The 72,089-nt window shown below is 37.0% G+C and overlaps 1 protein-coding gene across 1 annotated transcript; it reads left to right on the forward strand.

The window, feature by feature from the left end:
- Positions 1-19,942: 19,942 nt before the first annotated feature.
- LOC131939716 (forkhead box protein O3) lies at positions 19,943-44,293 on the forward strand. Its single transcript, XM_059298186.1, has 2 exons — positions 19,943-22,171; positions 44,207-44,293. Exon 1 carries the CDS (start codon positions 19,960-19,962, stop codon positions 22,153-22,155), a length of 2,196 nt encoding a protein of 731 aa, XP_059154169.1. The 5' UTR covers positions 19,943-19,959; the 3' UTR covers positions 22,156-22,171; positions 44,207-44,293.
- Positions 44,294-72,089: the final 27,796 nt, after the last annotated feature.

Below are 72,089 nucleotides of genomic sequence, written 5' to 3' on the forward strand. Positions count from 1 at the left end.
TGGATAAAGGAAGACCTGGTCGGTCCGAGCTGGGGGCGGGGTGGAGGGGGGGGGGGCTTTACCTTGACATTACAGGTAGTCATGGGATGACAGGTGAGGAGCGTGGTGGTGAGTAGATGGGGCATATATAGTGGTGGGTGGGGGTGGGAGGGTAGATGGTGAGTGGTCAGGTCATATATGGTGTGTGTGTAGGGGGGGGGGGGGAATGAGGGTCGGTCAGGTGGGTAGATGGTGAGTGGTCAGGTCATATATGGTGTGTTTATGGGGTGGAGGTGGGGGTGGGGGTGTGAGGAAGGGTGAGATAGGTAGATTGTGCGTGGTCAGGTTATATATGCTGTGTGTGGGGGAATGAGGGTGGGTCAGGTGTGTAGATGGTGAGTGGTCAGATCATATATAGCGTTTGTATGTGTGTGTGTGTGGGGGGGGGGTAGGTGAGGGTGAGATCAGTACAGAGTAGTCAGATCACAAGAAAGTCACACATAGTATGGGGGTGGAGTATATAGAAGGCAATTTGGGTTGATGGTTAGTAGTCACATTAAATACAATGGGGAGGGGGGGGGGGAGGATGAATCTCACAATTCACTCTGTGTCAATACATGATGAAATGTCCAATACGTATAAGTACTAAATATTTCTGGTCAATTGTAACAATGGTCAAAGTTTAAAAAATTACTTTTGTTCTGCATATAGCATTTATGTTCGCAAATAAAAGATGACACTCCCCCGTCCCCCACATGCGCAATATATTTATTTACTTTGTGAAGAAACTTGAAACGACGATTATTTCATTATTTTTAATCAACAAAGCAACGTATGTTATATTTGATAAATTATACACAGACCGATTTATCAACGATTCACTAGAAATATTTACGACCATTGTCATAGCTTTCATAAAGAAACCGTCAAGAAATAAACCACCGCTGACAAGTCTCACAAGAGCCACTGATTAGCTTACTTCGGCTCCAGCACCTCGATATGGTCCTAACGCCCCTAAATCTGGCAGTACAGGTGCCGCGTACAGCGAGAAAAAGGGGGCCGTTTTGTCGGAGGCTCGGAAAACAAGGCATGTCCGACACGCGCCATTGGCGCCCGCCGCAGGTGCTTTAGCGCCTCCTGGGGGGTGGGAGGCTTGGACGATTAATGACCGGTAGATTCGTCACTTGTCATAATTTGACAAAGTGGGCGTCAAACCGCGCAATTAAAGACCTGGGGTATTTAGAGCGATTAGAGTTGTCGTCGGATTCCGGGATTTAGTTTGTACGTTTCTGAACATTAGAGGCGATGTTTGGTTGGCGATTAAGACAAAGCACTAAACTCTAGTAATGTTAGTAATAAAAATATATAATAATAATAATATTAATACATTTAAATCAATGGAAATTTAGCTAAAACATGCGATACATAACAATAGCCTTAGCTCTTAGTTATAAAACAAAAGCTTTGTCTTGTACTACAAATTCGAGTTAGTATCGACCCCCCCTCTAGTTTACCTTACTGATGTGTGGTCACGTTGTGTTTAAAATATATGTTAATGTGATCACTTTATCACACTGAACAAAGCTAATTCCTTTAAAAATAACGAGGTTCTGTGTTGGTGTCACCCCCCTCGAATGGTGTCACCCCCCTTATCGAATGGTGTCACCCCACCCCTATCGAATGGTGTCACCCCACCCCCCTATCCAATGGTGTCACCCCACCCCTATCCAATGGTGTCACCCCACCCATACCCAATGGTGTCACCCCACCCCTATCCAATGGTGTCACCCCACCCCTATCCAATGGTGTCACCCCAACCCTATCCAAATGGTGTCACTCCACCCCTATCCAAGGGTGTCACCCCACCCCTATCCAATGGTGTCACCCCACCCCTATCCAATGGTGTCACCCCACCCCTATCCAATGGTGTCACCCCACCCCTATCCAATGGTGTCACCCCAACCCTATCCAAATGGTGTCACCCCCACCCTATCCAAATGGTGTCACTCCACCCCTATCCAAGGGTGTCACCCCACCCCTATCCAAGGGTGTCACCCCACCCCTATACAATGGTGTCACCCCACCCCTATCCAATGGTGTCACCCCCACCCCTATCCAATGGTGTCACCCCCACCCCCATCGAACTATGTCAAGTGTCAAGCCACCCCATCGAATGGCGTCACCCCCCCCCCCCTCGAATGGTGTCACCTAACTCTAATAGTATAACCCCATCGAATGGTGTCATCAGATAATGCTACTGAGTATACAATATATATTTAAATTTATTTAACGTAATTAAATTGTATTTATAAAGCTGTTTTACCTTTTTCTAAAAATATCGCGTGCTGACCTAGTTAACGTGTGCACAAAAAAGTGTAAAAACTGCTGCATTAAAAGGTCATCAAGATGAAAAATGAAGCGGCAAACACGATTCATTATCAGCTTTGGCTAAAACACTAGAAAAAACTGGCCATGCAATGTTTTCTAAATATATCTTCTACGTCACGCTATTGGGTCGTTTCTGTTAAATCCCCTGGTACGAAGTTTATTTTAGGGCATGTTGTAACACATTGTTTAGGCTTGGTTAAAATAAAATATGCAACAAAATAAACATATTTTAAAATATGGATGTTATATTAAGAACGAAATATCGAAATAAGTTTTGTTTCTACAGAAACGATGGCAACTTCAGATCTTTAGAAGTCTCTGGGTCCACGAACGTGTCACAAGTTATACAAGCTGCCCATAACAAGACACACGAACCACCATTCATAAGACACACCATTCACAAGACACACGAACCATCATTGACAAGACACACCATTCACAAGACACATCATTCACAAGACACACGAACCACCCGTCACAAGACACACGAACCAACGACACAAGACACACGAACCACCCGTCACAAGACACACGAACCAACGACACAAGACACACGAACCACCCGTCACAAGACACACGAACCAACGACACAAGACACACGAACCACCCGTCACCAACGTCACAAGACACACGCATCACCCGTCACAAGACACACGAACCACCCTCACTGATATTAATTATCCCTAAATATAACATCACACATGCTTTAGCTTTACGTATGACTTATCCCAGCTTATGTGCTACTTACCTACACATGTTTTTTATCCCTGTATATTTCTACATCTGAAGTACCAAGTGAACTTTGTTTACACCTGCTTGCTATACGTGTGAGTTTTATGGTGAGATGGGACAAAATAGGGACATTTTCAGGTCATCTATGATGCTAAAATACATGCACATTAACTTTAATTTAAAGAAGACAGAGGCTAATGCTAAAAGATGAGAGCGAAAGTTATGGAAAAAGATATTTGGCGCCCAAACTATAGCTTAATGGTGGGCACCGATAAAATGTATCAAAACCATTTTGGCTGTGGTTATGACAAAATCATGCGCCTAGAAAAATTTTCAAACACAATTCTGCGGGACTGTAACTATAGAGTGTGTGGAGGAAAAGTTATCTAACACAAGACTATAACAAAAGAGTGTGTGGAGGAAAAGTTATCTAACACAAGACTATAACAAAAGAGTGTGTGGAGGAAAAGTTATCTAACACAAGACTATAACTAAAGAGTGAGTGGAGGAAAAGTTATCTAAAACAATGCGTGACCAACCGGATAAGGACCGGCTGCCGGACAGAACCGCTTCCATCGTTTATCAAACCCTTTACGGCAGCGCCAACCCAACCGGTGCGAGCTCTAAGCTCATTAAGGGTTTTACCGTTGCTTGGACTAAGCCGATAATTAATGATGTGCTTGTATTGTTTACAATCTAAAAACAAGGAAATCTACCCTAAATTGTGGAAAGAGGGTTAGCTTTGATTTTTATTTTTAGCACAGAAAAAAATTCGCCGTCACGCAATATCGTGACGGGCCGTTTGTGTGGGGTTTTATTTTTGTTGGGAGTTTACGCAATGACGGTCAGTTCCTTTCATGAAGGAATCAGTGTCGCCGTCCTGTCAACGGACGATAATAATGACGCTCAGTTGTCAAAACGGTCGTTTGTAAGCATGCGAGATGGGGGTTGATGGTGGGGTTTTAACATAAAAGAAAACAGCCAATTTATTTCGTTTTCAAGGAGAGGGGTGATATTTAGAAGAAAGCCAATCTATTCAGTTTGACAAATCGCTTGTGATACTAATAAGCTAGAAGCGCGAGAGTTTGTGTAAGATTACGTACTGACCAGGGGTGTCTCGACCGGACAATCGGAACCCTGACTGTGACGTCAAATCATTGACAGATCCAGACAACAGGACCTACGTGTTCAACAAGGTTTTGTTGTGGACTGGTGGCCTAAAGAACTGGTACTTGCTGCTGTAGGTTCTATAAGGTTTTGTTGGTGGCCTAAAGAACTGGTACTTGCTGCTGTAGGTTCAAGTAGGTTTTATTGGTGGCCTAAAGAACTGGTACTTGCTCAATCGTCATGAGGGCGAGGGGTGGGGTTGGAGGGGGGGGGGGTCAGGGGTCATTATACATTCTCAAGTAAAATATGTAGAAAAATAAATAATTATAAATTGCCAGTGTAACGGTAAGATATAACTTCATTAACAGGCCATAGAGAATGGGGGGGGGGGGGGGCGGATAATGGGTAATGTATATACTTTATACATGTTTATTTTCTATTTCGTCCGGTGGAAGGTGGTAGACATGTTTAGGGATACAGCGCCCATCCCTCCTCCCCCTTAAGACGACTCGAAAAAATACTATTTAAATATATATATATATATATATATATATATATATATATATATATATATATATATATATATATATATATATACATATATATATATATATATATATATATATATATATATATACGTTTGGTATGAGGTGGATGAGATGTAGTGGGTGGAATCATCAATCATCTATACCAAGGGTCTCCAAACTACGGCCCGCGGGCCGGATGCGGCCCTCGAGGTCCTCTCATCCGGCCCACGGAGATCTTTTTGTCCACGGAAAAAACGTTTGTTGGTGATGGTTGAGGAACTTTGCCCAGAAAAATCAAATACATGCCTGGAAGAAACTGGCCCCCTAACTGAAATTTGATAGTTAATGCGGCCCTCGGACCGAAAAGTTTGGAGACCCCTGAAATCTATACTATAGTACGAATACAAAACAAAAAAACATCAGTCAGGCGGTATTTGAAAACCAATTGCTGTAAAACACATGTATTATTCTTCCTCCTCTTTATTATTCTTAATCGAATTTCCATTTTTCGAACGGGTCCAATGCACCCATCCCTGGTATTCGAAGCTGAACTCGACATTTTCAATTACCGACTAACCCGTTCCCCGTATGTTTGGCGCTCTCAAATAAAACGATTATCGACATCAAATGATGCGCTAATTTTTCGCTTGATTAAAGAACGACAATCAACAATATACGTTTTTTTTAAAATTTAAACCTTTCAACGGTATAGATCTGCCGACCAATCACATTTGTTTTAAAAACTTCAAATCTTCCTCTTTATCGGATGATTGCTGGCGTACTACAATTTGCGCGCTATAAAAAATTGTTTTGTTTTTAACCCTTGAACGAACATTCCCTGCATGCGCTACTTCATTGAACATCAACAAAAGTATTGTAATTATAATGTTCCGATTTAACTTGAAAGAATAAATACGAAACTTCTACATTCCTTTAAAAAAATAGTTTTTGTACTTCACACACGGGAATTACCGAAACTCCTTCGGGAATTACCGAAAGTTTCATTGAGGGATACTGGCGAAGTTGTCAAGGGACGCAAGGGGAGGCGAGTGAGAGGGGCCGCGTTCACCGTGTTCAAGTGGATACCAATTTGTTCCGTAAACTTTAAGCCAACAATCCCACTTTTTGAATTGCTCATTGTCAGGGCCCAATACAGACGATAGACGTAGGCTTGGGTGTTTGTTTTAACTAATGAACATCAGATCGTGAAATGTTGGCATGGATTTGATGATTTTTTTTTATGTCTCTCTTTGGACTTCATAAAAACAATACTTGGAGAAAAGTTACTTTGGCGGCAGTTTGAATAGAATTGAGAAAACGTGATTTGATGAGTTTTGATGAACGTATTCCCCGATAGCGGGACCGTTAATTTCTCAATCCTGCAGGGACCCTCCGAGAAATACAATTCAAAGCACCGCCTCCATGTTGGATGGCTTAGCTCCTCTCGTAAGGTAAACACCCGAACGTCCTGGAAATCTGTGCTGCTTCTGTAGGTCAAAGCTTGGCAAAGATTTCGTAATAAAAAAGTTAGTAGGATTTCACCAACCAAAACAGATACTACATTTAGTACTTATTTTTTTAAAATACGTGTGGTCATGTAGTAGAGGGCTCGACTTCTGTGCCAACCGAAAAGTGTTCAGATCTCGGTCATAGCACACAACTGTAGGACGTTTCTGAACCCCATTGTTCGAACTCAAGACTTTTCGGTTTACCAACCATGAGCTTTACCGACTAGAAATTCGAATACATATTTATAACCACATATGCACGTTCGTGTTAGCTTGCATACATAGAATTTTAAAAGAAACTACGGGAGACAATCCATACATTTGTTAATACGCACGTTTGAAATTTACAGAAATTCAAAAATAACAAAAACAAAAGAAAACCCATAATCATTTTATTTAATGCTTATAAACTTTAACACGGGTTCTTCTGTATTATTTTGCATTGTTTCCACTTTATAAATTTTATTAGATCGTAATCAGTTCATACACAAATACCTTAGCTTTTATTAATTAATTTAAAAATATATAAAACAAATTTTCCTTATCTTCATTTACAGGATCAACATTGTCAGGAGTAAAATATATTTTTTACAAAAGACGAGACCTTCAATATCATAACTCTAAACAAAATCCCAAACAAAGAGACAGGACGGACCTAGAGCAAAAAGCAAGGACGGTGGCTGTATACAAACTATTTGGAACAGTAGAATAAAAGCAAAACACGACAAGGTACAGTTCACGGGACACGTACTAGACTTGATTTATCGTAGACGACTCGACAATGACAGCACTCAAACACATATACCATAATTAGCAACACCACAACGTAAAGAACATATTACACTGCATTTGCCACTTGGCCCGCCTAATCTAACATCCCCTTTCATCACACCCTCCCCGCCCCTCGCCCCTAAACCCCATGATCCCAATATCAAATTTCCCCTCATAACTGCATCCCCTTCTTCCCCACGACCCCACCCCTGTGTTGAAATACTTTGTTAAATACTGAGGATGATGTATTATCCAAATACATTTCTTACAACATTAATTTGACTCCCACCCCTCAACCCCCATGTCCCCACCTTGTTTCCCATCATTTACCATTTGTCGTTCAGTTTCCTATTGTTGCTTTTTGTGTATTGTTTTATTTATACAGCTTACAAACATTGTAAAGCCATCATTTGTTTCTATATTACTATTATCATATATGTAAAGTACTTTGGTCCACAACGTACAAATGACCCCGATAACCCCTACTCCTTTTGTATTCCTTTTATTATCACCAAATTAATACTTACAGTTGTTTGGTTAACTTTACTAACTTTTTATGAGAACACTGTTAACCAATTTTTGACCTTTAAAACTCCACTGTATCCCCACACCCCGTGATAGCTACACGCCTACTCACCCCTAACCTGTTGGTACTAAACATTCAAATAAACATAAACACCGACTTGAACATACCAACGTTTCACCCTCCCGCTAAATCGCTCACACAGCAATCTGTTCGTCAACCCCCCCCCCCCCACCCACACACACTATAAATAGTAACACTTCAGCAGTTTGATAACACAGCACATATTTTGACGCTTGGTGTGCCTTAAAAACACACAGACACCCTCTCCACGCCTCGTCAGACACATCTACCCCCTCCCTCCTCTCCCCCCCTATACATTTCACCCTCAGACATGAAAACACCACTTTCCCTTTAACCGTTCCAACGACCCCACCACCCACCACAACATTAATTTAGAATATCTATTCATTTACTTATTTAAAGTTCTAAATCTTGCTTCTTTCCCCTCATCTTTCACACAGCAACCTTTTGAAAACTCAATGCGACCAGTACATAAATAAATACTCTTTAAACTATTCAACTTAATTTGTTTCCCTACATAGAAAATGCTTCACTGTCCCATTGTCCCTCTCTGAAAAATTTCCTTTCCTCTCACCACCCAGACTTCTGACACTTTCATTTGACCTTCACCCCTTTTACTGTCATCCTTTGCAATTTTTTTATAATCATATACATGACATCATGTAAATATTCATTATGTACATTTGCAAAACCTTTCGTTTTCATTTGATGTTCGAAATTATGTAAAAAAAATGTGATGTTGATGTACTTGTTTTAATTGCAAATAAAAGTATTAAAAAAATTAAATTTGCTTCACACCTGCCCACCCCTACCCCGTACTCAACAATTCCACTACCTATAAACATCGTAAAGATACAAATCACTGAACTAGAGCCTTCATATCACTTGCATACGTTAAGAAAGGAACTTCAAGCAAATATTAAATAATGTAAATTCCTAAAATATATTAAACTGATCAATGTAAAATGATATTCTGGTTTTCTAATCAAAGTGGATACATTTCAATACCAGTAGAGCGAATAGAACTAATTAATTAAAACTATTAATGTTTATGCTAGGGGAGGTAATTTAAAAAGAAATTCAACTCACGCTAAATATTGATATTTAGGTAATTGTGATGACGCTAGTTCAGGGTAGATGGTAGAAGCAGGCTATAGCTTAGTTAAACAGACCAATGGAAATACAAGAGATGACTGGTCACGTGGGACGGTCGGATGACCAGTGAAGCGTGGGGCAGTTAGATCAGGGCATCAGAGATAGATAGCGACAGGGAACGGTCAGAGAACTGTAGAGAGTTAGGTAGAGTTAGAGGTAGATAGTATTAGGATTGGTCATGGGAGTGTGTAGTTAGATAGAAGTAGCAGAGTATATAGTATAGGCTAGTTAGATAGATAGATAGAAGTAGCAGAGTATATAGTATAGACTAGTTAGATAGTTAGATAGAAGTAGCAGAGTATATAGTATAGACTAGTTAGATAGTTAGATAGAAGTAGCAGAGTATATAGTATAGACTAGTTAGATAGTTAGATAGAAGTAGCAGAGTATATAGTATAGACTAGTTAGATAGTTAGATAGAAGTAGCAGAGTATATAGTATAGACTAGTTAGATAGTTAGATAGAAGTAGCAGAGTATATAGTATAGACTAGTTAGAAAGATAGAAGTAGCAGAGTATATAGTATAGACTAGTTAGAAAGATAGAAGTAGCAGAGTATATAGTATAAACTAGTTAGATAGTTAGATAGAAGTAGCAGAGTATATAGTATAGACTAGTTAGATAGATAGAAGTAGCAGAGTATATAGTATAGACTAGTTAGATAGATAGATAGAAGTAGCAGAGTATATAGTATAGACTAGTTAGATAGTTAGATAGAAGTAGCAGAGTATATAGTATAGACTAGTTAGATAGTTAGATAGAAGTAGCAGAGTATATAGTATAGACTAGTTAGATAGTTAGATAGAAGTAGCAGAGTATATAGTATAGACTAGTTAGAAAGATAGAAGTAGCAGAGTATATAGTATAAACTAGTTAGATAGTTAGATAGAAGTAGCAGAGTATATAGTATAGACTAGTTAGATAGATAGATAGATAGATAGAAGTAGCAGAGTATATAGTATAGACTAGTTAGATAGATAGATAGAAGTAGCAGAGTATATAGTATAGACTAGTTAGATAGATAGATAGAAGTAGCAGAGTATATAGTATAGACTAGTTAGATAGATAGATAGAAGTAGCAGAGTATATAGTATAGACTGGTTAGATAGAAAGATAGAAGTAGCAGAGTATATAGTATAGACTAGTTAGATAGATAGATAGATAGAAGTAGCAGAGTATATAGTATAGACTAGTTTGATTGATAGAAGTTGCAGAGTATATAGTATAGACTAGTTAGATAGTTAGATAGAAGTAGGAAGTTGATTGATGTAAATAAAGAATATTATATTTTGACTTTGACTGTGTGTTGGATCTTCTCTTCATCTTCATTCAGCCCCACCCTCACATTTGGTGGTGCTGCTATTCCCCACCCTCACATTTGGTGGTGCTGCTATTCCCCAACCTCACAGTTATATTAATAAAAATCTACTTGACATTTTTTTTATCCCTACCGCATTGTATATTATGTTAAGGCTCATAGTTAAAATAGATGTAGATTAAGATCATTTATATTTATTATTCCCTTAAAAGTTGGTACACAGTTTTATAGTTGTTGTTGTTTTTAAAAATGATCTCTTAAAATATTTTTTTTTTGTGTAATTTGAAAGGATGGTTAAATTATATTAAAGCGTATGAATAAAATAAATGAACTACACAATTCTTTATGCTGTATTTGTATTTTTATTTGTGTTTGCGTTTGTGTTTGCATTTGTGTTTGCGCCTGTGTTTGTGTTTGGATTTGTTTTGTTCCCAAGGTGATACATTTAAAAAAAGATTCACCGTGGCGATGCACGGGTAGGCAGCTAGTATATATATATATATATATATATATATATATATATATATATATATATATATATATATATATATATATTATACGTACAAGCACAAAGACTTTTCAAGAGAAACACACATCCACTCTAGACGTATTGCGATTGTTTTGATGCTGGTCCCCAAAAAGACAACCCAGTTCCCAAGACGCTGACAACTGAGTTGCCTCCCTGTTACCGTCGCCTCCCCCTACCTTTTGTGACCCCGTCACTCCCAGGGACCGTCGCCGCCAGAGCAGTTAGTGTCAGTACCTGGTGAAACAGCGTCACCCGTCAGGTAACTCTTCTGGAGTGCCAGAGCTGGCATCTCGTCATCTCAACAACGTCATCAAGGGCCACCCCCACCCCCCACATTTCGATGACCGCCAATCGCTCTCTTGTCAACAACGGCCCTTACTCCACCCCGCGAGCTGGGAGGCCCATGTCCCCTACACGCCACACAAGAATGGTGACATTCATACAAAGCATGCTCCCCTCTGTGATTCGATGACTACAAATACAAATATTTCCAGTTTAGTGTATAATTTCACTTGTATGTGAAATGGCAGTTAAAAGTATTTTATTGGATCGTTGGAAGACCGCCATGGTATTTTTTCATCACTAAGAGCTGTAATGGTCTTTTTGAACACTTATTTGAAGGGCCACAATGGTATTTTTTATCACTTATTTGAAAGGCCACAATGGTCTTTTATATCACTTATTTTAAGGGCTATAATGGTCTTTTTTTATACCTTACTTTAGGGCCGCAATATTTTTTCTTATACCTTACTTTAGTGCCGCAATATTTTTTTATACCTTACTTTAGTGCCGCAATATTTTTTCTTATACCATACTTTAGGGCCGCTAGGGTATTTTTTCATTGCTTACTTTTTGTTCTGATTCAGGTTTGCAACGTTTTAAAAGAATTTTACTACCCTGTGAAAAGACAGTCATAGTTAGGGTTATGCGTATATAACCGATGTATATAACTGCACTATCTTATTGTGTTTTTTCCCAGAAATGTTTTATTGAGTGTATATTTATGTATCAGTGTATGTTGAACCTTTGTACAAAGGTCTACAGTGTTTATTAGCACAAAATTCATTATATTTTTTAAGCTTTGACAACCGACCAAAAATGAAATAAAAGTTGTATTTTTTTAAACACTCGATGTTAATATTACACAAGCAAACAGAAAAAGAAACAAAAACGGTTTTAAACCTTTTTTTGTTTTGTCATGTCTAAAACCTTTTTAAAATTTGACCAGAGCTAAACAAAAAGTAAGGTTTGGAAAAAAATGTTTGTTGAAAAAAAAAGCAACACCGGGGTTTGACATTGAAACGAAACCCAAAACAAAAGTTTGACTGGGACAAAAAAAACGGACTTCCTAAGAACGCAATATGTCGGCGATTCTACTGTGGTGGCCGAGATCTGGCAAACACAAGACGAGACTTGGAACTGGAATAAAATCGATTCCAACACTAGTCCCACCGTGGCTTATTATGACGTCACATCCGAGGGATGAGCTTCAACTAGTTTTTTTTTTAAATAGATTTTATTACTTGCTTTTATTTTCCTTATTTGATTCGTTTTCGTAAAATGAAAAAAAAAAAAATAAAAAATAAAAAATATGAATTTGAACCGGTAGTTTCACGAATGTACAAATACTGAGGGTAGAAAGGTAGAGTGCATTAATTTTGTTTAGTGATAGGGTTGGGGGTGGGGTAGTAAAGAGGGGAGAGGGCGGTGGTTGAAGTTGAAGTTGAAACGACTGGTAGTTCAACGGAAAGTTTAGCTATCGTCTTTTGAAATTATGGACGTCGATTTGTACACGCTAGCGTTCCGACGCTGGGGACAGGGAACAAGGATCATGGGACATGGAACATTGGACATGGGACATGAAACAGGGAACATGGGATATGGGACAGGGAACATGGGGTATGGGACAGGGAAGATGGGATATGGAACATGGGATATGGAATATGGGGCATGGAACATGGGATATGGAACATGCGATATGGGAAATGGAACATGGGATATGGGACAGGGAGCATGGGATATGGGACAGGGAACATGAGACAGGGAACGTGGGACAGGGAACATGGGATATGGGACAGGGAACATGGGATATGGGACAGGGAACATGGGATATGGGACGGGGAACATGGGACAGGGAACATGGGTTATGGAACAGGGAACATGGGATATGGCACAGGGAACATGGGATATAGGACAGGGAACATGGGATATGGAACAGGGAACATTGGATATGAAAAATGGGACATGGAACATGGGACAGGGAACATGAAACATGGGATATGGAACAGGGAACAGGGAACAAATGAAGACCAGAGAACATGGGATAGGGAACATGCAGCGTGGAGCAGGGAACAAAGGGAGAGAACATGTCAAGTGTTCGACAAATTTAGCTTTGTTGACTTGCCGGGGGTCGGGTGTAAAATATGATATGGGGGTGGGGGTGGGGGGGTTGGTCGTGCATCTAAATTGGTGCTTTATTAGCCGCTACAGTCTCGTAGTATCACATTCAACATGGGTTCTAATGATGTTGATAAATGATGTTGAATGGTTGGTTTAAAGACAGGTTTAGATTTTAGGTTAGGTTAGGATAGAAGTTCAGTTTGAACACGCTAGGCAATGCTAGTTATTTGGTTAGTAGCCGACTCGGTGAGTCGACATGTAGAAAATGTCAGCAAGCCAAGAACATAAACATGCGCACTCAGGTAAAGCGAAATCACAGTTTCTGTTTGATTTTCAGGAACGGGGAATACGACTTTACAGTTAGTAGCCCGTGTGTCATGGTAGCCCTTATGTCATGGTAGCCCTTATGTCATGGTAGCCCTTGTGTCATGATAGCCCTTATGTCATGGTAGCCCTTGTGTCATGATAGCCCTTATGTCATGGTAGCCCGTGTGTATCTCTGTCGTGGTAGCCCGTGTGTCATGGTAGCCCTTATGTCATGGTAGCCCTTATGTCATGGTAGCCCTTGTGTCATGATAGCCCTTATGTCATGGTAGCCCTTGTGTCATGATAGTCCTTATGTCATGGTAGCCCGTGTGTATCTCTGTCGTGGTAGCCCGTATGTCATGGTAGCCCTTATGTCGGGGTAGCCCGTGTGTATCTATGTCATGGTAGCACTTATGTCATGGTAGCCTGTGTGTCATGGTAGCCCTTTTTCACTACCCCTGTGTTAGTAATGTATTGTTATAGTTTAATGTATTGTAATATTCTATGGATTTAATGCTAGAGTTACTGCATGTATTACTGTTGTTGGTTCATGTATTGTTGTAGTTGCATGTATTGCTGTAGTTGCTGAATGTAGTTGCTGTAGTTTTTGTATATTCTTTTAATTACTGCTTGTCTTGTTGTAGTAGCTCCATATATTGAGGTGTTTGTTGCATGTATTATTGTAGTTGGCGATTAAATTTTACTATGTACGTATCGACCATTACAATACTTGTTTTCCCGCCATTTTGACATCTGTATTTACCTACATCAACTTGACAATTTATAAACTCAAACCTCACACCCCCCCACCCCCAGATTTCGTCACCTCCTCCCTCTCCCCCCCCCCTCTCTACATCCGCCACAATTATCCCACAGAACAGTTTTTATACAATTTGTTTTTAAAAAATCGATTTCTCAAACTTCAAACGTTCTCTCAATAAAATTCTTATCAAAACAAACAAGCAACAACAACAGCAAAAAAAAAAAAAAAATAGATTACAGCACAAAGAAAAGAAAATTGGGGGAGGGGGTATGGGGGAGTCCCAAAGGTTTGTTAAGGAATTCATCCCGGAAACTGTTCCTGGGTCTCCGTTCTATCGATTCGTTCTAGAGTTGGGAGACACAGGAGTCGCTTTAGATGGAATTCATTAGGTTCTTTCAGATAGAATTTTTTTCTTTCAGATAGGGGTTGTTTCATTCAGATAGGAGTTGTTTCTTTCAGATAGGGGCTGTTTCTTTCAGATAGGGTTTTTTCATTCAGACAGGGGTTGTTTCTTTCATATAGGGGTTGTTTCTTTCAGACAGGGGTTGTTTCTTTTAGACAGGGGTTGTTTCTTTCAGATAGGGGTTGTTTCTTTCAGAAAAAAGTTGTTTCTTTCAGATAGGGGTTGTTTCTTTCAGATAGGGGTTGTTTGTTTCAGATAGGGGTTGTATGTTGCAAATAGGAATTTTTCCCTAGATATTGATGTTAGCTAGTTCTGAGTGCTTTCCTTTCTCAGAAAGTACTGTTTAAGATTGGGTTCGTTTATTTGTTTCAGATAAGGTTTGTTTATTTGTTTCAGATAAGGTTTATTTATTTGTTTCAGATAGGGTTTGTTTATTTGTTTCAGATAAGGTTTGTTTATTTGTTTCAGATAGGGTTTGTTTATTTGTTTCAGATAGGGTTTGTTCATTTGTTTCAGATAGGGTTTGTTTATTTGTTTCAGATAGGGTTTGTTTATTTGTTTCAGATAGGGTTTGTTTATTTGTTTCAGATAGGGTTTGTTCATTTGTTTCAGATAGGGTTTGTTTATTTGTTTCAGATAGGGTTTGTTTATTTGTTTCAGATAGGGTTTGTTCATTTGTTTCAGATAGGGTTTATTTATTTGTTTTATATAGGGTTTGTTTTTGTGTTATAGAGAGGGTTTGTTAATTGTTTCAGATATGGATTATTGCTTTCATTTAGGGTTTGTTTATTTCTTTTAGATAGGGTAACTTTAATTTATTTCAGATAAGGTTTGTTTATTTCTTTCAGCTAAGGTTTCTTTTCTTGTTGCAGTTAGGGTTTGTTTATTTCTTTCAAATAGGGTTTCCTTATTTCTTTCAGATATGTTTGTTTGTTAGCTCCAAAAATTATTTACCCGAAAATTGTTTCTGTTGTTTAAGTTCGGGTTGCTTAAGTTATTGTAGCTTCAGTTAGTATTGCTTCAGTTAGTGTTGCTTCAGTTAGTGTTGCTTCAGTTAGTATTGCTTCAGTTAGTGGTGCTTCATTTTAGTGTTGCTTCGGTTAGTGTTGCTTCAGTTATTGTAGCTTCAGTTAGTGTTGCTTCAGTTAGTGTTGCTTCAGTTAGTGGTGCTTTAGTTAGTGGTGCTTCAGTTAGTGTTGCTTTAGTTAGTGTTGCTTCAGATAGTGTTGCTTCAGTTAGTGTTGCTTCAGTTAGTGTTGCTTCAGTTAGTGTTGCTTCAGTTAGTGGTGCTTCAGTTAGTGTTGTTCGAGTTAGTTTTGTTTGAATTAGTGTTGTTTCATATATGATTGTGTCAGATGCGATTGTTTCAGAAATTATTTTTGCAGATAATATTGTTTCAGATATGATTGTTTCAGATATGATTGTTTCAGATAATATTGTTTCAGATATGATTGTTTCAGATATGATTGTTTCAGATAATATTGTTTCAGATAAAGCTCGCTAAACTTGACGTTAGTTGTATCCCATGTCCAAATGTACATCACGTACAATGTTAAAATATCTTGAATGATGAGAATCAAGCCACAATAGTTTGTATGCGTGTATGTGTATGTGTGTGTGTTTCGGCCATAAATAAAAAAAAACCACTTACACAGATTTAGAGAACAGTACTAATTTTCTGTATTTTAAAACGTAATTACCACAAAAACCACACACAGTAAAAGCAATCAGTATACGACCTAAGGTATACGCCACCTACGATGATTTTTTTTTTTGAAAACATCAGTAAATCCAATTTATGTATGCTTTGATTGAAATAGACTAGGCTTTTATAAAATTTGTTACGTCATTCATTTTTATAATTTTTAAGTTAATTATTTTCTAAAACAACAAACACGTTGGGTGGTGAAAAATATTTTAAAATCAAAGTTGATTTTTTTAATCAACATCCCTGACGTAATACTAACAGCACAACAGTTTTATCATTTACACCAAGATGTCTTTAGTTATATTCCAAAATTAATAATGCCGCAAGTTTCAATAAATTAAAATAATTTTTGACAAACATTCAGCTTTTCTAAACTGTTTAGAAATGAAAGTTAGTACATATTTTTAAATGACTATAGATACGTTTCTTCTCACATATCTGTTTAAATATTCAATTAAAATTAAACAATTTTAAAACGTTTCTATTGGTCTTGAATCATTTCGATATTATAAAATTACCGTTCATTTGATCAAGTAACGGGTAACTAGAATTTATATTTAAAAAAAGCATAAATAAACAAAAAACACCTAATTGTAGATTTTATAAGACTAATTGCCTTTTTGTTATTTGCCATTATTGTTTAATTTGAGCATTTTGAATACCTTATTTAATAATTATAAATTTAGTTTTAATTTCATAAATGATTAAACTGACCTAGCATAATTTGTAACTTTGTGACGAATTATTTCCTTTAAAGATTGTCAGCACACTTAATGAATAATAACGTTAGGATTTTGATGAAAAAAAAACTTTTTTCTATTAACAAAAACCATTGCTCAGTGGTATCAAAACAGAAACGAGAAAAAATGTTGGATACAACTCTTTAACATATTTATATGGGATTGTGGACAAAACAAACAAATTATTGGGTACATTTATTCAATATATCTAGGCCTATATGAGATAGTAAGCTAGACAAAAATGTGATTGACATCTTTAATTAAGTGAGCCAGTAGCGTACGCAGGGGGGGAGCAGGGGGAGCGGCCGCTCCCCCTCTGGCCATTTCCAGCAAAGTGGCGCCTTTTTGGAAACTTTTTAAGCGCAAAGTTTTAAACAATGATAATTGTTAAAAAAATATTTTTGGTCGGAACATCCATGTAAATCACAAGATTTCTTTTCATGCAGCAATTAAGCATTATTGTACTAGTCTAGTACTTGTAGTGTCTACGTTTACAACACGTATTAACAGCTGCATCAGTTTGCCATTCTAAAAATAACCATTACGATGCATTGCAATGTTAAAAAACCTCTACGGTAGTACCACTTGGCAAGAGGGGTGTTAAGTTTAAGGCAACTGTATAATGTATTTGCTTACGAATAATTGAATTAGAAAATGTTATACATAAAACTTCACACATAAGTACTTTATATATACAGTTTGAATCGTGTGATTAATTATAAAAAAATTACAATACAGAAACAAATACAACTGATGTGGCATCTCTATTTAAATTTACGTATGAGCAAACTGCGTAGTGGTGGGGGAAATTTTGACAAGTAGTAGTATTCTTACAGTTTGGGCGATAGTGATTACGATTACAAATTATATGAAACAGTTACAACCCCCCCCCCCCTCCCCCATGGACACCTCTGTAAAAAATATTGTCATAATACCACTGCTACTTATTTAAATCTATTTCTGTAAGATAGATTTTTGTGTAATATATATTTGTGTAATATATATTTGTGTAATATATATGTATGTTTAGAACAGTCATCTAAAAACTTACGCTATGTTCACTCTGAGTTGGTTATCTCCACCCCCATACACCTCACCACCATAATTGTGTAGAGCGACATTAATGTCACACCTAGGTATACATCGGGTTGGATAATTGACCTAAAGTGAACGGACAGTGGTGAATGAAGTTGAATCCACCCTCCCCCCAACCCACCCCGAACGGATGTTAAGTACATGTAATGATGTACCAAAGTACCATGCCGCCAGAAAATTAGCTTTTTAAACGTAAAACTCTATGAATATTGTTTTTGCAATTACCAGTAAAAAGGTGTGTGATCAATACATTGATATAACCCATACCTATCACTATGTTAAAAAATGATCTTTAAAGAACACAAAGATGCAGTAGTTAATTAAAATATATGATCTTAACTAAAAGACCGATAGTTAGTTAAATATAGGCTATAGGCTGTTATTCCGAATGTTTTTCTAATCAATCGAAAAGCGTGCTTTTATACCAACTCTGATTTTTAAAACTTTTATTATGCTGTAATACCTTAGCATTTATGATGACGATATATTAAATTCTGATTATAGACAAAAACATTTTGTTAACACGAATAGTGTTAAACAATTTCATTATATTCTAAAGTCATTATTTATTTGTTTTGAGATTTATAATTAAATATGTAGATATGTATATATTTATATTAGGAGGGAGATTATTTCCCCTATTTCACTTGTCTTTTAAATAATTTCACAGGAATTATTATGTAAGACATTTTTTTTACAAGAATTACAAAACGGATTGTGTTACGTTAATTGTTTTTGGCTGTAGTGTATTTATATATTTTTTGTATAGATTGATACCATTTTTGTTTTGTCGGCCTTGTTTTTCTTATTTCTTCAGAGTGCTACTTTCAATTTACTTTACATCATAGCGAAGTAATGACATACATCTAGTATATATATATATATATATATATATATATATATATATATATATATATATATATATATATATATATATATATATATATAATACACGTATATAGAACGTGTTAAAAATTCGGCGCCTTTTTTTGCTCTTTTCGCTCCCCCTACAACGAAAACCTGGATACGCCTCTGAAGTGAGCGTTATGATTTCATGTTTTTATTTTATTTTATTTTTTGAATTAATTAATTAAACTAAAAACGTATTGAAGTTCTCGTTATTAAAACTAAATCCAATTCTCGCGCGATCTGCACGTGAGATGCACGTGCAGTAAACAGCCATTTACGCACGTTGATTGGATAAAAACGATAAGCTATAAATAACTGTCGCGTGCGGCTTATCTAAGCAAGGAAATGATGCAAATATCCGAGAACGACCCACTTCTATCGCAACATTTTACGATATTAAAACATGGTACGGCTAACCCAACAGTCGCCCCCAGTTGAGCAAGTATGACAACAGCAATATCGTCTGCGATCCGATCCATCGATAACTGAGAAATCAGCCCGGCCCAAGTTTTGCGACCATCATAACAGAACCCATGCCTCGACGCCCGTTGGCCTGTCGTCTGCTCCAGCACATCCGCGCGGGGGTCGGGCACCCCCCTATGTTTCCCGCGCGTCCAATCACACCGCGAGGACGGCTGTCAATCACGCGGGAGGACCCGGCACCTCGTGACGTGCGACACGGAAAAAATGGGCGGCGCCAATAAGCCCTATCGAAGACTCGGCACCGAGTGTCAAAAGCATAAAAATATTTTCCTCACCGAGCGCCGAGGTTTGGATAAACTGTGCATTAAAACACGGGCGCTTGGCTTTGTTTGAATGATGTTGCCCTGTTCATAAGCAAGACATCACCTCGTACTGTTCATGATTAGAACCAGGTTGTGTCTAGTAGTATATCTGGATTGTTGTTACATCGAAAACAATTTTTCGAATTTTAAATTTTTTTTTCCAGAATTTTATTTCTAAAAAGGTGAAAATATTCATTCTAAGGTAGGCGAATTTTAAAAATTTATAAACAATGTGCGCGCCATCGCAAGGTGTTATGATTCCATACGGGCTGAAAATTCCATCGCCATATTTTCCGTTCGGACCTAGCGGAAGTCTGTCGCAAGTCCATCTGTCGGCGCTGGACTTCCAGAGAACCCAACTCAACGACTACAACGTTCGCGTCCAGTTGGGGTTGAGGAATTACCAGAACTCGATGGCACTGTCGCCGTTTCAAGCTTACATCACAGACCCCTATTCGCAGGCTTACTTTTATAAACACGACCCCCGGGCTAGGTTTGTACAGGAAGAACCCAAACCTAGCCATAGTTACATAGGTTTGATAGGAATGGCGATACTCAACTCGAAAGACAAGAAATTAGTGCTCAGTGATATTTACCAGTGGATTTTGGATAATTATCCATATTTTAGGACTCGTGGGCCCGGTTGGAGAAACAGTATCCGGCATAATTTATCTTTGAATGATTGTTTTATCAAAGCCGGCAGGAGCGCTAACGGAAAAGGGCATTACTGGGCCGTGCACCCGGCGAATGTGGAAGATTTTGAACGCGGTGATTTCAGGCGACGCCGCGCGCAAAGGAAGGTACGACGTCATATGGGTCTTTCTGTCCCTGATGATGACGATAGCCCGACCCCCTCACCGACCCAGCCCTGGCCTCACCATGATCTGACCCCTGAACATGACCGCAGCCATCTTGATTCTGTCGTGCAACTTGCCGGCGACCACACAATGCGGCCGATAACCGCAAACCCCGAATCAGAACATTTGATACTGTCCCATCATGTCAACAACTACGGCCCTATAGCCGTACACCCGCGTCGGCCGAGTAAAAAACGGCTTTTTGACATGGCGAGTCTTCTCGCTCCAGATGATGATGAAGATGAAATAGATAAAAACAAAGACAGCTTATCCTACCCCCATCGGCCGTCGGTCCACCAAATCCATGGGTTCATCCCCCACCCTATTGCATCAATGTCACCACAAAACATCAAAACCGAACGTAAATCCAGCGCTGACAACTCTGAAGACTGCAGTGGTCATTTGTCCAGTCTCGACCACAACGGCGACGCCAACAGCTGCAGCGGGAAGGACATGTCCTACGACAGCGACGACGACATGGACAACGACGGCGAGATTCACGTGACGTCAGTGGAGAACTCGCCCTCACACGATTTAGATGGCGACTGTGATATCGAACGAGATGACGACCACGGTGATTACACTAATCAAAAAGATGATTGTCTCAACAACCGGGGCGTCACGGAAAGTCGACATTTCGACACAAGAGCGACATCATCTAGTCCATATACGACAAAAACAGACAATGCTTTAGATTTAACATCATCTCTACAACAAGCATCTTGTAATGACCCTAAAGAACAAAATGACTCAAAAAATGACTCGATATTCAAAAATTCTAGTCATAATCTCGCCGGAAATGACTCTGATTCAAAGACACGGTCGGAGAACTTGCACGGTAACAAAGATGGCGTCGGCTTTGTTAAAGGTCAAGGCCATGCGTTAAATCACAAAGACGAGGGTGACCGTGAGGTGAGCAGTGATACGATGACCGCTCGTGACGTGTACAGGTACAGCGAGGCGGACCTGGTCCAGCATAGACAGCTCCGGGAGATGGAGACCCCGGGGTCATGTGACTCAGGGAAAGACTTCATCAGCTCGCTGTCCGCTGGCAGGCGTGACCGGACAGTCTCAGACAGTCTGCATTTTTTCCGGCCTGATTTACCGGACCCCAGAAGGTTGGGGCAGCGCGGGTTCGAACCCGGTTACAACTTACCTGAAGGCGGAAGTCTGCTGGAGCTGGACCAGCGGGGTCAGGTTGACGTCAGGACCGGACCCCAAGACGGTCCCAACCCCATGCCCGACCCTGCCCGAATGACCGGGGACGCCCTGAGGTGGACGGAGCTCGGCAAGTCCTCCACCCCCCGGGACAGATTGAGCGCGTTCAGCACGCTGGGGGTCAGGGGTCATATGTACTCACCTTACATGAGGAACTTCAGCCTAGCACAGCACCGGCTCCTGCCCTCGGTCGTCTCCATGAGGGGCGGGAACCCACCCCCATTGCTGTCCACAACCCCCCAGTCGACGCCCCTGCCCATGATGAAAGGGATGGATGGATTTATACCCACCCCCGCTAATAACAGTACCATGGTCGGCGCCACTAAAGGGAGGAGCGGACCCAGAGAATGAGACGACACATACAACTGTAAGTAATCAAAGTCTAGAGTCACTCACATCTTTGTTTACATTTCCCCCATCAATTTCAGTACTAGATTTAATCATTAGAAAATAAAAATAAACGTTTTAATTTATCCAAACATTTAAATTTAAACTAGAGAAAATACATTTTAAATTATCCAAATTATTAATGAAACATAAATTCTAATAATTAAATTTCTTTGATTTAAAAATTTAAAGAAATTTACAGAAAGTTTAATCCCCTTTTAAAACAATTAGCCGTTTGTACCTTTTATATTAATATTATTAATTAATTACTATTAAATAATAACAAAATGTAGTTAGATAAAGAATATAAAAATAGTGAGTTTATCCTGTTTAACGATTAAGAAATAATTATAATTAGTGTGGGAATTCTACAACTGACACAGACAATAAAACACCTGATTAATGTAGAAGAAAACATTAAAAACTAACACATACTTATTTGAAAATTAATATTTTATTTAATTTTTATTCCAAAACTGGAATTAAAAATAATATACAAATATTCACTATTTTCTTTGTCTTTGAAAAGCCATAAATAATTTATCAACCATTAAAATTTTGAATATTATGTCTTTCAAATTAATTTCCTATTAAATAAAAAATAATTAGATTTACATAAAAATGAAACAAAACAATAATCAAATACCTCAAATAAAAATATAACATACTGTATAGTCAAGTTACCAAAATAAAACAGTACAAAATAAATCTAACTTGAAACATTTCAGTCTGCTTGGTTGAGCGATTGCCGTATACAAACATTTATCTTTAATCTGTTTGTAAGTTTGTAGTTTTATTTTTAGTCCATTTTTGAAAGTACAATTTATTTTAAAGTCACCACCAACGTTATATTATTTGAATATTCACAGATTCAACCTAATTATCACACACATTGCGCGTTATAAACAAATTAAAAACAATATTATTTAGTGTAAACTTATCGAAAAATGTAGAAAAAAATTACAAACATTTACAAACAATTTTAGACGGTAACAGATAGTGGACATTTTCTAGCATGTAGTTAATACTAAAGTAAAGTCTTGCTACTGTATACCAACTACCAATACATACATTTACTATAATTAAATTTTTTGTTAAAACTATTGCTAGTAGGCCCTATAAAACAACTATCAATACATACATTTACATTTAATATAATTAAAACTAAAGTTAAAACTGTTGCTAATATATACTATCTATCAACACACAAACATACTTAATAAATGGTCAATTATTATAAAACCTCTCTTATAATTATTTGATATTCATATTATTCAACTACAATAAACACAAAGTTTATTATCAAGCTTAAAAAAACACCGACATGAAAGCGATGGCTCAAATAAAATATAAATGTAGTTTAAAACATAAAAAAAGAAATATCCGTATCCAATACTAATTAAATACTGATGACAATTAAAAACTCCGATGTCATTAACATAAAATTCATCAGCTGTTAACTACGTTTAACTCCGTCCGTCATTGGAGTGACATTAAATTTAGATGCTATTCACGAGCACTGCCTGCAGTAATGAAGCATCCTCACCAACAATTCCCAAGGCACATTGTGTTAGTTATTTATTCAAGTAATGTGCATCTTCTGCATCGGTTTTTTAAGGATAGAGAATAAATAATAAACATGTATGTTTAGAATGAAAATAGATTAAAATGGTATTTAGAAAACATTCTTGACTTAAATTATTATGTGCTGTTTGTTACTTGAATAATAAACAACTAAAATAGAAATTTAGAAAAATTAGAAAATAGTATTTAAAAACAATGTTAGTTTTGTTTTTAAATGAATGTTTGTTTATTGCTTGTGAAATAAATAATAAAAATAGATGTCCAGGACGAAAGTAGATTAAGATGGTATTTAATAAAAATGTTGTTCACTGAATTTAGATGTTTCAAATGAAATGAAAAATATAAAAGGTAGAAGTAAAATAGGCCCTATATAAAATATCTAGAAAAATGGAAAGTAAAAATATTAAAGTATTAAGACAAATATAGAGAAAATTGACAAGGAACATGTACAAAATAAAATTAAATAAAACTGAGATTATATTGACAAAAGTAGAAACGGGTAATAGGATAATCGTTAGAAAAAAAGAAAAAAAAAACACAACAGCATACTATTTAGAAAATAATGAGTAATATTTATGAGTAATTAATGAACGGATAGTACGTAAATAGATAATAAAAAATTATATATTTTCCTGTGAATATTTTATCACTGCTAAGTTATTTTAACAGTGTAACTAATTTGCTGTGGTCCCAATTGTCTTTTGTTTAAAAATTCTAATACAATTCAATAGTGTTAAATAACAAATGTATTAAAATATTTTAAAAATTTCTTTGATGCCAACTCTGTCAAAAAGAAACAGATTAAACCCACTAATAATTTAATTACAAGTCTACATTGTCATGTGACTTTATTATGTCGTGGTAAAAATGTCAGTAACTTTTGGAACATGAATCCCACGAACAAAAAAAGTCTTGCGAATCCTTGTAAAAACATCTTCATGTGCAGTCGCTAAAATATACCCGACAGAGTCTAAAGTATACTGAAGCATTACAAACATCTATTCACTAATATACACAAATAATTACCGCTAATTGTAGATGTATTCATTAACTAACAAGGGGGAAAATCAAAACCTGACAGCCCTGCTACGCACCTATACCAGCACCCCCATCCACCCCCTCCCCCATGTAATACGTTGTTGTCGGGTTGAAATATTTTTAAAAAATCAACCAGGATTTAGGTCGCGCAGGTTTCCGAAACAAACCTGTTTAGTGAATAATATTCAGAATGCGTTTGTATTTGTTGTATGGGGTAGGAGACCATCTTTCTAAATGACACGACGGTTGATAGCCCGACTCTCAATAGGGTTTACACTTTGTATTGAGCTCTACCCCCGGGGACTCTGTAGACTCGATTGGACCCTCGACACGATGGTTTACATACTAGGTCCCCCACACTGGCTGATCTTAGGGGGGCGATTAGTCACGCTTGAGAGACCTGGGACTGTAGGTACAAGTGACAGCTCTTATTTGAGAGAAGGGGCGAGGGGGAGGGAGGGAGGTTCGATTATGTTGGAGACTTGTAACAGCATAATACAGAGTTAGGATACCACAAGACGGAGGGTACTTGCCCCGCTCTCTCGTGTAGGTGGTAAGGAGGTGGGGCGGCTCGTTTTAATTCGGCGACAATAGAGGAAAAAAATGGTTGATTGGTAAGATGCTGTAGGTAAGTGTAGGGGCGGGGTGTAAGGACCAGGACACCCAGTAGGACAACCCAGTAGGGCTGGCACGAAACTAGAGTTAAGGATATTTTAGTATAGTTCAATCCTCGTATTTAGAGTGATTTTTTTTTGGTGCATATTAAAAGTTGATTTAAAATAGTTCTTTCCTCATATTTAGTTGTTTTTTTTTTGTTTTTTTTTGGTGCATATGAAAAGTCTATTTAAATAGTTCTGTCTTTATATATTTAGTTATTGTGTTGCGTTTTGAAAAATGTATATCAAAATATTTGTTTTCATATTTTGGAGCTATTATGTGTGCATATCACGACTACATATATACTGTCCGAAGATTAGCAAGCGTCTTGACCATCGAATGCGTTAATCTAACCTTTGAAGTAAAAATGTCAGAGGTCAGGCATATAATGACCGATCCACATAACACCATTTCCACAATTTTAAAACATCAACGGTAAATCATAAATAATCTTTAATTAAGCGACTCTCTCGAGAAAAAAAAGAGTCTTATAAACATACTTGATATCTTACAATTCTGGAATAAAGCAATAGTCTAACCATCTTTGAAATTACACAGTTCTCAAATCAAGCAGTATCATGTACTTCAAAGTAACAATCGTTCCGTAAAATACAAACTGTTTAAAATGCAGTAAATTAAAGGAAACATGGTATTTATCCTTTAGGATTACCTAACATAAAACTCGACATCTAATTCAGCTTTTCTTGCATACAACTGAAAAGTCAAAAAATAATCTAGATTTAAATATATACGCAACAACATCATTACATTAACTGTTGGTTGAAATAATGAGCTTATGTCAATTAAACAGCTATAGATAATTGTATTTGCGCCCAGTAGAAGGGACCATATCATCGCTGTCTCAAGTTCCTCAAACCTAGTCTCTACCGTGCTTGGAGAGATTGATATCACAGAAAATACGCGGCGCTAGCTGATAGATCCGCGCCCATATTTTTACCGGAGCGTCATAAAAATTGCTCATTAGCAATTTCTTTGTTGTACTCGTGACGTCATTTGCCTCGTGCAAGGAAAGAATAAAACAACAAAAATTAAAATTGTCATGGCGACCAATGTTTGGATAACCGTTGGAAAATAAAACGGAGAAATTAAATTGTAAATTAAATAAAATTTAAATAATAAAAGAAAATTTTTAACACAAAACAACTTCAGATTTACAGACTAAATTTTTTTTTTATTTGAAAAAAGTAGGTTATATTTTTTTTTTAAATAAGACAACAAAGTGCTAAAAATTAATTTAAAATACTAATTAAATTAAAATCAATTAGTTTTGATATGTTCCATTGTATTGAACTTGACGCGAAGCTGTATGTAGGCCGATAATATTTGGTTAAATAATTTTTCTGAAGGTGTCCCACATAATCTTTTAAACTAATCCCATTTGTTTAATTTACACAACCCGAATAGCAATAACAAACGTACTAATTGTAGTTAGTTAAAAAAGTAATATTAATTTAAGGTGTACGTTTTTATTTTAAAATTTATAAAATTAATGAATGTTTTCATTGATGATTCTGGAAATTTTAATGTTATAATAATTTAAACGGTTTTATTTTTGTAACCGTTTAGTATTTTATTTATAAACAAACACCCATTTTACATGTTTAGATAACTCACTTTTCTAATGTAAAGACCAGCACTTTGAAAAAAACATGGTTTGACATCTTGGCCTTACTCACGAAGTTCATACGTCGTAGGAAACTTGTTCGTTCGCTTAGAAAATTGGTTTGTTCTTAGAACCACCTTCGCCATATTTCTATATGTTTAAATGTGATTAACAGTATAGATCTATAATTTTATCAGCAAAAATTAATGTAACAATTTTAAAACATTACAGGAAATATTTGTTAACAATTCAAAATACAAAGTATAGCATTTTTAACATAGCAAGTAAAAATGTATTAACATTTAAATAACAGATTTTTTTTTTACAAAATTCTGCGACGGTAAATATTGCGTATTGAGTGCATCAATTAGACAAATAATATATCAGACACATTTATTTTAAAAGATATTTAATGGTATGACAACATCACTTAAAGACTCTTATTGTTATTTGTCGGCGCATTTACTATGTATATGATTTAAGCATTAAACAAATTAAATTAATATAATTCAATATGACAATTGAAACAATATTTTACACAACTGACAATTGAAACAATATTTTTCACAACTGACAATTGAAACAATATTTTACACAACTAACAATTGAAACAATATTTTACACAACTAACAATTGAAACAATGTTTTACACAACTGACAATTGAAACAATATTTTACACAACTGACAATTAAAACAATATTTTTCACAACTGAAAATTAAAATAATATTTTAAAACAACATCTAATGACAGGATTTGTCTCACGTTTGTTCTTAAAATAATAAAGTAATTTAAGGTAGTCTTTAAGTAGTTGAAGATTTAAAATTCTCCTTTCATTTTCACTAATTTTATGTGGTTATTAAACAGCGCGTTAAAAAAATCAATTAAAGCTAGAAATCACAACACAATAATGTTACTTAATGACAGGAATTTTATTCTAACAGTTTTTCCAAAATTGTTATATCATAAATATAGTAATTAATTATATAAATTATATTCTAAACAGCTTAATTAGTTTAAGTTAATTATTCTCAGAGTAAAAAATAAAAATAAAAAACAAAAACAAAAAACAACGAAAAAACAATAACATATCAATAAACTTTTCACGAATAAATACAATGTTACATTGTTTAAAAGCTTCCCAAATGTCTTGGATGACGACTGCTAAGGAAAGTTTTAATGAATGACGTCAGTTTTCTATTTTTATACACATGTTCACTTAATATTATCATTACACACGAATAAAACATCCTCACAGAAAACAATCAACTATTAGAAGTTTACATGCTTAATTTACACGCGGTTCACCTATACATACTCGGATTCGATAACTACCCCACCCCTTTATATAGCGGAACAGTCACTGTGCATCAGCAATACCCAAAAAACGTACCAAAACTTACATTCCATGTGTACTTAACTTACATCACACTATCACAGAGCATCCACAAATCCCCAACTAACACATCAATTATCACTGTGAACCCACAATGCCCCACTCAACATAGTCCAATTACAATCCCACACTAAACGCAATTCAACTACAATCCCCCACTCATTACATGGTCCAACTACAATCCCACACTTAGCACATCGTACAACTACAATCCCACACTAAACACCAAGTCCAACTACAACCCCCACTTAACTTCCTACAATCATATTCCACACACAATCCCCTACTAAACAAACACCTACAATCACTACATCAACAATCCCCCCCACCCCCTACCAGTGTACAGCCCCTAATGCACTAAGAAAAAAACCCAGGACTCCCCACCCCCACCCCCATACCTCCCCCTAGATATCACACGCAGGCGCTAATCCCTGTGCCCCAGCCTCTTCCAGCCGTCCATTATGTCCCTCTTTCATCTCTACGATACCATCAGCCCGGCCAAGACGTGGCTAAAAAACTAAATTATAAACTTTATTTAAGATGGATACTTCGTTTTAGATGTGCTTTTCACAAAAATGCTTGGAAAGAAATACAACACTAGTAGCAGTTTATTTTAGTATGAATATGTTTCGTTAACTAAATGGGGAAAAAAATTCAAATTAATAAAGAAAAACCTTTCGACTTTTTAATTTTTGTACGCACGAAATTATGATAACAGCGAGATTCTGATAGAGGCATTACTAGAAGAAGCGTTTGAGAAACCAGTACTCCCCCCCCCCTGCAAATTTTCGAATCCCCGAAAGCTCAGCGATAGTTTCTTTAAAGGCATTTCATTTTAATAAATTGAAACAAAAAGAACTTAAAAATGACCGTCAAACGCAAACGTAAATCAACTAGTCATTGAGATCCGTAAATTTTTACAGGCCGTTAGAGAGCGTATGGTATTCTCATTCGAATATTTTAAAACTTTCAGTGCAAGATTGAAATACGATTCATTAAGTCTAAGTAAAAGTAAAGTAATCTTTTAAGCATGACGGTCCGTGGGGCAAGTGAAGTAGAGTTCACCTGCTTCTGTGACCTCAGGGGCAGTGTGGTCAGCACTATGCCCAGTCGCCACTATGTCCGAAACAGGTGTTAAACTTGCAATCACGATACAAATGATGTACCAATAGATCCCAAACAACACGGAAGAATTTTTAAAATGTTCACACATTTGTTCCTTATTTATTTCCCTTAATTTTCTGACAAAGTTCTGTATTTTCTAAATATTCGGACGAATTTCTGTTTTATCTTAATTTTCGGATACATTTCTGTATTTTCTTAGGTTTTTAAATTCTTTTCTTAATTTTCTGAAATGCGCAGACTATTTATCAAAGTGTACAATATAAAGACCTTTTATCCATTAATAAGCCAATACATTTTCTGCAGTACAAAATTGGTACACACCAATATTTTGTTTGAACCTTTAGAGTACCGGTTGGATGTAGAGTTTCTTTCAGGCGTCTCTTCGGAGGGGGGGGGGACAACCCCCCCCCCCCCCCCCCCCCCCGAAAATTTTTTACCGCCCCCCCCCCCCCCCGAACGAAATGAAATTTATATAATTTATATAGAAAATATATACTTTTAACAGTGTCCGCCCCCCCCCCCCCGAAGAAAGTCTACCGCCCCCCCTCCCCCCGAAAATTTCAAGTGCCCCCCGGAGAAAAAAGTCTGGAAGAAACACTGGTTGGATGGTATCGAGTACCGAATGGTTCGATGGTATCGAGTACCGAATGGCTGGATGGTGTCACGTGATCGCTGCTTTTAAAAATTGTTCCTTCCTCTGCCCAGATACATAAAGAGTTTTAGTTGTGTCAACTAAACATTTGGGCAAAAGTAGTCTATATGTTGATTAAATGAGACTCGTTGGGGAGCGGCAACATTTTTAGTTTGTTTTTTTAAAGGGAGGCGCATTGACAAAAATTTGGATGTAAAATTAAAGCACCTTTGGAAAACGCTAATATAAAATAAAAGTACTTTGAAAATCGTTGATATAAAATATAAGTGCATTTGGAAATCGCTGATATAAAATAAAAGTACCTTTGGAAATCACTAATGTAAAATATAAATGCCTTTGAAAATAGGTGATAAAAAAAATAAATCTACCTTTGGAAATCGCTAATATAAAAATCGCTGATGAAAAAATAAAAGTACCCACCGAAACAAATTATCTCTCATTAGACCTGTTTACGCCACAGTATCAAAGTAAAATGTTGCACATGCTAAAATGACTTCAATAAATTTAATTTGGCTTGCATCGTGAAAAAAAAACTACCGTGACAAAATTTAATCTCAGCGCAAATGATTTTTAAAATAAGTAGGTGAAATAAAGTTAATATTGACATAAAAACAAGCGAAATGTATCAGGGCTATTTCAAAATGCATTTTTCTGGTTGTGTGTGGGCTGGGTTGTATTGAAAATAAACAAACAACCATTTTCCTATACCGCGCAGTGAAAATAATCGATAACTTTATAAATGCCACAGTGCCTGTTGAGAAATGTCATTTTTATCGTTTATTACTGCCTGACACGTGATTCAATTAAAGCTGTATTGAACTGGTTGATGTAGAAAATATGGAGTTGAAATTTTTCTCCCTTTCTTTTAAATCTTGAAAGTTTAGCTTTGTAAACAATGCCGTGAATACGATGACGTCATTTTTGTGTGTGGATAAATACACGCCCTGTTATTCCGGTGTATTGTGTGTATTTATGCAAGGTATTGTTAAAATATTTTTCGAAATACATGGGTTTAAATGAATTTATATCAAAAATATTTTTTTTTAGGTTTTTAAAAGAAATACCACTTAATGTGTTTACGAATGTGCATGATTATTTTATTAAGGGTGTTGATTCGTGTCAGTTAAGCTCTTGTTTAGTCGTGTGTCATGCCGCACATCGCATGATGGTCTGAAGTGATGTCACACATCTTCTGATGGCCATACATCCGGGAATAGGGGTGAGGTAAAAGATGTGTTAGTGTGTGGAGGGGGGGGGGAGAGAGAGGTGTCGCTAACTTCAAATCTGGTCGCTGTCATTAATTGGAGTCCGTTTAAATTTAAAAAAAACCCCACAAAAGAGCCATTAATTAAAAATACTTCCGCTTTAACCATTGCAAGAGCCGGCATTAAAGTTCCGTCGGATACAATACGTTAATCAGCGATATAACTGATACTAGAGGAAAAAAATACATAGGCCTACAACTTCTTTTTGAGTTACAGTTAAAAACAAGAGCCATATTTAACATTGAAAGGAATATTTTTATCTTGTCGAGCATGTAAGCAATGATTATATATATATATATATATATATTATATATATATATATATATATATATATATATATATATATATATATATATATATATATATATATATATATATATATATATATATATATATATATATCGTTGATAACCTCATAAATATTAGCACGTAGAACGCAGTCTCGTTATTGTTTGGATCTAATCTATCTTCCTGCTTACATTTGTTTTCTAACAAACACTTTACTGTTATTTGAATCTACGGACAATCTCGAAAAATGTTGTAGCTACTAAAGTTTCATTTCTTACTTCAATACGTATAGCTTACTATATTTGAAAATTACCAATATTTAAAGCGTACTACATTTTTTATTGCTCCCATACGTATAGCTTACTATGCAACCACTTGTGTGTATTACCAATACATGTAGCTTACTACTTTTGTTAATTACTTAACCTTAATGCCACAACACCTGTTTCACGCTAAAGTAGTCTCTACCAAAAAAAAAAACGGTTGCTTACTACCGTACTTCATAAAGCTAATGTCAATGTTAATGGTGACAACAGCTTCAAACGGGCGTCACGTGATCAAAGTTTACACACGACCCAACCGATCTCCATCACCACACTGTGGTGACACATGGAATCTATCGACATAACACCCCCCCCCCCCCACATGGAACCTATCGACATAACACCCCCCCCCCCACATGGAACATATCGACATAACACCCCCCCCCCCCTCTCCCTCCTGCCATTTTCCGCTACCCTCCCTCCCCCACCCCAGGTGTATAGACAGGTATGATCATCAGTGTATGACATCACACAAACATTGCGCGGCATGACGCTGCTCACGGTCCAGCTCACACCTCGTGCACTCGTGTGTGCGCGCACGTCCGTGTGAGTACACATACATGAACATGTTGATACGATCACGTGGGGAGGGGGGTGTACTGGGGGTTGGGGGCTGGGGGCTGGTCTGCGCACCCGATGTTTTTAATTTTAATATTTTAATTAATTAATTAATTTTAAAGTCGTTAAAATTTTCCATTACGATGTTCATCAAGTTGGATTTTGAGGTATACAGTGGGGTTGAGTGTTATTTAGCAGGGGGGGGGAGATATATGGGTTGTTGTAGTTTCATTACATGCTAGTGGGGCCACCAATTTAAACCAAAGTTTCGATTCTTGTTAGTTCATGTTCATCCACCAACCTCACATAATTCAAACTCCTGTGTGAGGCTAGGTCACAAATATACTCACAATCATACAAAAATACATACATACATACATACTCACATTGTCAAACACACATGCATACATACACACACACACATATATATATATATATATATATATATATATATATATATATATATATATATATATATATATATATATATATATATATATATATATATATGTTTGTATATTTATATAACATCCAAGCTGTCAAAATAGCTATTTGCACAACTGTTTTGTTATGAATACATTCTAATTAAATGTAACAGTAAACTTAAAGCTGTGTAATGTGTGCTGGCTTTACAATGACGCTCCAGCACAAAAGGCATTAATCCCAAGCTTCGAGTCCCAACTTTGTTGAATGTATGTAGTAATCTTGCGGCCTAGTCACATTCATAACGAAGGTTATCAATCAGCTATAACTAATTAAACAGCCATGCGATCTTGTACTAGTATATAGTACATAAGAAATATAGACTTACAGCCTATCGCTATACGGTAATAAATTCTCACAGTGATTCTACTGTCATATAATCCTACATTTATAAAGAAATAAAGCCATATAGCCAACACTTTATATACCTACATTTTTATGTTTTAGAATGGTTTAATTTTAGAACCGTAACAATAACAATTGATGAATTTATTTTGCAGCCAAGAAATTGATAATAGTTGAGTTTTACAACAATGATGATGATAATGATGTTAAATATAGTATAGTTTTGCACTTATGAAGTTGATACATGTTGATTTTTCAACCATGAAATTGATATTTGTTACATTTTACAACAAGCTCCAACTGATATTCCTAATAGCTCTTCACTAACCTAAACCCTCTAGTTTTTAATTAATGAAATAAATATGTTAATTACCCAAAGATGTGCGGGTGTTAGACGCCGGATGAATATTAATTCGATAAAAATATGTAAAACTATCTTCTCATCTATGGTGGGAGCGATGATGAAGAAGTAATGCATGGATGGTAATCGACTCGTTGCATTATTTATTACATCATGGCGGCGTGGTATAGTTAAATATTTGAATATAGCGATTATACACACAGATAAACACTCATGTTTTTGCTAGCGTGTATTTTGTTCATTCAACTTGAATTGGTAAATAAAGAATGTCCTCTCTCAAACTACCTTACGCTTACACTTGCGACATGTAGGCCGTATACTATACATGTCTAGAGAAGAAAAACTTCGCTCTAAGTGAATAGCCCCCCCCCCCCCCTCTTTTACATGTTCAGATAAAATTAACTTACAGCTAAGTCATTTTTGGACTAAAATCACACTAAAACCAATGGTCGTCTAATTATTTACTGCCCGAAGCAACCATTTCAAACATTAGTTACAGAGGTTCATCTTTTCGGCATGAATCGTTCGGACTAAAAATAAAACTATTATGTCTTGTAAGCTTAAATAAATGATTGGCTTAATTAACCTTTCATAACATTTTTGTGACAGAATCTCGCTAGTAAAATAGATGTACTAAAAAAAAGCACCCTATATAAATTGCATGAAAATGTTAAGTTTTATCTCATTATTTTTTGACATCTATACTACACGTAGCTGACTATTGTTTGACCGGTCTAAAATGTTGGCTTCTCCCAACGCTAAACAAACACCCTACTACGGTGTAGTTGTTTTTGGACGTGAAGATTAACAGTGGTTTAATTCATAATGCGGTAATTACTAGACCGTTTTTAAAAATGTTAAAATTGAAGAGGATTAATTTCATTTCTTAAAGTTAAAACTTTTTACAGTATAATCAACAAAATGTTTTAGTAATTCATTGTATATTTTTAAATATGTAGACTACATATTGTTTTGCCTATAAGTCCTGTACGTAATGTTACAGATATTATTCGTCCACCCATCCTGAACTCTCTTCCTCTCACACCAAAGTTACATTCTGTCACCTGTCATGTTCTAGCTGGTTACGTTACAGTAACAATAGTTGACGAACTGACAAAAACCCCTTTTCAGGAAATAATAAACTAACCCGCTTTACTTGTCTACCCCGACACAATGGACTCGCCCTTGGAGTGCAGTCGTACTATAATTCCTGACAAATCGTTTATTTTTGTAGGGGATTAATAGAATCATAGGCTCCCCGGGCTGCCCACCCCCCAGCCCGACCCCCCAGCCCGACACCCCAGTCCGACCAGTATGTTGACATTGTTAGGTCACCCACGTGTCAAGAGTGTCGCAAATCGCAGAGAGCCCACCCAGACTCGTGTTGTAGATGGGGGAGGGGTGGGGGTCGGGGGTCCTCGCGCCACGATACGGCAGTGATTTGACGACACTAATTAATTAATGTCGTAATCAGCCTTGGGCTAAGTTCTAGCGCCAGCGTCTCTCCTACATTTCTATTGCACCCATTGCCCTGGCTGTTTCTCAAACATCTTCAGAGCCTTGCTAAAAATCAAACAGCAATATCCTAGAACAAACTGCTTTATGTATTTATTCTAAGTTTTAGAAAACATTTTAGTATAAATTTAGAAACAGCATTAAACCACAGATAGTATACGAGCGTTTTGTAACAGTTGAGCTAAAATATTTCTCAACAAAATGTAATGCCAGCGCTACAAGCCTTGCTAGACCAAACTAGTCCTATGTCTCAGGGAGTGTTAGATTTCCTTTAGTAGTTCCGTCACAGGAAAATACACATGACGGCTTAATAGATCCGTGCATAGTTGTCCATCATAACTTATCAACACTGCACTTTAATCAACGCCTGAATGTTTTATCAACGTATTTTAATCTCATCTTTTCTCAACATTATTAATTGCAATTAAAACCTGCGTTTTTTTTTAAAATCAACACATACATCATTTTTATCAACCCCAAACATGACATCTAGACATCCTTTTATTAATACTACATATTAATATCAACATCTATATTTTTATCAGCATAAAACATCACCTAATTTTTATCAACAGAAAATATCATCACCTTATTTTTATCAATACAAAACAGCATCACATTATTTTATCAACAGGAAACATCATCACCTTATTTTATCAACACAAAACATCGTCACCTTATTTTATCAACACAAAACATCATCACCTTATTTTTATCAACACAAAACATCATCACTTAATTTTATCAACACTACATGTCCATTCAAACCCCACTGGTATCAACGCAAAATACAACATCAACTTCTGCGTTCTATCAGCACTACATATGACACCAACACCCCTTTTTTTTATCAACGCTAAAGGTGACATCAACACATCCAGCGCTTATCACCATTTGGGTGGTGTAAATGAAAAAAAAAGAACAAAAGCACACTGCTGTTATTCACCTGATATTGCCTATTGTACAACAAGCCGCCTACAGGTCTCTCGTCCATCAGGTTAGCTAAACACGACAAAGCAGCACTTTACATGCCGAGCTTATGAAAAATACAACAGCAAAAAAAAAAAACGTTTTCACAACAGCACTGAGCTCAACATAAAAGGACAAAGTGTTGGTTAAATGCGGTATCTTTGCTGGAAAGACAATCAGTATTGAAGTATAAAGCATCGCCCAAAATACACGGGATTACCGGCTTATCAGGGAAAATCATCATCACAAAAGCAAACAAGAAAATGTGCTAAGCTTCATCACACTGCAGCATCGACGCTCGGCGTTTTAATTAAGTGCTGAGCGTCCCGGGACGTTCATTAATACATACGACCAGACGCAATGTGTAAAAACAAGAATTAAAAATCACTAATAGGCTTTTATCGATCTCCAGGTACCTGGTGCCATGTTTTTCTGACGCGTGAGACAAAAACAACCGTTTTTAAACTCATGGCTATTTTTAGTTTTCTTCTATTTAGATCTACCCCGTTTTGAATTCGATAATGAAAATGATGAAGTGATCGCTGTTCGGTGCTCAAACTTAAGCAACAGATGTCGCGATATTGTTCAGGCTAAATTTTAATCATCAGACATGACACACCTTTACAATTTTTAATAATGTAAACGAACACAAAAATGTAAACTCCTCTCTAATGTGTGTCTTTGTTTGGAATGACAATGAGGACACGAATAGTTCCCCTTGTTATAGTTTTGTTCCTTGTTAGAGGTTGTTAAAAATTTAAACCGGATTTTGAAGGGAAGCAATGGATGTATAGACTGGTAGGAGACTGGTAAGAATGCTGGTGAGTGCTTTAAGTGTGTGGGGGTGTCGTAGGAGCGAGAAAAACACCCCAGGCAAGGTGTATTAATCTTGTAGTAGATGGCTAATCCGGGTTCAAATCTTTGTTTTCAATCTACGGATACACAACGGCGTCATTGTGTATCTCATGTTCGATTTTCTTTTTTATTGTAGAGCAGGAGGTGTTGTGTGTGTGATTGGTGTGTTGTTGAGTGATTGGTGTGTTGGTCTAATGATTGGTGTGTTGGTCTAATGATTGGTGATGTTGGTCTAATGATTGGTGATGTTGGTCTAATGATTGGTGATGTTGGTCTAATGATTGGTGATGTTGGTCTAATGATTGGTGATGTTGGTCTAATGATTGGTGTTTTGGTCTAATGATTGGTGTGTTGGTCTAATGATTGGTGTGTTGGTCTAATGATTGGTGTGTTCATCTAAAATTTTCGTGTGTCGCCCGCGTAATTGTTAATTGGTTGATTGACTATTGAACAGATGATATGTGTTTTGGTTAAATGAATGCCTTAAGTCACTTGACCACTCAAGTAATACACAGCAAATATCACACAACAATCTTTCCACACTCAAAATCCAACCAACATATAACACACTGGCCCAATCAACGCACCCCCCCCCCCCTCACAATCGCCCATTCGCCTTTCATCACCACGATCTTCAACTTACATTCCTATCATTCCCCCCCCCCCCCCCCTTACAATCATTCACGTGACCCCAACTCTAACAACAACCAACAACACACAAACCTTGTCACTAACAGCTAGGAGTACTGGCGTCTAAAAATAACCTTGTGGCCGTTAGAAGCGGCTCTCTGACGTATAATTACACAACAGTATACAGCTGATCAACCGATGGCGACTGACGATACCTTTGTGGCGAAACTCTGCCTGGGAGAGATAACCCATATGGATTGTCTTGGGCTCCTATTGTCTCCCATGTTTTCCCCAATGGTATGTGTATACATGGGGGAAATCAAGCGAAAACATACAAACCGGAAGGGAGAGGGGGGGGGGAGAGTACCAAGAGTGTTGGGGTGGGGCGGGGAAGTGAGACAGCATAGAAGAACTCAAGCAAATATCAGTCTAAATAATTTAAGTACTGGTTAGTATACAGGCCTCATGCGGTTTTAAATGGGTGGGGTATATGTTCTGTTCGTCCGTCCGTCTATCCGTCCGTCCGTCTATCCGTCCATCCGTTCATCCATCCGTCCGTCCGTCCATCCATCCGTTCATCCATCCATCCATCCATCCATCCATCCATCCATCCATCCATCCATCCATCCATCCATCCATCCATCCATCCATCCATCCATCCATCCATCCATCCATCCATCCATCCATCCATCCATCCATCCATCCATCCATCCATCCATCCATCCATCCATCCATCCATCCATCCATCCATCCATCCATCCATCCATCCATCCATCCATCCATCCATCCATCCATCCATCCATCCATCCATCCATCCATCCATCCATCCATCCATCCATCCATCCATCCATCCATCCACCCACCCACCCACCCACCCAAATCCCACCCACCCACCCACCCACCCACCCACCCACCCATCCACCCATCCACCCATCCATCCATCCATCCATCCATCCATCCATCCATCCATCCATCCATCCATCCATCCATCCATCCATCCATCCATCCATCCATCCATCCATCCATCCATCCATCCATCCATCCATCCATCCATCCATCCATTCATCCATCCATTCATCCATCCATCATCTATTATGCTCTGCTATTTCTGCTACACGTTAGCATTGCTTTTGCTTTTAACCAATTAACCCATGAAAACTTTAATAAAGATATATCTTTATCTGCTCCAGTTGTATGACGACTGACTGGATTGGTATTATTTTAACAAATAAGTCCCTCACGACTAAAGGACGATCAAGTTCTGGTGAATGTCCTAATGAATAACGTCTGTATTAAGTCACTGACTCTTTATAAAACTTTGGCTGAAATTAAAATTGTGAGACTCGCTTCTTTGACTGCGCAAACGTATATTTTTAGTAAGCTTTTGTTATACTTCACTTGATTTCATTCTGTCGTTCTTTTTACTTCACTTACCATCAATCAAAACAAACTTTCGAGCGAGTTTTCGACCACTTCTGCGTGACCAATTTATTTCAAACTTTACATGTAGGCCAAGACCCGATGAGAATGAAATGTGACCTAAAATTTCAATTAATTAGATGTTTAATTACATTTATAAATGTGTCCTATCTAAAGTTTCGCGAGTATGTGCACATTGTTTGAGCTCATTTTGTGCTAATTGGTTCTATTCTGTTAATATTTAAAAGTATAAGAAAAGTGAATAAGAAAACATTATGTAAAAAATCCGTGTTTGAAGAAAATCTTTTCTTTTTTTAGTGATTATATGAAGTTTGTTATTTAAAAGTCATTTCTTTTTTTTTCTTTTGCTAGCCTGCCTCAAAAATTGTTCAGCTTCATATTATTGTTTTGTTTTTCTTAGTAAAACACGGTTTATCATAGGCTTACACTTTTTATTGTTGGATTATTTGGTTCGTGTTGTTCTTGGACATAATAAAAATGTATCAATATTTCAAAAAAGAGAATTTGTTTTTGGCCAATTTCCAACATAATTATGCAGCACTCTAATTGTATTACATATTACTTGTAACATATACGATTCTCTTAATAAAACGTTCATTTTAAAAATGTCTTTGTCGTAAGTTCGAACCCAGACTAGTACTAGGTAACACTGTGTACTTGTTGTTAGGTAGCGGGTTGGAAATATTACAAATTAAAGAGAAACCAGCGACCTGTGAAGTTCGATCTTTCGCACGACCAAACGATTAACCTGATTAACATATATCCCGCATACTGGCTTCTAAAATAAAACTAATACCGCCATTTTTTTTTTCAAAATTCATTTTTTTTACTTGCAAGTATCGCGAAAGGCATCTAACAGCTGAGGGGGGGGGGCTTATCTCTCTGTTTAATGTTTCAAATTTTTTAAGTCGTCTGCGGGTGCCCTAACCAACAGTTTGTAATAATTTGATACATCACTAATCACAAGTAGTTAATGTAGATAGAGCTGCGACCCGCGTAAATAAAATTACATATGCGCACCACTACAATGAAGAGAACAGCGTTCAAATATTATTACAAAGGGAGGCTAGGCTTAACAACTAGGGGAGATAAGTTGAAATTTTAACATAAGTTTTTAATTACGAGTTTCGAGAGCGAGTTGTATGCATGAGGTATAGGCGTATGAAAAGTCAAGTCGAATTAATTAAAGTTGTTGTATTTGCAATGACGTCGAATATGAATCTAATTAGATGAGTTGATTAGAGCGGAGTGGGGTATAATGTTTTATCTTCTTTGTTGTGGGATGGTGTGTTGGGGTGTCTCGGGTTGTCAAAGGTGGCACAGGATCACCTGACAACCAGATGTTGACGTATGGTGTATTATATTAACTGATGACATATGTTGTTTTACGTCCATTGTTGATAGAGTGTGTTCTGTATCAACTGGTGACGTATGTTCTACATCAATTGTTGACGTATGTTGTATTATATCAACTGATGACATATGTTGTTCTACGTCCATTGTTGATAGAGTGTGTTCTGTATCAACTGGTGACGTATGTTGTTCTACATCAATTGTTGACGTATGTTGTATTATATCAACTGATGACATATGTTGTAATATATCAACTGATGACATAGGTTGTAATATATCAACTGATGACATATGTTGTTATATATCAACTGATGACATATGTTGTATCATATCAACTGATGACATATGTTGTATTATATCAACTGATGACATATGTTTTATTATATCAACTGATGACATATGTTGTATTATATGAACTGATGACATATGTTGTAATATATCAACTGATGACATATGTTGTATTATATCAACTGATGACATAAGTTGTTCTACGTCCTTTGTTGACATATGGTGTTCAACATCAATTGCTGACTTATTTTGTTCTACATCAATTGTTGACATATGTTGTTCTACTTCAATAGTTGACATATGTTGTTCTAAATCAATTGTTGACATAAGGTTTACTATATCAACTGATGAAGTGTGTTGTTCTTCATCAGTTGTTAATTATATAGGCAAAAACTTAAGTTGATGTTGTTGTTTTGGAAATGTGTTCCATAAGATTTTAATGTTGTGACGTAAACCGCAGAGGTTGTGACGTCAGATTTTAATGTTGTGATGTAAGCCACTATCTCTGTGAACACGTGTGAAACTTAGATAAATTATAAATTATTTAATCATTAAAATGACTCTCCTATCAGCGGGTTCAGCATGGCAGTTTTAAACCTATGCAGCTCCAATAAAAAAAAAAAACAACTCATTGTGTACTCTCTCTGCCAGACATGTTTTTAGATCGTATGGGTTCAATTTATTTTCTGTGTGAGTCGCGAATAGTTCACACGATTTTAACCAACTCCATACGTGAGTACAGTGAATTTAAAAAAAAAAATTAAATAAATTGGTACAAATATTTTAGATAATTTTAATGAAAGTGTAGCCGTGATTTGCTTAAAGGTATCGGGGTGTAAAGATAAAATTAAAACTGTAGTTAAAAATGTGGTTCAGGCTTAAAGATACAATTCAATTAAAAACTGCAGTTAAATATACGGATCAAAATTTGAAGATAACCTTATACCTAGATAAAAATTCAAACAGAACAAAACATTGAATACTACACGCTACATCCCATCCCTAACTCCCCCTCCCCCTCCCATTGTCTTTACAATCCTTTAACTTCTATTTAAAACACCATACACTCACTCAGCCGTAATTAATACCCAGCAATTTGTTACAGCCAACAAGTAGGTATGGCACCCTGTATATCCCTTGCTGTGAGATCATGTTTAAACAACAGTCAAAGCTGTTGCCAAACTACCAATGATAAGACGCAATCAACCAAGGGGTCTTCACATGTGGTTGCATGTTCCGATTGTGAACCACTCTTTAAAAATTCTGCATTTTGATCAATGATGTAGTCGGCTGTATATAAACGAGTTTTCTTCATGAATAATCTCGTATTAAAAGGCTGGATTTGTAGGAGGTAATGAACCGATGGTGTTGCTAACAATGCTCGTATCTTGACAGAGTGGAGGTATGTCACGAAGACATGGTGCTTTAATTAAAGTAAAAATATCAATACATGAAACATATGAATACAAAAAGTTCTCGGACCCATAAACTTTTTAAAAACATATTTTAAGCCGGTCTGTGTATTGGGTAGGCAAGACTAGTATTTTGTATTAGGTTAAAATGTACAATTTTGGTTCCGTTTTGCTCCACATATTTTTATGTGTGAACATCTTCATCAAGAGATGTCATCGAATCTCTCCATTACATATTTGGACTGTTATTCGGAACTGTACAACGAGCGATATATATATATATATATATATATATATATATATATTTATATATATATATATATATATATATATATATATATATATATATATATATATATATATATATATATATCACTGACTTGTCAACACACATCCAGTGGTTAGTGCCTGAAGATCGATATCCTCTCCCCTCATGTCCTCATAACCCCCCCCCTCTCTTGTCCCCTCTCTCGCACGGGTTGAAAACGTAAACGCTATCATTGAAAATCCCGCTCCATGTAAATCCCCGCTATGTCGTCGCGGTGATTTGCCGCCCCCCACATAGTGTGGGTGATTTGCCGTCCTCCCCCCCCCCCCCACTTTGTGTGGGTGATGAGCCGATCAATTCTTCACTGACCACCAACGTAGTAATGTTGTACATCACGCCAGCTAACTCCACCTCACCCCTCCCCTACTACCAGTACACAGTTTAACAAAATCGCCCGAGATTATAGAATGAAAAAAAAAAAACTCCACACGCGAGCGCGATTTGTTCATTTAGATTTTATTTTATTAAAAAATTCAAAGATATCACCTAACCAGCATTATCATGTTTGTTTGTATTCAGTTACAAGTTTATTTCAATTGTTTGTTCTTTCAATTGTTTTTTGTTCTTGAAATTTCTTTTGAAATTAAAAAAATAATAATTTTAAAACATATTTTAAATATTTTCAAACTGATTTGAGATTTACGTTTACCTGATACAAGAACAACTGTAACATTTTTATCACCTATTTATTTTTTACCCTCCTTGACCACAAGTGTCATTGTAAACTCAGTCTACTGCTATAGCATGGCCAACTGTCTAGTTAAACGAATTCGTTAAATGTTGTAACTGCTACATTTTATTTACGTGATACTTTACCACAAGACACTATGACTCTAACATTTTTAAACAAGTTCTTCACTGCGATAATTTTTCTTAAATTTTTGTCGTCTTTCAAAACATTTCCATGTATAGGCTATCTGACACTTCTCTTCTGATAGTTACAAGGTATTTGAGATTTTCTTTCCAAATTTCAAAACATGTCAACATTTTTATTTAAAAATACATCAAAAAACGTAATTAGTTTTAAATAGGTTATAAATATTATCATTCATAGTAACACCATCTTTATGTTATAAACATTTTTAAAACCGGTTCATACCTTCATAAGTCACAAATAACATCAACATAAGTTTTTTATCTAAACTAAGCATTTTTATATATTATAAATATTGTAAAACCTGTTAATTTCTTTAAACATCGTAAATATAATTTTAAAAAATACAACGTTTAAAAAAACTTAATAAATATATTTCATAAATATTAACAAAGCCGTTAACAAGATTATTTCATGAATATTATAAAACCTGTTATCTCATTAAGAAACAACGTCTGTTGCAATCAAAACACTTATTTTTTAAAGATTCGCTTTTAATTTTTTTCAGATGTTACAATCATAGTTCATACAGACTCAAATCCTGACCACATAAACTAAAATTCTGTCTTAAATTTTTCAGATGTTGCAATCATAGTTCATACAGACTCAAATCCTGACCCCATAAACTAAAATTCTGTCTTAAATTTTTTCAGATGTTGCAGACAAACTTGGGTGCCAAGCTGAGACTTCACGTGTCTCCACAACCACTGAGGCAAATGGAACGACAGGAGAATAAGGACTAGCATCAAGGCTAAAAACCCTTTCACAGACCAAGCTAAATTACATACTTTTACATTGTCGGCGGTCGGGCTCCTTGTACGTCAGCATTTGAGTCTCGCTCATGGGAGCCGCGGGACCTAAAATGTGATGAGCCAACAAGAGTTGGAGTCCACTGCGGTGGATTCAAGTGTGGTGGATTGATTGTAGACGAATCCACCAAACTGGTGTACAAAGCGCTGACCCCCTAGTAAACTGTGAACCCTGACATCATTAACTTTACTCGATACCCCACAAACTCAATGGTAGAAACATTTACCATTAACGATACCATCAGCGATACCATCAGCGATACCACCAGCGATTACCAGCAACTAACTCTACCACTAACCACTACAACTTAAACACTCAGGACAGCCGGCAAAGACCGGCACAGGTGACTTCCGCTACATTAAGGCCGGCAACCGGCTAAAATGGAGAAGACTTTGTCGTAGAGTAAAACCCAAGCTACGCTAAATTGAAAACTTTAAACTATTAAAAATGTGTGAACACTCTATACATAGCCCACACTTTAACTAGCCTGCAGTATTTCAGTTTAATTTTGTTTTTAAAAGGTAGTATAGATTAACTCATGCACCAGCGGAAGTGCCCGAAGCTAGTTCTCTAATTCACCGCGGTGTTAGCGTATTTGGACATTGGCAAACCAGTCTTTGAGGTGTAATTAATTAATTTGATGGCATCACATTTGTACATCATCTTTTTATTCGTCATCGAACTTTATTAGAAACAGTTTACTAATTCGTGTATCATGCGTGTACATTACTTTAAAATAATCAAAACCAGGTTTTATTTTTTCATGTTTTAAAAACATTAACTTTTAGTCTAATATTTTTACATCTATTTGCTTGATTTAGAAGAAAAACCATTATACTGAAATACTAATGGGTAGTTAAAATCATTTTTAAAAAAATTAAAATTCAAGAATTTTAATTCTTCAAATTTTGACTAAAGTTGTTTAGATTATAAACTTAAACTATTACATGTATGTGGTCAGGCCATACGTCGTTGTGTATAGTTTAATTGAGTCTCATCACATCGTGTAAACACTGTGTTATGGATTTTTAAACATTGACCTATCAGTTAGAGGGCTTGAGGAAAACATCGTTTACTAACAGATAGTTTGTAAACAAACTATTTGTAAACAAAGCCAAAGAACCCAATGTCAAGTTATTCAATTCACTTTGCTCATATCCAAATAAACCCCGAATGAACTAAAGACTTTAAGAAAGGGAGTAAAACTTAGTTTAATTTTTTTTAATTATCAAGAATTTAAATTTGTTTGTTTATGAATATTTGATACAAAGCAATACATATTTTCTATCAATTCTACTCATCAACTGTCAATTCCCAATGTAACAACCACACCAAAAAGACTGTTCATTAAAAAAAATATTTCTGAACTAAACCATAAGTCTCAAACTAATGTCGAGCTGAAAACGTAACCTAATGTACATGCATGTTACCCACCCTCCCCTCCCTATACATATATTTCCCATCTTTCCCCCACGTAATCACCAAGATTGATTGATTGACATCTCAGCGAACCCTTAGCTCGAGCGCCAGAAGAAATCAGATTGTCGGGCTCTCGGCGCCTCGTTTCTCCACTTGACACAAGTCTCGTCCCGAGCATTGATTACCGCCGCCATTTTGACAGTTGCCACAGCTCCGAAATGTACACAAGCCCATTACGTCGAGATTCAAATAATCTCCAACAAAAACGCCTTTTCAATGTATTTTTCCAGTCTATTCACAACCGTCTGTTGTTCATCTTTAGGTAATAATAATAACTTTTAAAATAACTTTTATTCGTTTCAAACAATTTCCGAATTTCAAACCACGTCCATTTAAAAAAAATATTTTACAAAAAATAATTTTCTAACGAATACGCGATTAAGTATAAAAAGATGAAAAAATAATTGGTTGTCTAATCAAGATTTTTTTTCGCCCCTGTTAGCTGTTTTTTTTCTCCTGGTTACGAAAAGCGGCAAGGGACAAAGCTTTAGCATCAGATGAATAAAAAATTTGAGATAAATTAGCCCCTTTTTTGTGTTGAAGACGACAAAAGTGTGCAATTAAATATCATTAAAAAATAGACCGCTGGAATTGAAAGGAGGGGCTGGTGTGTGGGATTATACTTCACCTTTCGGTAATTAGACGATTGTCAGCTTAAACCAGAGGCACCTCTGTTAATACAAACAGGTCAGCCGTCTTTTTTATCGAAGGTAAAAATCGTCGTATTCGTGTCATGCAAGACTCCGGATGGAGGGCTGGGCTGGGATAGGTGGGCGCCTCAGAATGGGGTTTCATCCCTCCCCACCCCACTTATATGCTCCATTGTTCATTTAAACAATCTTTGAGAGCATCTCCAAATTCTCCCTGCATTCCCAGGCTTCCCTTGGACTTTGCCTCCATCATCACCGTTTATATATATATATATATATATATATATATATATATATATATATATATATATATATATATATATATATATATATATATATATATATATATATATATATATATATATATATATCGACCTCACCGTGTAGTAACTATAATCCCTCCCCTCCCACATTCCCACCCTCAGTCTGCCATTACTATCTGATCGGATGTGTAAAACGAACACAACATGCATCTCCGTACCTTAACATAGATGGTATTTTCAGTGTTTATACACCGTGTTTGAAACAAAACGGTGTTTAAAATAAGACTTCCGCTAAAAAATATTCAAAATCAACGAATTTAATAAAGATGACTGTAAAAATGACATGCATTCTACTATATTACTGGTCTCATCAAATCGTTCACAACTCTTTATAATGAATTGTGTTAAAGTTATTTTTACAGATGTTTGAGAAAGCTAGGTTAATGTATGTTGCCTATGTGTGTGTGTGTATGTGCTGTTGAGTGTTTGATAAGTTTAAACTGTGTTTATTAAATTGATCTTAAATAATTGCGAAAAGAATGTTTTGAATGTTTTTAACGTTGTATTTTGTGAGGAATCTTTTCGCGTTAGTTTGATATAGTTTCAAATGAAAGTTTAAAGAAGATATTAAAAGATTTATGCTATACATACTAACATACATAATTTGTACTAGTCGTTTGCCCGTAAAAAAAAGGGCACATTGAAAAGTGTAGTTTTTTTTGTACTAATAATTTTATCAATAATAATTTTAATTAATTAATAATTATTATTAAATTAGCTATTATATATATCATGCCTGTACATTGTTGTATATAATGGTATTAATTGTGTGTTCATTTGAATTTATTTTAGAACTAATTCTTATTTGAAGATAATTGCTATAAATATTAACTCTAACCATATTTTTTTTTGTAAAAGCATTTTTAATAGTTGCAATATTTGAGATCTATGTATAAATACTCAAATGTGTTTTCTATGTATAGTGTATAATGTTTTTATGTAAGAGGTATCTAGATATTAATAGATGCTGGTATGAGAATTGAAAAAAACAACTCTTTCGTTAAAGATTGCCTTGCAGACTAGTCTAGACACCTAACCTTAATCTTAACAATAATAATCGTTTTATATAATTAACTTGTGATTATTTGTGTCTGTCAATGACCGTTTGGAATGATACAACAGATTATCTTTAGATTCTACCAGCTACAACTGTTGTATCGATACCGTTGTTGTATCAATACCGTTGCTTTATCGATGCCCCTGTGGTATCGATATCGCTGGTGTTTCGATACGGTTTATGTATATTTATCATTGGTGTTTCGATGCCGTTTGTGTATCGATACCATCGGTGTATCTTCTGAAACTTCGGTTACAATTTTTCCCCAGGAGTTTTAGAAAAAATGTATGCAGTTATTTTTTAAAATGTTGGTTGAAGTTTGACATGTTTTTGAAAGACAAAAAGAGAACTTGGCTGTGCTATGTGTACATTGATTTAATGGAGTAACTATGACGTCAATACAAGCAAAAATACACCTGTTGGAATATACTGTTTCTATTTATAGCTATGAGTAAATAAAACGGATCGGGTTTTGTTTTTGAAACAAATAATTTTCAGATGGAGTCATGTGTCTTGTGTGTGTAAGTTGTTTAAAAATCAATAAAAAATATACAGGACACAGACTAAAGACTTGGTTTTTTCACGTTTGTGTACAGTGTTATTTTTAGACATTTTTCTCCCGGGGTGGGAGTGGGGGGCGCCTCAAACTTTCAGGGGGATGGGGTTGGACACTGTTCAGATGGAGGGATAGGGGGTGGACGTGCTTTATGGGGGGGGGGGGGGGGAGTAAAAGTATATATTTTCTATGTAAACTATATATTTTTCATTATTTTCGTGGGGGAGGGAGGCGGTGGACTTTATCGGGAAAGGGGTACTAACTCCCCAATTCTAATTTAAGGTAAAACACCGCAGTTAGTTTAATGAGCGCAACAACCCATCCAGCATTAATTGACATAAGTTAAATTTAATAATTAATGCAAAATATAATTTTTATATTTTTAATACCCCATCCCTCCAGAAAAAAATAATCCTATATTATAATATTAATATAAAATTATTATGTGTCATCTTTTCGATGATTAATTTTGAACACAACAATATTTAAACGATGCATTAATTAAAGGAGTATCTGAGATCTGATTTCTCCGTGTGGGTGGAGAACGAAGGAAAGCAGCCAAACCTTTCGTTTTTATATCAACCCCTGGAGATGGGCCAGCTAAATCAAGGCTCGCCCCCTCCCCCCCTTAACCAATTCTACACTCCCCCGCGCGGTGTAACAAAAATGTTGAACCCCACGCCCAAAACAGGGAATTCTACTCTGCTATCATTTAGCCTGGCTATTCTATAGGGGGTTCGCATTTCAATGTTTGAATCCGTTACACTCATATTCAAAGCACCCACTGTGGGAATCTTTATTTTAAATAAATATTTAACGGTCATTTGTTATTGTTTAAAAACTCAAATTATTTAAATGAAGTTTTCTTTAAAATTCGAGTTTAATAGCAATTTAAATTAATTATTAAAATTATTTCTGCAAAATAATTGTGGATTAGGCCTGTTTTTAAACAGATTGCTAATAGAAATAAAAATGTCCCTATGCATCTTTATATCGAGAACGGTGTCGGCGAAAAAAAATAGTATCGCAAAACTTGAGGCAAAATCTGCATGAATAAATATTTTAAAATCTGAAATTAAATTCGTTCTTAATACCAACAGTTGTAGTTACCCGCCTTACGTATAGAGAGGATGATATATATATATATATATATATATATATATATATATATATATATATATATATATATATATATATATATATATATATATATATATGTGTGTGTGTGTGGGGGGGGGGGGGGTGACGTGAGGTAGAGCGCTAGACTGCTAACCCGAGCAGAATGTCCCTGAGTCCACTCAGTTCTGATGGGTACCTAACTCACGTTTGGAAAACAGCAACGGTAGCTGTGCATTGTGCTGACCACACTATCCCTTTATATGCCGAGATCATAGAAACAGATGAACTCTACTTCAATTACCCCATGGACCGCGAGGTACTCTTTACTTTATATATATATATATATATATATATATATATATATATATATATATATATATATATATATATGAGTGTGTGCGCGCGCGCGTGTGTGTGTATGGGGACATTTTCTGACCTGTCCCTTCCCCCCCCCACCCTTCTAATTTCTGCCTACACCAGCCATGTACCTGTTTTTCTGGCACAAAACGGAATGTTCTATCAAAACGTCGTACTCACTTTCCAAAACAGCGTTGTTTTTTGTGTGTTTTTTTTTTTTGCTGTTTTTTTTTAAATTACTCATTGTTTATTAGAGTTGCCTCCCATGAAGGCCCTTGATCGAAAGCTAAAAATTTTGGATAAAGGGGACGTAACTTTAAAATTTTTTTAAATAAAACCATAAAAACATGTTGTTTTTTTATATACAAAAGAAAATAATTGATAGTGGACTTGATACTCATAAGTATGGGGAGGGGAGTTGAGTGATATGTAACAATCATATGATGAGGCGGTTGATTTAAAAATTGATAAAATGGCTTAAATCGGTCAATATCTAAAAGGCTTAAAGTAAAAATGAACATAAAGTGGATATAACATTTTAAAACAACTTGCAAGCTGATGGAATTTAAAAGATATCATTTTCCCTTCAGGGACAATTAATACTTTAAATAAACCGGTAGTGATCTCCCCTAAACTTTCTCGAATATTTTTATATAAAATAACAGGGGATGGGAACTCGGGCTATAGACATGATTTTTAATCCATTTTAAATACTTAAAGTTTTAAAAATAGAATAAAATCTCGTAGACAAATTAATTGCACACCAAGTGAACGCGAAATAAAAAAGCGCATAATAGTGCGCAATATTATTAGTACTTTTAAAATTTACATTAGTTTTTTGAGAAATCGGAAGTAGCGTAAATTACTACTTCCTGTCAACGGAAATTACTCAAAATTTAACAGAAGGTAGAGAATTAGATCTTTTACTTACATGTGCAATTTCATTTATCTATCTGAAATAGTACTCAAGTTATAGGCTTTTAAAAAATTCAAAGTAGGAAAAGTACCACTTCCGATTATCGGAAATCGCTCAAAAGTTGATACGGATCTACGATTTTGATAAAATACTTATATATGAAATTTCATCAACCTAGCTGTAACGGTACTCAAGTTATCGTGTTTACACACGGACAGACACACACACGGACAGACACACACACACACAGACATACGGACAAGATTGCAAAATTATGTTTTTCCGTATCAGTGAGGTGTAAAACGTCGAGATTTGTAAAAATGTCGATTTTTTTTTTTGCACGATTACAATACTTTCTCTATACTACGTATATACGAGAAAGTAAAAAAACATCTAACCAGTATCATCATTATAGTTAGTATCGATGATGTAGGCCAGGGGTAGGCGGCTACAGGACATTACCCCCCTGGATATTTCCCCCCCCCCCGGACATTTCCCCCCCGTATTTACCCCCCGGAGCAATTACCCCCCTGTCAATTACCCCCCTGTCAATTACCCCCCTGGGGAATTACCCCCCCCCCCCCCCCTCCCAAGTTAAAAACCTAACTCTAACTAGAATTTTATACCTATATACTACTTTAATCCAAACCTTAAGAAAAAGACAAAAACCTAAGCATCCACCTAAGCCTTAAACTTCACATAAAACCAAAACCAAAGCTAGACACAACCCTAACCCTAAAACTAGCTCTAACCCTAACCCTAACCCTAACCCTAACCCTAGCCCTAACCCTAACCCTAACCCTAACCCTAACCCTAACCCTAACCCTAACCCTAACCCTAACCCTAACCCTAACCCTAACCCTAACCCTAACCCTAACCCTAACCCTAACCCTAGCCCTAACATTAACCCTAACCCTAACCCTAACCCTAACCCTAACCCTAACCCTAACCCTAACCCTAGCCCTAGCCCTAGCCCTAGCCTTAGCCTTAGCTCTAAACCAAACCCTAAACCTAACCCTGTCCGGGGGGGGGGTAATGTCCTACTGGGCGGGGGGTAATTGACAGGGGGGAAATTGACAGGGGGGTAATTTCTCTGGGGGGTAATGTCGGGGGGGGGGGGGAAATATCCGGGGGGTAATTGACAGGGGGGAAATGTCCTGTTCCCGGGGTAGGCAACCCTTTGAGACGGAAGAGCCAAAAGTTACAATTTACCAAATTTCCAAATTTTAAAGAGGCACTAACATTTTTATTTCAATATTATCATTTTGATAAGGAATATATATACATATATATATATATATATATATATATATATATATATATATATATATATATATATATATATAATTTAAAATAAATAGCTTTCAATATGAAATAAATTTATTCATATAAAAACACACATGTTTCGCAGAAAGAAAATTTAACGTATTTTATCTAGCTCTGCTAGAAAAATAAAATCAGTAATCATATTATATAACTTTAATTAAATTAATTGAATACTATTTACAATAGTTTGGCCTTGCATGACGTTTAAAAATTTGTTTAAACCTGGCTCAAAACTTTGTTCAGTTTCAAGCACGCCTCTATTACCTAGTTAGTTGGCTTCTATACTCTGTATTACATTCATGCAAGAAAACGCTTGCTCGCATAAATGTTGACCCGAAGATCGTCAGCACTACAAATGCCAACTTCTTCACCTCACTGTGGCATCCTTGAAGACTACTCCATCCGTCAAATAAAATCGCCTCAACTCGCGGCATTTCTTTTAGAGCAGTCCACCTGTGCAGCGAAACGTGCATGTTTTTCTGGACCTCAAAATCTTTTAACTTGCTCTTAATATATGTAAACTTACCACTCCACAAATGTTTGGTTTTCAAATCTATCAATTTCATTTGAAGCGAACCAGCATCAATTCCAAATAGCTCAAAGTTAATCTCATTTGTTTTTGTGTTGAGAGGATCTACTATAAATGCTTATTGTTTATGTTTATTATATCGTTCATTACCGAGTGTTGTAGAACAATATTTTTATGAGTTTTGAAAATAAATTAAAATAAGTATTAATATTTGTGAAGAGTTGAAGAGCCGCATCTCGACACCTAAAGAACCGCATGCGGCTCGCGAGCCGCAGGTTGCCGACCCCTGATGTAGGCTGGTTGTACGTAATGAAAACAAATGATGTAATCGTCCAATGACATTAATCATAACATGAAAATTAAATGACGACAGAAACTGGGGTTGAACCACATGGAATATAATTATCTTCACTCTAGGGTCGAACCATTAGAGGTCGAAATATCCTGTCTCAAGAATTCAACCGTTATGGGTCTGAATGCCATGCTTCAACATTCGAGATGTTGGGGATCGAAATCAGTGTTTCTTCCAGACTCCTTTCTCCGGGGGGGGGGGGGGGCACTTGAAATTTTCGGGGGGGGGGGGTAGACTTTCTTCGTTGGGGGGGGGGGGCGGTAAAAAAATTTCGGGGGGGGGGGGGAGGGGGCGAAGATGCCTGGAAGAAACTCTGATCGAAATGTTCTAATCCTAGTCAAGCCGTTAGGGGTAACGGGGGTCCTGTCAACAGTTATTAGCTACCTATGATATAAATGGTCTAGACCAGGGGTCTCCAAACTACGGCCCGCGGACCAAGGAAAAATCGTTTCTTGGTGATGGTTGAGGAACTTTGCCCAGAAAATTCAAAGACTTGACTGGAAGAAACTGGCCCCCGAACTGAAATTCGATTGGTAATGCGGCCCTCGGGCTGAAAAGTTTGCAGACCCCTGGCTAGACGGACGGGACTATTCTTATTCTAAATTTCTTCACTCTTGAACTCAGCTGTGTTATATTATATAATTATTATTATTTTCAACAAAATTAATAAAAAACCAGAATAGTTTTATTTGAAAAACTTTAACATGAGTGGCCAAAAATTGTTTGGAATGTCATTAGATAACTAATTGACGCAGCTCTACTAATTAAGTCATTTATTGTATTTTTTCAATCCTTGCATTCAAACTTTAGCCTATTGCGAACTTTGTTGATATTATTTTGTTAAGTTGTCATAAAATACCACTAATTGAAAGCTTAAATTTGTACTTCTGTCAGTAGATTCGCTTTGGGTTAAGCTCCATAAATGTATAATTGGAGCTTAACCCAAAGCGAATCTACTGACAGAAGTACAAATTTAGTCGTTACCGACAATGGACACATGATAAACTATGACGATAAAATTCCTGTTTCAACCGTGCTCCAAAAACCAGTGGCGTAGCGAGGGGGGATGGGCGCGGGGGACATATTAGGGGGGGGGCGACCTTAGGGGGGGGGGGGCGCCAAAATGGGTTGGAACAACAAATTGATAGTTTGAGGGGGGGGGGGTGCAAATGAAAAGTTCAAGGGGTGTGCATAGTTTGTCCCCGGGCGCCGGGAAGGGTTGCTACGCCTCTGCCAAAAACATGGTCAACTATGATGAGTCTGTTAAGCTCTAGGTCTGCTACAGTGGTGTTAAAGTGACAAAAGAATATCTGATTGATGCTTGACCAATGGTCAGGATACTTTGAGGTTCTGAGCGTGGGATGGTCACTTTTCTAACAGCCAACCAAAAACATACTTCAAAGGCGTAGCGAGAAGGGGGCGAGGGGACATATGTCCCCGGGCACCGACCTTGGGGGAGGGGGCGCCAAATTGAAAGTTTGAGGTGGGGGGTGTAAATGAAAAGTTCGAAGGGGGGGTGCAAATCGAAAGTTTGTCCCCGGGCGCCGGGTAGGGTCGCTACGCCTCTGACATACTTGCCCTGCTAATATTACACGATAATATCCGCTGAATACAATACTTATTCTCATCGATAACCGATTGCCCTAATGTTCTCTGTTATTTTAAGTAACCCATCTATTTTTGCTAAATTTGTTTTTGTTACATTTGAATTCGCTTGTTAAAATACAAAATTTTGTATTAAAACTGCCGAGGTCACCGAAGTAGATGAACTCTACTCTCTCTGCCCCGTTTGTCTTGGGCACGAACCCGAAAAGATTATGATAATGATTCCTATTATCGAAGCTTACTCTTTAATCCTTTACCTTCTTTATCTAGCCAGTAGGGCCAAAATGCAGATATTTTAAAATTTGGAAAAAACTTTTTATTTTCTCGTATATACGAAGCATAGAGAAAGTCTTGTAATCGTGCAAAAAAAAAAAAAAATCGAGATTTTTACAAATCTTGACGTTTTACACCTCACTGATACTGAAAAACATAATTTTGCAATCTTGTCCGTACGTCTGTGTGTGTCTGTGTGTGTGTGTGTAAACACGATAACTTGAGTACCGTTACAGCTAGGTTGATGAAATTTCATATATAAGTATTTTATCAAAATCGTAGATCCGTATCAACTTTTGAGCGATTTCCAATAACCGGAAGTGGTACTTTTTTACTTTGAATTTTTCAAAAGCCTATAACTTGAGTACTATTTCAGATAGATAAATAAAATTTCACATGTAAGTAAATGATCTAATTCTCTACCTTCTATCAAATTTCCGTTGACTGGAAGTAGTAATTTGCACTATTTCCCATTTCTCAAAAAACGCATGTAAATGTATAAAGTACTAATAATATTGCGCACTATTATGCCTATCTTTATTTGGCGTTCACTTGATGTGCAATTCTTTTTCCACGAGATTTTATTCTATTTTAAAAAGTTTAAGTATTTAAAATGGATTAAAAATCATGCCTATATCCCGAGTTCCCATCCCCTATTGTTTTATATAAGAATATTCAAGAAAGTTTAGGGGAGATCACTCCCGGTTTATTTCGATTTGCCTTGATTTAGTAAGTTAATATGTGTTAACGAAAGACATTGCAATCTATCCTTCAAATGTATTACTGTTATTTCCCTTGTTTTGTCACTTTCTTAGAATTTTATTTTTGTGGGGTCGTGTTGCTGATTAATACCGCATTGGGTGAGGCGTATGTTGTCAATGTTTCAAATGGGGCTGGCCGGCACCCAGCAGGGGCCTGGTCACACCGCGGGGGTGTATGTGTGAATGAAGAGTTGTCTATGGCCTGCTGTAAAGCCTGCCCCAGAGTGCCGGAATGTCAGCTGATCACGAGAACTCTGTTGATTTGTTTTTTTGCCCGGGGTCCCACATAAATAATAGTACAGGTACGACCGCTTCAAACTGCGTCACTGCACAGCTAACGCACGTCCTGGGGTTGTAGGGAAGGGGGGAGGGGGGCATACAACCGCGGCGGAAATCGGGCCGTGAGTGGTAACAGAAATTCTCAAAAGGATGTATTGTACCCTGTTTGTACTCGCATTAAGGTTAATATGTAATCGAATACAATTTCACGAATATAAAAACAAGACTAAAAATAATGTTCATTCGTACTACAGATTGAAATTGTAATTTCAAATACAATTACAAAAATGCGGGGTCCTATAAGAAAACAATGTGAGAAGCACTGGGCTATAATTTTAAGCAGCTAATTATTGTAAATTACTAATCAGGAGTGCCATAATAGAAGGTGCTGGTGTTAGGGGAGGGTAGTTACAGAATGTTCGATGACACCCTGACAGGGTGGGGCTGAGGGGTGGGGGTACACGGTGGTGGCAATAGTGCACACGAAATGATGACGTCATCGTCTTATATTAAAACGGCATCAAAATTAAGCTAACAATGAGGTGTTCGGGTGTTGGGGGGGTGAGACACAGGGGTGGGGGTAGGGACAAAAACTTGTTAAGTGAAAGCCCATTGTTGTATAAGGGTGGTAGAGGAAGGGGGGGGGTAGAGGGGTCGGACGGGAGGGATGGTGAGGTAGTAGTTTTATACCAGCGCACGTGCAAGGCCCGACGAAATTCAAGGTGCCCGGTGTACCTAGTGACTGTATTATTGCATGAAACTATAAATAATTCAAGGCATTAAAGACTAATTCTATAACCCCGCCCATTTATTATTCTCCTTTGCCAGATTTTCGCAATTACGAATTCAAAAGACACGAAGATGAGACTGTCTTGGCGTCTTGACTCGAGCCCCGCCCACCGGGTCTCCCTGTGTCTCAAGCACTTTAAAATTTTATTGCATTCCTTTTTATGTCTTTCAACTCAACACTTGAATTCATGCGACTTTTTAAAAAGTTAGTTTGAATTTGACACAACTATATACAATATATATATATATATATATATATATATATATATATATATATATATATATATATATATATATATATATATATATATATATATATATATATATATATATATATATATATATATATATACATATGTTTACTCACATAGAAAACCAAAACTCGTCTTTAAAAAAAAATTCTTTGTTTTTTTATTTAAAACAACTGTGCGTCATATTTCTAGATTAGTTCAGTTAAAAAAAATAAAAGGATTGAATGTTCCAGAAAATTGAACTATTTGGTTAAACATTCTTGTTATCCTAACTTACTTGTTTAACGGCTCAATTAATATACCAAACAGATTTCTGATCCACATTTTAGATTAAAACATGGTATTTGTTTATTCTTGTCTCCATTTATTGCCGTCAATGTATGGATAAATTGAGTGTAAAAACAATTGGGATCATTCACAAAACAGGGACATAACTCGAATAAAACAAAAGTAATTAAAATCACTTACAAAACATACGCAACTCTTATATAAATAGAAGCGAACACACGAAAATAGGGACGTAGTTTGAATGAAAGCTTGAAATACAAACGTCATGAGCTTGATATAAAATGTCTACTGATCACGTACAGAAATAAAACCAGTAGACATCTTTGTCTTGTTTGTTCAATTTTAGGTCGGCTTTAAGGGGATCTTGTTTTGGATAATTCTATTTCAGAAACCTACGTGAGTAAAGGAATCTCAAATTAATGAGAATACAGCGACCCCTGGTGGTTAAATATCAGTGGGTGGGCAAGGGCATTAACCGGTGGAATGGGTTTTCGGAGAATATTTGATGGACGCTATGAGCTCTACAGATAGGGGAGTAAACAGATAGTTACAAATGTTAGACAAGAGAAGAAGCAGAGGCGTAGCGACCCACTCCGGCGCCCGGGGCGAACTATCACATTGCCGCCCCGTTTCTGGTATAAAAATATAGTTATTCTCGTTAACGAAAAAGCACACCCGCCTTTGGAAATGGTTGTTTTTTTTTTGTTTTTTTTTTGGGGGGGTGGGGTGCTTTAATTATGACGTCATAATATTGATGTAGAATACAGTTAAATCAACCTGGAGAGCAAAGTAATAGTCTATTTCTTGAAATTTGACAGTGCATAATGCAGTAATGCAGCTCAAAATGAGATTTTTATTTTTTATCCTACCCAGTTTGTCGCCCCCCTATAGAGGCTTTAGTATAAAAATTGAGCCCTACAGACAGAAAACTACAGAGATCTACATAACATTTTTAAATGAAAGGCAAGAGAAGAGACTATAGTACTAAACTTTGAGCCCTAGAGACAGAAAACTACAGATATCTACATAACATTTTTAAATGAAAGGCAAGAGAAGAGACTATAGTACTAAACTTTGAGCCCTAGAGACAGAAAACTACAGAGATCTACATAACATTTTTAAATGAAAGGCAAGAGAAGAGACTATAGTACTAAACTTTGAGCCCTAGAGACAGAAAACTACAGAGATCTACATAACATTTTTAAATGAAAGGCAAGAGAAGAGACTACAGTATAAAAATTGAGACAGAAAACTACAGAGATCTACATAACATTTTCAAATGCAAGGCAAGAGAAGAGACTATAGTACTAAATATTGAGCTCAACAGATAGACAAGTACAGAGATCTACATAACATTTTTAAATGTGTGGTGAAGGAAGTTAGTGCAACAAATTGAGACCCACTATTGTTTTCAGAGATAACATCGAATAATGCATTCGTGGTTTTGATAGTTGAGGATATATTTTAGTGTGAGTTATTTTTAACTACACCGTCTAGAAAATAAGCGAAGTCTATGGGAATGAGTACTCGTAGTCTGGAAAAACAGACAATTTATATAGATGGCTAGATGACTTACATTTATTATGTGTTATGTTATTTGGGTTACAACCTACATTAATGTATACATCAGCTAGTCTGAGTTACAAACGTACTCTGGTATTGAAGATGTAAGTAAAATTTACCCACGCGGACCTGAATGGCCATTGAGCAGCTGAAGTAGAGCTCATCTGTTTTTATATGAAGGGATAGTGCGGTCATAGATGTGCCCAGCCGCCCTTATTTTCCCTGACGTCTCTGATAAACTTAGTCTTAATGACCGACGGTCTAATGAACCTAGTCTAAATGACAAAGTTGGATCTATAATATGGTCTAAAAGACAGTCTGATAAAGCACGTTTAAGGTTCCAGAAATATAATGAGCAAAGAACAAAGACATCTCATGTCTAGCTAAGAACGAAGACATCTAGCAAAGAATGAAGACATCTAGCTAACAACTAAGACATCTAGCTAAGAACGCAGACATCTAGCTAAGAACGAAGACATTTATCAAAGAACGGAGACATCTAGCTAAGAACGGAGACATCTAGCAAAGAACGAAGCCTCTGAAGCACTACGTCTTGCGTGTTAAGAAAATGCTTCGAACCTTTGTCTTCAACAGATACTGAGTACTTTTGGCATAAGAAATTAAAAAAACCCATAAACCCCTCCTCTGCAATATGGCGCCTACATCAAAGAAGGTGTAAATTAAATTTTCATTATTTTTTAAACAATTTTTTTTCGTTACTGATTAAGAATTTTTTTTTCTAGTTTTATCGTATACCCTCACTCCATAGTGCAGAGAAATTGGGTTGGGTGGGGTTGGTTGAGGGGTAAAAATTGTATGGCATATTTTCATGAAAAAATTACTTTTAAAAGAATCATGTCAAATTTCTTGATTCTTGGCGCGAGGTTAGTGCGAGCCTAGGTTTACCCGCGGACTTGTGTAGCCCGCGCGCTCATCTCATTAGCCCGGGCAGTTGATAAGCTGACTCCGCCCACCGACTTTTCTTCATTAATTAGCAGCGCCCTGCCTGGAACCACGTGCAGGACTAATGACTGATGGTTTAATTATCAGCAAGCGAGCTACCCCGTGAGGAGGAACTGTGTACAAGTATTACTATCACTGTCCTTAAGATGAGCAACTCTTGGTGCTGCGGGTTGTTCTGTCTCTCACTGTTATACCAGCACCCACATAGCAGCTATGGTATATCAATCTGATCTTGATATATAGGACACGCGTGTTATAAAACTATAACAGGGTAGTTAAATATTACGTTCGTTGTGATTTTTAAATTTCTCAATTTATGCATAAAGCTGTGTGGTTCGGTAGTCGAGCGGTACAATACGTTAGGACTTCTCCGAAAGTCACGAGTACGATTCCTTACTCGACACGTACCTCTACGTGTATTAAGTCCGTCTTATGATCAACGGATTATGAATTCATTATAATAGTCAGATAAAAAGTAACTGAAAATGTATTAATTGCCTTTGTTTTTAATATGATACTCGCAAATAATTAAGCTGGTTTGTTCTAAATTTAACTAGCTAAATTGCAAATGTTCTTAATTTCTATGTTTAACAACGTTTAAAAAAACTGTTAACATTTTTAAAGAATGTTTGGTGTATTCTTAACATGCCAGTATTTATAACTCCGAAGCGCCTGGCGAAACTCTCCAGTGCATAAAATATTGACGTCATCGCCGGTTTAATTTCAGACTTTCTGCTACTGCCGACATTATCTCCGACATTAATTCGGTGAAAATAATTCTCCATCAACATACTGTCCCTGGGTTTAAATCCTAAAATACACAAACGTACGGAAATGGTAAAAATAATTTCAGCGGATTCGCCTGCGTCAGTTAAAATAATTCAACCTGGTTAAAAAAATTGTAGTCATCTTATTTTAGTGACTTCTTTGTCAGACAATTTATTTTTAAACTCTGAAGGATCTTTATAATTGAAGAATTGTTTCAACTGTCTAAAGTATAAAGATAATCATTGTGCTTTGTTTAGTTTAAGAATTCTGTTTTACCAGCCTATGAAGAATAATTTATCAGTAATAGATCATACACATAATAAAAATCACAGTGATATTAAGCTTATGTACTACATAATATATTCACATACTTTAACATATCAATGTGGTATTTAGTTTCATATTTATTCTAATGTATTTCCTTAATTAATTAGCACGTAAAGTATGTCTTTCGACGCCTCAAGAAATGTGAAAAGTAAAATCTTGTCTACATTAGGTCCAAACAAACAAAATGATTCAATGGTATTCCACGTCAAGATGTGTCGTCTACTTGTCACCGGCCTGATGAACAATACATAGGGCGAGATGGTCTTACTCCTCACAAAGCTGTTTCAGTTTCCTAGACTGATATACTGTCCTGTTATACACATACACATAAACACACAAACATACACACATACAAACACACACGTACGTACATTAGAACACATACAACATACATACCTACAGACACAAACACGCTCGCACACATACAAACACGCTCGTACTTACACTAGAACACATACAACATACACACATACACACACATACACTAGTACACATACACACATACATACAGACAAATACACACAAATGCACACGCACACAAACACATACATAGACGCAAGCACATGCACACATGCACACATGCACTCATACACACAAATTATATACCAAATGCCAGTATTACATCTAGTGCCCAGCTCTGATTGTCCCACCCCCCACCACCCCCCTCCCCCCACACCACGCAAACCTCCACTTCCACACCTACCCCTGTATATCTCAGTGCCTCGGCCTACATTAAAAATGAAAGACCCCTACTCACACACTGGGCTAAGCCCGGGGTAATCCACCTTCTTTGATCTCCCCTCGAGTGCCAGAAGATCGAGCCAGAAACTTCCAGAATCTGGAGGCCACTGTGTCCGAAACACAGCGGGTGGACGGTGGCCACACCCCCCGTTCCCAGGGGCTTGAAATATTCAGACGACAAAAATAACACCCCGGTTATTTTTTACCGGAAGTGAGGATGACAGCATCCATTTTGGATAAGTTTCCAAACTTTTCCAGGCTGTCGGTCTTTGATGTCACGTCTGGACGTGTTTTATTAGCCAATAAAAAAAGTTAATTCCAAGGTTCACAAAATTTGGTCTGAGAGTCACCCTATTTGTTGCGAAATAAGCCCCGCATTTTAAAAAATTCTAATACAAATATTTGTAAATTATAAAAGTATGTTAATTATCTAAACATTTCTTGTATTGTAGGGTTGTAAAATTGAGAAAAATAAGACAAATGGGGTCATGTGTTACATGATTAGAACCACTGGATGAAAGTGAGACAAAGTCCCGTGAATCTCTAGCTTGCAAATGTTTGTCATCAAGTTCCACAGCTCTCTTTGTTGAGGGGGTGGGGCTAGAGGTGTGGCGCACGTGACTAAGACTACCGTACCAATTTAATATTAATTACAAGCTTCATTTAGTACATTTTTTTATAAAAATTATTTCCCTTCCATCTTTTTAAGTCATGTACTTTACGCTTCTTTTTAAGTCATGTACTTTACCCGTCTTTTTACGTCGTGGACCTTACTGTAATGACGCTAGTTTTGGCCGGATAGGTCAAGTAGAAGAAGTTAATAGAACAGACTATAGCTAGTTGATTAGAGAGACCAATGAAAGTACAGGAGCTGACCGGTCACGTGGGACGGTCAGCTGACCACTGAAGCGTGGGTCAGTAGTTAGATCAGCGACAGATATAGCTAGCGAAGAGAACGGTCTGAGTTAGGTAGAGAATTAGAGGTAGATAGTGTGGTAGAGAGGGTAGGAGATATGTAGAGCTAGGGAACAGTTAGATAGAAGTAGTAAATAGTATAGAATATGCTATTTACGTAGGAAGCTGATTGTGTAAATTTTAATAAAATACAATATATTTTGACTTGGACATTGTGTTTGTTGGATTTCATGAAACTATACCAGGCTGGTTTCATCTTAATCACCCCCACCCTCACACTTACCCAGCTTTTTAAGTCGTGCACTTTACGCACCTTTTTAAGTCGTGTACTTTACGCACCTAGATCACGACACCAAGTCGACGTTTCTGATGCCCATCTAGCAAACCTGGAGTACCTGCAGATCTGGGATCTTACATAATCGGTGCCTTGCTTAAAGATGTTTCAGTGGATTATGGATATTAGCGACCAGTATTTTAACGATACCTACCACAATTTCTAGTGGATGGTCCAGGGGTCTTCGACAAATTCCCGAAAGACACTTGCCCGAATGCCGTTTGCCCGAAGGCCGATTTCCCGAATGGACACTTGCCAGAATGGGACAAATGCCCGAATGGACACTTGCCCGAATGCAACTAAATTTACGCAATTTGTTTTCAGCCTTCTGATATTTCTTCATTGTGGTATGGGGTCATCCATTTATGACGTCCACACGGAGGGGGGGGGGGGGGTTCCAGAAAAATAGACTTGAGTGAACGCATGTGGACGGGGGACGGAGGGGGGGGGGACGGAGGGGGGGAGGGTCCGTGTTGACGTCCACATGTTACGTTTGACATCTTAGTGCCTACAATCTAAAACAAACATTAAACTCGTATCCTGCGTGTAAAAACTAAAACTACCCCCCCCCCCCCACACACACACACAAACACACAAATAATTTGCATGAGTTTTGGTTGGTAATGTGGAAAATCCTTTAAAAAAATAATGATTTTTTTTATTTTTAAAATATACTACTTTTTTCTCTACACTCTAGATTCTACTTTTAATATTTAGGCCTAATAAAAACATTTCCGAATGTATTAAAACCGTATAATTGAAATAGTAAAGTGGTAGAAAAGTTTAAAAAGTGTACTTTATGTGGACGTCCACATCGGGTGGGGGGGGGGGGGGGGAGAGGTCATCGAAAGTGAACGCGTGGACATTCTGAATTCCGAAATTTTTAGGACGTCGTACATGGCTGACCCGTATGGGCTGGTATACTACAAAATATTATACAATACATATAGGGGAGTCAATATTAAAACTATAAGCAGTAAGAGTTTGGTCCATTACTTGCCTGTCGTGTCACATAAGGTGTGCTGACAATCAGCCCGGATATGTAGATCTAAAAAATTAATTTCGTCCATCGAAAATTGTCAATACTAGATAACGCGACGTCATTTCGCCCTACTATAAAAACAAAAAGTCCCCTATACATTTTTTTTCAAAAGTTTTCGATAGGATAAAAACTGTGCTGATTCTATTGATGAAGTTTTTGCGACTCCTCGTGAGGCATACATTAACCCCAACCATGTCACGCTTCAGTGATTGGGTCACTGTCCAAATTACCACAATTTGAATTGCTGATAAAACCGGGAACACCTCGATACGGCCAGGGAACCGGTCATGCGTAAAAGGAACGGAGCGGAACACCCCTTCAACAGTTAACCAGAATTTGCATATATTTATCAACTTAATGTATTACAAACACCAGTATTTCAAGGAACATCTGTGGACTAAAAGCTTACTTTTAAGTGCATGAATATTTTTTTTTAGTTTCAAAACTCGAATAAATTGTTCATTAGACGAACAAAGCCAAGCTGGATGACCTATGTAAATTAACCTAGAAGTTATCCTTCACATGGGTGAGGCTTACACAAGGACTTCAAAGTTGTGCCTCAATTTTACGCTCAAGGGCGCTTACTCTCAATGCGCGGGAACAAAGGGAGATCACCTGCAACCTGTTACCGTAGTAATTTTTCCAAATATATTTTTATTATAAAATGTATAACATTGATAAATTAAAAACAAACGGGTATTAAAAATGAGTTCATAATTTGAAGAGTCTTCAGCCACAGTCAACTAATTGGGTCAAGAATGTGAGCGGTCAGACCACGTACGGGTATGAATAATCAACTCATCACCCGGCTGTGGCCATCTTGTTTGGAGCAGTGGCCTGTTACCTGTCGCATCTACGGCTGGAACAGTCAAAACCTAACGGTTCAGGTGTTGTCAACAATAGACTTGATCTCCACACTGTCAAATTTAATAACTCAAGCCCGGACACGCGACTAGGTGTCACGGCGATGCGGCAACAATGACGGCAACAATGGCGGCAACAATGGCGGCAACAATGACGGCAACAATGGAAACAACGATATGGAAGACACTTGAAACCCTACCCCGGCAACAGTTGGACAAAATGATGCCACAACAACCCACAGCAGACCAAATCAAGCCGCGTACCCCTCGTCAGTACACCAACAGACGCCTCTTATCCTCAGCTCCATAAGGGCACTACTACGGCACACGTTCGTCCACTCTTTTAAAAGTTACTCCTGAATATAAATTTAACAGTAATAAAAGTCCTAAAAATTAATGCCCGCTCGGCTTGGTTTAATTACACATCCCACGTGATCAACCGTCGTGGGGTTGTCGTGGCGGCGGGCGTGAGTACCTGTCGACAGATGGCGTTGAAGTCTTGCTCCATGTTTTTGACGAACTTTATGTCAAGCATGAAATGCGTCACGACGTCTTCATAGACAATAAAAAAAAATTTGTTTGAATTATACATCGATTTGTTGCAATCAAGCTTTAAAAAAAAACGTCTTTTTTGTAGGAAAATTCGGCATGTGGAATCGAATCGTAAAATATATTTCATCTATTATTTAGTCGACAAATGTTGTAGTCGTTTGTATGGTGTACTACTTAGTCGGTGCTGCACTGCAGGTAGCACGTGCTAGGACTAGGGTTAGGGTTGGGTGTGGAACGTTGATATGGCCCCCAGCAGGGTTTATGTAAGAGTTGATTGGTTTTGTAATGTTGGTGCTAGCGGAAATTGGAGGTTTGATGTGTAATAGTATGGTGAGTGGTTTGGTAGTGACATTAGCTATGACGGGTTTGATAGATATAGGGGATAGTAGGTGGGTGCCATGTATATCTGTTTCCTTCTTTGCTTTCTTTATATATATATATATATATATATATATATATATATATATATATATATATATATATATATATATATATATATATATATATATATATATATATATATATATATATATATATATATATATATATATATATATATATATATATATATATGTGTGTGTGTGTGTGTGCGTGTGTGTGTGTTTGTGTTGTATATATTTATATATATATATCGTTATTTATAATCCGCTTAGTCGTGATGTTCTTTTAACATGAGCTATGAGCTACTCTTTATGTTTTTGAAGGATAAATATTTTGTGTTTCATTTTAGTTTATAACTATACTAAAGAAATTCAACATATAGAGATCAACTTAGACCCGTACATCCCCCCCCCCATCCAGTTTATAGGCGTCCCCACAACTGTCGAATTTATCGGACCCCCCCCCCTCCCTCTCTGTGTTTACGTCCTAATTAGATGTTTTGAACTGGAAACATAAAGTAGAAGGACTAGTGCTATGGATAGGGTTAATTACATATTTTTTAAACTGTTTTATTATTTGATAACTTACACGGGATAACTGATAACTTAGTTAACCATATTTTACTTTAAAATCCATCTATAACGTTGTTATTGTCAACATCCAGCTATAATACCATTATTGTCAGAATCAGGAAATTGAAAACATACGGTGCTTGAACTATACACTAGTAAACACAACAGTGCTAGCAATGGGGGATTGGTGGAGAAGTGAGCTTGTTGATGATTGGAGGAAGGTTTAAGAAGAAGGGTGGATGGGGAAAAATGTGTATAAAACTACGGTTAGAGTTCGATCAGCCATTGAATTATTGATAGACTGTCTGTTCGGGCAGAGGATGCTAGAAACTTCGAGTCAAGCTAGAGTAGAGTTACGTTACGTTCAATGTTAAAGGTTTCATGTTGTATGTTGTATGTTGTTTGTTGTATGTTGTGTGTTGTATGTTGTATGTTGTATGTTGTATGTTGTATGTTGTATGTTGTATGTTGGTGTAGACTGATAGTATGGTGCTACATTATTGTGGGGTTTTCTTTATTTGTAACGTTATCTTATGTTTGTTGTATGTTGTATGGTGTATGTTGGTTAAGACTTGGATAGTATGGTGCTACATTATTGTAGGGTTTCTTTATTTGTAGCGTTAACTAATGTTTGTTGTATGTTGCATGGTGTGGAAGGCTAGAATTTGTTGGTGCATACGTCTGTGTTATATCTAGACCAGTGGTTCTTAAACTTTTTTTGGGGTACAGAACCTCAAAAGTTTCATATGCGCATTTACCGAACCCTTCTTAATAGTTCTATCGTCCGCACTGACAAAATCATATCAAGAATATCAGTCGGGTGTGTCTTGACATCCGCCGAACCCTTTAGGCTGACTTAACTTACCTCTGGGGTTTGATCGAACCCAGTCTAGGAACCACTGTTCTAGACGCATGTGATAATTTAATAATGTTTGTGCGTGTTGTACATTGTTATATGTGAAAATGAACGCGACAATATGCATGTTATTGTTGAATAATTATTTTTTTTATCGCTACGACTTTCTATGTTCTGATGTCTAATTTTTTTTCCAGTTATGAATATGTATGCATGAATAGTTTAATGTAACAGTTGTATAAAGACAACGACACACATCAGGTAAGAATTATTTGATATTGTGTGAGGTGTAGACAGACCACATACAATGGGCCGAAGAGCTCCGTACCCACACAATGCTACACAAAACCATTGTCATGTAGCCTGTGCTTACAAACTGTCATCTTATGTTTATTTTTGGCCGTCACATGTCCGTCCTATTCGTGTTTAAACATAAAAATTCCGGGCAAACTTTTGAACACTGACGCGACGATCCTACTCAATATCTTCATCAAATGAGCAAAATTTGCTCCAACATCACACAGACAGTGTTTATAGAAGGAGCAATACTTCTTTGTACTTAAACAAAAACAGAATTACCAATAAGCTTGTCCGCGCGCCTTTAATAAAAAATCTTCTAATTTTTAGACCCGTAAATAAAAAAACATTAACCAAAAAAAACCGGAAGAATTAGTCTTAGCCAGTGGCGTCAACCAACTATAGCAAGACCGAGGGGCGGGTTTTGTTACTCACTGTTGACTGCTCCTTAATGAATGCAGTCTTAATTACCTGCACGTATTGCACGAGTATTTTAATTTAAATTATGGAATTAATATTTATTTAAATGTTTTAGGTGTTAAAAATTCTTCTCCCCATAGCTCAGGTATTGTTTGTTGATAATTAAGCGTTGGATCGCCTACAATACTGTCTGGGTCATTTTTGTAGTCTTTTTTGTTTCCTGGAAACTGAAATTTTTGCTTTGTGTTACATTTTTTTTTTTGCTAATAAAAAGACATATGTGAGACAATGTTTTTCTGCATCCCAAAGTTCAAAGAATATTTATTATAACATTTTTTGTTGCATTTTAATCCACTAGAACAACACAACGAACGCGCTAGATCTTACATGATACCTGCCCAGTGGGGTTGGGTGTCAGCAGTTTAAAAAGAAATCATCTGTTTGTATTCTAATATTCAAACTTTTAATTAAATATCTTTTTACTGAGTTGTTAGACGTTTAAAATATGTAAATTGAATTGAAATTACGATTGAAAAAGGACGCAAATTTATTTGTAGAGTTAATCAAATATTGCGTGAAATTATGCATATAATATTTTTATATCGTATAATATGCTGTACAACCACCATTCTTGTCTATTCTATACCCAATTTTTTAGTTGGTTCATCTTATATTTATTCTTTTAATTTAAAAAGTGTATAAATTTATTATCCATATAACTCTGGCGTCCGTTGTGTTAGCTATAGACTTTTGTAGTTTACAAAAAGGTGTTACCCAGTAACATTTGGTAATATGTTTGACATAATACATTGATAATGTGTTAACCTACCGCATTATAACATGTATGACCTAATGTATTGACCTCATACATGGATGAAATTTTCATCCGACACATTATACCATGTATGACCTAACGTATTGGTTACATACATGGGGGGGGGGAGGCAGAGCGCACCGCCCTCTCCCGAAGAGATGCCTGAAAGAAACTCTGGTTACATGTATAACCTAACAATTGGTTACATGTATGACCTAACACTTTGGTAAGTCGTATATCTGAACACAATCATGGTAACCAATGTAAACAGAACGAGAGATAACCATGTTAAAAGTCGAGGTTAGGCTAACAACCGCGTTCAACATTTTCTGTGGCTGGGGGCGACTGCTGTAATTAAAACCATTTTCCCTAGGCCCTGTGACCTTTAATTAATTAACAACCAGACGCGAAGCAGTTTATTTTTTATAAAGCCGAAGATTAGACAAGTTTCTCGCTTGGATAAATAAATAAGTTCATAATTACTGGATAGAGTGTGCGCGGACGTACGGGGAAACTTCGGGTTTGACAGCATAGCTAATGGGAGCTGGGATCAAAATAGTTCCTAAATATTCCTAAATCACGCAATAGTCAAGGATTGGGAGTCGGGGATAGGAGTCAAACTGGGTAGTGAGAGTCACGGAGTCACAAAGTTAGAAGCGCGATGATGATTCGAAGAGTCATGGTGACCAGGGAGGGAGTCGTGTTTATGAGAAGCGACGTAAGGAGTCAGAGAGTCAGTGACTAAACAGAGATATAGAGAGTCATAGAGTCATTGTCTCGAGAGACGCGGACATTTCCGGTCATTGACGATACAGTTTCGTAAAAAGTCAGAGTCAGTGAGTGGCGTCAGGGAAGTGAGTGGTCATCTGTCCAGTTGAAAAGTGTGATCGTTAATCAAGATGAATCCAACGTGAGTAAAATGGATGTATTGTTTACTACCAGCACGTGAGCAGGTTTACAATCTCGAGACTATCTAATAATCAGAGATACAGAGAGTGGGTTGATACTTCATTTAAGAAATTTGCCTCAAATAATATCATTGAACTATGTGTGTATTTTATGAGTGTAGATGTGTGATGTGAGTGGGCAAGGAGGTGCTAAGTCCGGAATCAAAGTCTGCACGACGTTATTGTGTCTACCCAGCTCGGATTTCTATCTAGCGGCCATCGCTCTAGGTAAACAGGTAAACTATCATTCTCACACCACTGACCTCCATCTAGGTAAACAGGTAAACTATCATTCTCACACCACTCTTACCCAATCTAGGTAAACTATCATTGTCACACCACTGACCCCCATCTAGGTAAACAGGTAAACTATCATTCTCACACCACTCTTACCCAATCTAGGTAAACTATCATTCTCACACCACTGACCTCCATCTAGGTAAACAGGTAAACTATCAGTCTCACACCACTGACCTCCATCTAGGTAAACTATCATTCTCACACCACTGACCACCATCTAGGTAAACAGGTAAACTATCATTCTCACACCACTGACCTCCATCTAGGTAAACAGGTAAACTATCATTCTCACACCACTGACCCCCATCTAGGTAAACAGGTAAACTATCATTCTCACACCACTGACCTCCATCTAGGTAAACTATCATTCTCACACCACTGACCTCCATCTAGGTAAACAGGTAAACTATCATTCTCACACCACCGACCTCCATCTAGGTAAACTATCATTCTCACACCACTGACCTCCATCTAGGTAAACAGGTAAACTATCATTCTCACACCACTGACCTCCATCTAGGTAAACTATCATTCTCACACCACTGACCTCCATCTAGGTAAACTATCATTCTCACACCACTGACCTCCATCTAGGTAAACTATCATTCTCACACCACCGACCTCCATCTAGGTAAACAGGTAAACTATCATTCTCACACCACTGACCCCCATCTAGGTAAACAGTTAAACTATCATTCTCACACCACTGACCCCCATCTAGTTAAACTATCATTCTCACACCACTGACCTCCATCTAGGTAAACAGTTAAACTATCATTCTCACACCACTGACCCCCATCTAGTTAAACTATCATTCTCACACCACTGACCCCCATCTAGGTAAACAGTTAAACTATCATTCTCACACCACTGACCCCCATCTAGTTAAACTATCATTCTCACACCACTGACCTCCATCTAGGTAAACAGGTAAACTATCATTCTCACACCACTGACCTCCATCTAGGTAAACTATCATTCTCACACCACTGACCTCCATCTAGGTAAACAGGTAAACTATCATTCTCACACCACTGACCCCATCTAGGTAAACTATCATTCTCACACCACTGACCTCCATCTAGGTAAACAGGTAAACTATCATTCTCACACCACTGACCCCCATCTAGGTAAACAGGTAAACTATCATTCTCACACCACTGACCCCCATCTAGGTAAACAGGTAAACTATCATTCTCACACCACTGACCCCCATCTAGGTAAACTATCATTCTCACACCACTGACCTCCATCTAGATAAACAGGTAAACTATCATTCTCACACCACTGACCCCATCTAGGTAAACAGGTAAACTATAATTCTCACACCACTGACCCCATCTAGGTAAACAGGTAAACTATCATTGTCATACCACTGACCTCCATCTAGGTAAACAGGTAAACTATCATTCTCACACCACTGACCTCCATCTAGGTAAACTATCATTGTCACACCACTGACCTCCATCTAGGTAAACTATCATTCTCACACCACTGACCACCATCTAGGTAAACAGGTAAACTATCATTCTCACACCACTGACCTCCATCTAGGTAAACTATCATTCTCACACCACTGACCTCCATCTAGGTAAACTATGATTCTCACACCACTGACCCCCATCTAGGTAAACAGGTAAACTATCATTCTCACACCACTGACCCCCATCTAGGTAAACAGGTAAACTATCATTCTCACACCACTGACCTCCATCTAGGTAAACAGGTAAACTATCATTCTCACACCACTGACCTCCATCTAGGTAAACTATCATTCTCACACCACTGACCTCCATCTAGGTAAACTATGATTCTCACACCACTGATTCCATCTAGGTAAACAGGTAAACTATCATTCTCACACCACTGACCCCATCTAGGTAAACAGGTAAACTATCATTGTCACACCACTGACCTCCATCTAGGTAAACTATCATTCTCACACCACTGACCTCCATCTAGGAAAACTATCATTCTCACACCACTGACCCCCATCTAGGTAAACAGGTGAACTATCATTCTCACACCACAGACCCCATCTAGGTAAACAGGTAAACTATCATTGCCACACCAATGACCCCATCTAGGTAAACAGGTAAACTATCATTCTCACACCACTGACCCCCATCTAGGTAAACAGGTAAACTATCATTCTCACACC

The sequence above is a fragment of the Physella acuta genome, unplaced genomic scaffold (assembly GCF_028476545.2).
Source record: "Physella acuta isolate Inbredline_101_S28 unplaced genomic scaffold, ASM2847654v3 ptg000291l, whole genome shotgun sequence".
Classification (NCBI taxonomy): domain Eukaryota; kingdom Metazoa; phylum Mollusca; class Gastropoda; family Physidae; genus Physella; species Physella acuta.

Excerpts from the sequence above, each read along its gene's own strand:
- LOC131939716 (XM_059298186.1), top strand. The coding sequence starts at position 19,960 with ATGTGCGCGCCATCGCAAGGTGTTATGATTCCATACGGGCTGAAAATT.